This window comes from Lissotriton helveticus, chromosome 1_2 (assembly GCF_964261635.1).
Source record: "Lissotriton helveticus chromosome 1_2, aLisHel1.1, whole genome shotgun sequence".
In the NCBI taxonomy this organism is placed as follows: Eukaryota; Metazoa; Chordata; class Amphibia; order Caudata; family Salamandridae; genus Lissotriton; species Lissotriton helveticus.
This window is the reverse complement of record NC_136058.1, coordinates 320,667,150-320,739,238: the sequence shown is the minus strand read 5'-3', so window position 1 is coordinate 320,739,238 and position 72,089 is coordinate 320,667,150. Positions and strand designations below refer to the sequence as shown.

General features: G+C 47.9%; 1 non-coding gene across 1 annotated transcript; it reads right to left on the bottom strand.

Annotated features, from left to right (window-relative positions):
• Positions 1-28,226: 28,226 nt before the first annotated feature.
• On the bottom strand, positions 28,227-28,299 carry TRNAF-GAA (transfer RNA phenylalanine (anticodon GAA)). Its single transcript has one exon. It is a non-coding gene; the product is annotated as a tRNA-Phe (tRNA).
• Positions 28,300-72,089: the final 43,790 nt, after the last annotated feature.

Genomic DNA, 72,089 nt, shown 5'->3' with positions numbered 1-72,089 from the left:
TGACGCTGATGTCATTTCAGAGGAAACATGGCTGAAAGCTATGACTGAAGACGATGTCTTGTGTTCTGATGAGGAATGTTTAAAGAATGGTTGGCCAGAGGAAAGGACATTGAATGGGGAATTAAGTTAATTTTTCAAAATTAAAGATTAGCTCATGTGTTTACAAAACATCATCACCAGAGGAGATAAAATTGTTCCTCCGCGTGGAGTCAGAGAAATATTGATAAGGATTGCTCATGAAGGGCATATGGGTATGTCTAGTACTAAGAGGCGTTTGAGAGAATTTTATTGGTGGTCCAGTATTGACAGTATGGTTGATAGATGGGTTAGGGAATGTATTCCACGTTCTGGAAGTGATAAGTCGGTCAAACCATTATCTGTGGAAGTTTCTCCTGTTGAATATTCCCAGGGACCATGGAGAAAGCTAGGAATTTATATAATTGGGCCATTAGGCCTTACTTCTTCTAAAGAAGTCTTTGGTTAGGTTCTCGTAGACTATTTTTCGAAATGGCCTGAAATCAAAATAGTTGAAAAAATGTATTCCAATCAGGTGATAGAGTTCCTCAATAATGTATTTAGCCATGAGGGCTTACCTTCAGAAATAACTTCTGATAATGGCACGCAATTTACAAGTAAAGAAATAGAGTTGTTCTTTAAGAAACATGGCATAGTTCACAAAAGAGTTTTCGATTATAATTCCCAGGCCAATGGTCAAGTTGAGCACTTTAATAGGGTTATAAAGGAATTTATTCAATTGGCTGTAAAGAGTGGTTTTGACTGGAGAAAAGCGTTACGTGCTACATTACTTACTTATCGTACATCTCCTAATTCTGTCACGGGTTGTTCATCTTTTGAAATGCTAAGAGGTAGGAAACCAGGATCTAAACTGTTGCCATGGTGGTTGAAGTCTAATGAGCCTGATGAGTCTGGATTGAATTTTTCTCAGGTAAGAGCGCCATGAAACCGTTTTGGTGACCGAGTGCGGTACAAATTCTTTTAACATAACACATAACAGAGAACAAGTTAAGAGATATCAAGAGAAAATTATGAAGAATTGTAATAAACAGCGGGTTACAATTCAGAGCGTTCGCACTGGTGACTTAGTATGAGTGAAACTTGGTAGTTCCACTTCCAAAAGATGGTCTAAATGGTCTGATCCCTTGAGGGTTATTGAAGTTTTCAGTAAGGCTGTCAGAGTGGAAGGTGGCAAAGTATGGAATCTTAGACGTGTATCTATGTATAGATCCGGAGGGTTGACAACTAATTCACAACTGTTGTTGAAATCTCAGATAGTTGCTAAATCTTTAAAGACCAATGAGGATGGAAGAAGATACTCAGAACTTTTTGGATAATTTTGGTGATTTTGAAAGCACACAAGATGTTGCTGGTAATACAAGAGCGGTTATTAATAATGCAGAGGTGGCTACTGATCCTATTGTGCATGAAAATGTTGCTCCTATAGAATGTTTATCTGTGCCAAATGGACAAGAAATAGTTGTAAGGAGAAGTTCTCGCATCAAATGTCTATCTGTTAAAATGAAAGATTTTGTTAGATTTTAATGTATTGTTTTTGTTTGGGTTCCACTAATGTATTTTTTGTGTGTATTGTTTCAAAGGGGGGAGGTGTGTGGTATCCTCTGTATGGTATCACGTGTATGGTATCACAACAGTCTTTGGAATGTATTAGGTCATTCTTACATTCTCTGTTCTGTAGGTGGTTGTATGTTCTACGTGAAAGGGCAGGTGGTGTTCGACTTCGGAGGAGTGCGGATTTGTGTGGGTGTTAAGCTGTTCTTTAATTGCCGGAAATAAATCTACTTCAAGAACCCTTCAAAGTATACTGTTATACTTTACTTCAATTCCCAAAGCAGATGCAGCATGGAAAAAAGACAAGCATTGGCATAGCCAATAGGTTTCGCCTTTGGGACCTTATAAGTGTTTAGCCATGCAACAGTGGTTGTTGCACCAAGGATATTGCGCAGCATAGCTAAATACTTATAAGGTCCCAAAAGCTAGACCTATTAGCTATTCCAATGCTTGTTCTTTAAAGAATCTTGCCCTGATTACCTTGAATATTTCTCAAACTGATTGTTTTAAATACTGTTTTCCTTTAAATAATTTTTAATGTGAGTGGTGTTTGGGAGTGTATTACAGACATTTGATAGAGCGCGCGAGGTCACCCAGCCAATAATTTCGCCGTTTCCGGCTTCAGGGCCCATATACTTTCAATTCACTATATTCATTGACAGGGCGACTTCACGGGCTGCTACCAATTTGTGTGTGTTCCCTACTGTTATTACTCAGTGTACCCGACTTACCATCCACCGACACGGGTACCTATGACCTCAACGGATCAGGGAGCTAGCTGTAAAATGAAAGGCAGCAAATGCAAATTCAAATGACATTCAATACTGTTGTAAAATGACCACGGACAACTGGAAGTTTTAAAATATTTATCTAAAGTTCGTTTTCTTCCAACATGAGACTTACAAGAATAAGGCAATCAATAACCAAGATAATGAAAAGTACATAACTATAGAGAAATAAAGTCAGGGTAATCATTTAAATGCTAATATGAGATGCAAAGGAAAATGCTATGCATTCAAGGCAAAAACTCTTTAGACAGTTTAAGTAAAGCCGTTCTAGACCATATCAGGAAATGACAAACTGCAATGCAAAATATAATTTCTAACAGGTAGGGTAACATGGGAACATATCAAGAAATATGCAAATGACTTTTCGTTTCAATAGTTGCGGCAAAAGCATGGAAAATCAACATATGCAAAGGTGTCTCTTTATTGAAGCAAAAGTCAGAAATATAGAAAGGTGCAAGTTTAAAGAATTTAGAGCAGTATTTACCTAGACTGGTGCGAAAACCAAACCCTGGCCACGGGTCAGTTAAGGACAGGAAACCCTCAAGGAAGGATAGCCCTCAAAGGACAGCAGGTGCAGAATGGACACCCAGGACAGGACAGGATACCCTCAAATTAGGAATCAGGACAGGACCTCAGGACAGGACAGCAAACCCTCAGGACAGGACCGCTCAGGACAGGACCGCACCCGCAGTTTGGAAGCAACGCCTGCGCTCCACCCTCTCTGCAGCTATCGATCAAGACCCCGATTGGGTCAGCGAACTCCCAGCAAAGTGCTTCGCCAGCACCTTTAAGGTTCAGTAAAACCTTAGTCTATGGTCAATTTCGGACAGAATGCTCCGCAGCACTCTGTATCTCCAGTCACCTATTGAGTACGATGGGTCAGTGACAGGTCAGCTAAACCAGACAAGTCGGACAATTCCCTAGGTGAACCCAGGGTAGATATACAGTTTGGGGACGGTGTACCACCCCCCAATGTTGCAAAGTGTCAGAATCCCTCGATTTGGATTGGTCCTAAGGTAGGATTTGGGTAACACACCAATCAAAACATTCTATTTGGATGCCTAATTTACATCTCTGGGTACCGCCTAGCAAGATTGGGGTTCCCATGAGAAACTGCAGGGAAATACAATGATAAATTTACATTGTTGCTGAATAGGGACACATGACTCCGTTCTGCTGGGTTTGCAGGTCAGTTCTCAGGCGCATCTTGCCCATCCCTGCCAGCTGGCCAAGTTCCACCAGCCAAGGTTGTCAGTTCCCCAGACGGAGGAGCATGCGCAGAAAGGCCCTCCAAGATGGCATTTGGCTCAGTCAGACCCCCATTTCCCGCGGTACATGAAAAGTAAGCGAGAACAAATTAATACATAGAAATAACATTATGAAAACATATCACAGGGTTTGTACTTTCAACTTATCACTACGAAATATACTTATGCAGTCTAAATGTTAGCTACATATAAACAGATACAAGAGCAGTGGCACGAGCAGTACCACATTATTGGCAAAGCTATGTATTACGCATGCGCATAAATTTCCCTCCAACTCTGCAGACACGTCAGGACACGTGAGTGTGGCTGACGCATGCGCAGTAACTAAATACAAGCAGCGGCCATATTAAAGGACTCGAGTAAATTATTTTAGTAAAACACATAGGCAAGCGTCAGGGAACCTCGTTTAAACATAAAGGAAACGTTATTAAGACGTACAAATTTTTACCTTGTTACACATAGACGAGGTTCATGAATTCGGCAAGTCGCAAAATATGCGAAGCTTTGCTTCATCAATCCCCTCTTTGATGATATTTACTATCATCACAAAATAAATGGAACCAGATGCCAACTTTCTTTCACACTTTATACAACTCTATCTCTTCCAGCAATCGCTCCAGCTTCTCTCTTTCAGTTTTGGTAGGGTGAGAATTCTTCACCTTTTTATAGTTCTGATTATTCATCTCTTCTAATTCAAGCTCATCCACTCTTCGTTTCACCCCTCTTGCATTCACTTCATGCTTTCTGGTGTGCTTACGACATTTGCAACAGACAAATATGAAGAATAGGATGAGACCTATAATTCCAATTGGCATCAGTACCTTGAACAATAAGCTTTTACCTACGCTAGCAAGCCAATGACCTACATTTGAGAGACCATCTACCAGTCTCTTCCAGGCACTATCAACCTCGAGTTGTTTGAGTTCCTTTGCCAAATTAGTAATGTTTCTCACATATCTTTTGAGCTGTACACTTTTATCCGGAATATAAGTGCAACAATGTTGCGCCTTCAACATCCGGCAGACTCCGCCCTCTTTCGCTAATAAGGTGTCAAGAGCAACTCTGTTCTGCAAAACCATTGATCTAATCGCAACCATTTCGGTATTGACCAGCAGAAATCCATGAGCTGTGTCAGTAGACAACACATCTACTATAGTAGACAATTTGCAAATTCTGTGAGTGTTCAGAACCACTCCCACTCCAGGTATCAGTGCACTGAAAATACTACCCATTATTTCACCTACACTTTCTCTTTTACTACGCACTAAGCCATTAGTATTTTCACTGCTTCCAGCAACTCCATTCACATGGTATATTTTCGGGAAGACAATGCCAAAATAGCAGCTTCCATACCAGTGATCCGGCAATTTGAAATAAGCCTTGTCCCCACAAATATAATAATTTCCAGGAAACACAGGCTCTGACCCATTTTTGAAACCCCAACCTCCAATTACCTTGTAATTATGTTCGCATTCACTGGAACCAATGAAAATGTTATTATAATAGCTAGTCTTCTCGCGGTGAAGACATAGCTTGCCTTTCTTTTCAAAATCCAGCAACAGAGCAGGACCCGCCCCACCAGTTGAGGTGCCTTCCATGTTCTCTGCCCATCTCGGCCTTTTCTGACTTTCGTCATTAGCCTTCTTTTGTATTTTAATTCTCCTTTTCTCTGCCATGTTCAGGAACATCTTTTCCTGCTCACGCAAAGAACAAGTCAAGTTATCTCTGTGTGCGTCACCTATGTCGATGTTACCTATAGTCAGAAAGTATTCGCCCATATAGCGAGTAACGTCACTTTTGGTATGTACAGGATTCAAGTTCAACCCGTATAGGAAGTTCAGAAAAGATCACGTCATTGTTAGAGTAATAGTACTGTAACGGTCCTCTTTTGTAAAATAAACTAGCTAAAATGCTACAGGAGATTCCATATGTCAACGGCAAGTGATGGTATGTCACGCCTTCAGCTACAGAGGTAGGTAGCTTCATGCAGACATAGCAATCTTCAATTTCCATAGTCTCTACATAGTGTATTAACAAGTTTGCGAAAACATTTAAGTGTGTCCTGTTCTTAACTCCATGAAAATGCAGTCCTCCCTCATCTGATGCTTCTATGTCTTGTTTTGTTTGTCTCAGTGCTCTCTCATGTCTTGCTACACTCTGTGTTGTCAGTTCCTCACTGTCAGTATTTACAATTTCAGTAGGGACAATATTAGTATCTTTGCTTACAGCAAAGGGAATGAAAATTGTTAGTCCTATCCAAACTAATATCAGGACAACTACACTACAGACACATACCTTGCAGCATGTTTTGCAACAGCTGCGACTAGGTCTACCATTCACGTTTGAATCAGACATTTTGGCTTCAGAAGAAGTTTCTCTACCCCTCTTTGTGACTTTACACGAGTATCTTACTTTGTGCAAATTCACGGTGGCTCGTCTTCTTCTTCGTCAGAGTACTGTGGAAAAGTAAATTTTGCCATGTTCTGTGTCCCTACGCCCCATCCATCATATGTTATGTATGCATGACCAATATGCGTATGTTATTCCCCATTCTGATTGAAGACGCAATTACAGTTGTGTCCACCTCTAGTATGTTAGTTTCCAGTCCTCGTGAATACTACGAATATCAGGCCTATGTAAGTAATGTTGCCACGTTTCTCAGTGTGCACGTTATTCCATTATAAAATCCCCGTTTCTAGGCCTCAAAAGGGCCCGGACCCTGGATTCAGCTCCTGTCTCCTGAAAGCCTCGCTGAGGAGCGATACAGCCCCCACCTGTATCCTCGACCCTTCACTTACTTCCTGCCTCGCAGTGCCCGGTGCACCCCGGCTCTGCCTCTGAGTCTGCCAAAAGTATGTTATAGTTCCTGCTATCAGTTCAGTCCTCCTCCTCTGCATTCCTAAGCTACTGAACTGCATCAATAGTTTCCGTCATTGTCTAGCCTTCTCGTCTCCATGTTAGAGAAATACTGTATTTTATGGTCATTTAATATTCTTCACGCACTACATGTAGAATAATGCATGGTCCAGTCTTAGAATCAGGTTAGCTTTTCCCCTCATGACTTCTAGTTTATATCAACACGTTCCCTAAACATTAGATACCAGATAGGGTTTAAGTACATGTCGCTCCGACCCTCCAGACTTTAGTCTCTGCTCCTAGCACAGAGTTCGTAGCCCCCAGCTTCTCCTAGTAACACGTCATTGCCAGTTTTCGCGCACCATTAGGTTAGAGGTCCCGGCTCCTTAGGTAGCCCCCTCCTATGTGACCGCCCATTCATGACATATTCTGTTACGTTTTGCATCACATGTCTAAGTAAACTCCCAGTTACACCTCTTATTACTGTTATCTCTCGCGACTGTTACACGTCACGCCTTCTGCTCCACCCACTGTTACGCCTACTGCAATGTAATGCTATGTGTTTGCGCTATGTATATAAATCAATGTTATGTTATTAAATGTTAGCGCGCTCATCCCAGACCAAGCCCCGGCAGCTGCTGGGCCCCAGTTGTCCTGCTGGGCCTTATTGTCCTATTCCTATGCAGGTTGTCCTGATCCTGTCCTTATGCTGTAATAAACCTGCAGAAACTCCTACTACCTCGAATCTTGACTCTTATTTATTGAGCTATCTGTTATGCTATAAGTCTAGTCAAAAATAGGGTATTATTTATTTATTTACCACAGTACTCAGGGACGGGCTCTCCGTCGCTTACGTCAGTTATATCAAGATCTTCAAGTTCTTCCAACACAAGTGTCCATTCAGGTGACTTGTACTTTTTGTTTTGTCTTTTTATTCGATCACTCCTTCTTTTGGAAGTACCTTCTTGTTGCTCTGCTATGCGAGCACTTCTCCTTTCTTCTGCGCGTTTTTCTTCCACCGTTTTTATCCTTAGTCTCAATTTCTTTACGAATCTAGGCTCAAGATGTTTTCTTTTCTTAAGTCTTTTTGTTGGGACGTGGACTTCGTTTCCTTCTCTTGCCCTTTTGTTTTCATTTACTTGTTGCAATTCTGTTTCAGTTTCTTCCTCTTCTATCTGACTAATTCCAGGGCTCGCATCTATTTCTTCTGCCTGGTTACTAATCTGGCCTTGTTCAGGTAAATTGTGTGTTTGCTCTTCAAGTGTCTCTGACTCTGTTTCCTGAACACGTTCTTCTAATTCTATCTGATCCTGTTCAAGCACTTCGATCTCTGGACTTTCTTCTGCTCGAACTATTACACTATGTCTAGTCTGTCCCTTCCCGACATCTGGAGTCAGTGGAGGAGTATCAAACACTTGCTCTGTATCCTTCACCTGTTCAGTATCGGGCACTGGCTCTGTAGCATTCACTTGTTCTGTATCAATCACGTGCTCTGTCCCTGTCTGACCTTCTCCTTCCTCAGTTTTGATGTGAATCTCAAGATTCTGAGGTTCTTCGCCTGTGCCTTGCTTTTCCTCTCTAGTCCACTCTCTACCTTCCCGAAGTCGCTCACTTGTTCGAATGGGGTCTTCAGTGAGATCAATCAATGGAATCCACTCTTCTGGCCATATGCTCGGCAGCTCGTCTTCAGCTACTTCTGGCTCAGTTTCGTGGACCCCTTCAGCAGGCTGGGCTCTTGGTAGTTCGTTATCAACTATTCTTGGGCCAACGTCTGCTGATTCTGCAGCTCAACTAGTACTGGGCTGTACGTCGTCAGCTACTTCCGGTCTGGCTCCTGCAGAGTCCTCTTCTGGACTTCCTTCTGCCTCAGGCTCCTCGTCTGGTAATACCTTCTGGGTGTGGCTGGCGTGTACCCAGCGTGGAACTCCTGCACACTTTACTGCTGTGGTAGTTACCAGGATCACCTGACGTTTTTCTCCCCACCTTGGCTCCAGGCAGCTCTTCCGAGTATGCTTCTTTATCTTGACCCAATCTCCCGGGACCAGTTTGTGGAGAGGAGTCGTTGGATTGAGGATGGCGTCTTCTCCGATCTGGCGAGAGATAGAACGCACTTGGTCACCCAATCTCTTGCAGTATTCAAGCACCAAATCATCAGTAATACTCAACAGTTTGCTTCCTGGCACCCATGCTTGTCTCATCACTCTTCCCATAATGATTTCATGGGGACTTAGGCCTGTCTTGCGATCAGGAACACTTCTGAGTCCCATCAGGACCAGGGGCAGGGCCTTCACCCAGGTCAATTTAGATGCATCACACAGTTTTGCTAGTCTGTTTTTGATAGTTCCATTTATTTGTTCCACTACTCCAGAAGCCTCTGGACGGTAGGCACAGTGAAGCTTTTGTGAAATTCCAAAGGCCTTACAGAGTTCGTCGATCACTTCATTATGAAAATGTGAGCCTTGATCTGATTCAATAGTGACTGGAACCCCGAACCTAGGTATCAGTTCTTTCAGTAAACACTTAGCTACTGTTTTTGCGTCATTTTGGGGAGTAGGGAAAGCTTCCACCCACTTTGAAAATAAACAGACCATGACAAGGACATATCGCTTCCCTTCACAACGGGGCATGGTGATGAAATCAACCTGTATTCTCACAAAGGGACCCCCGGACCTCCCAATTTTCCCCAGTTCCACCACAGTCTTCTTCCCTGGGTTCATCTTTTGACATGACAGGCACCTCTGGCAGAGGGACTCTGCTACTTTCCTGAACTTTTTACTGTACCAAGTCTGTTGGAACACTAGAATCATGGCGTCCCTACCAATGTGTGATCCTTCATGTATCAACCTCGCCATTGTGCTAAGTAGGTGTCTAGGTAACACAGGCATACCAGTTGGACCTATGATGACACCATCCACACGTCTTGGTCTACACCCATCTTCCTTCCACTTCTCTCTTTCTTGCCAAGGTGCCGCCTGCTGCCACTCTTTCACTTCATCCCATGTAGGCACTTCTTCAAACACCTGAAGTTGGCAGCTGGTTCCTGGCCCCCCTCGTTTTGGATTTACGATATACCGATCTCTGGCGCACCACTGGGCCACTCGATCAGCAAAATCATTTCCCAGTGATACAGTGTCCATGCTCTTCTTATGAGCAACACACTTCACCACTGCCAGTTCCTTTGGTAACTGGATTGCCTCTAAAAGGTCTTGAACAACTTTTCCATTTCGAATAGGGGTACCTGATGAAGTCAGGAACTCCCTCTGTAGCCACAACTGGCCAACGTCATGCACAACCCCATAACAGTACTGACTGTCAGTATACACTGTTATGCGTAGGTTCTTCCCAATTTGGCAAGCTTTTATCATAGTAATCAATTCGGCTACTTGTGCAGACTTTATGTGATATAGATAACCTGCTTCTTCAATTTTCTCTAAGGAGACTACCGCATAGGCAGCACTCAGGCCTCCTTGTTCATGCCTTAGACATGAACCATCTACAAATAATTCTTTGTCATGCATAGGCAATGGCGTTTCTTTTATGTCTGGGCGTGGCTTGGTGTTGAATTCTGTTAAATCAATGCAATCATGCTCATCATCCACCCCCCCTTCCATATCCTTTGGGTCGGGGAGTAATGTGGCTGGGTTCAGAATACTGCACCTAACAATGTTTACATTTGCAGCACCCACAAGAATCCTCTCGTATTTAGTCAGCCGACTAGGGGTGAGATACTGAGTTTTTGTTCTGGTCAACAAAATTACCACTCCATGTGGAACATACACAGTTACCGGATGTCCCATGACAATAGACTCACTCTGCTCTAAACTGGCACAGGTAGCAGCTACTGCTTTCAGACAACCTGGTAATCCAGCAGCCACTGGATCCAAGGTGGCAGAGAAATATGCCACAGGCCTTCTGGTTGTGCCATGTTCTTGAGTTAGGACTGACAACGCGCAATTATCGCGAGTGTCACAGAATAGGGCAAATTCTTTTGAATAGTCTGGCATTCCCAATGCAGGGGCTGTACACAGACAATCTCGCAGTTTGGTGAAGGCTGTTAAGCTTTCATCATTCCATTCTACAATATCGGGTGTTCCTCTCTTGGTCATTTTTATCAAGGGCCTAGCTAGGACTGCAAATCCCAGAATCCACTGCCTGCAGTATCCTATCACACCCAGAAACATTCTGATCTCCTTTTGAGTACGGGGTAACTGCATCTTTTGAATTATTCTCACTCTTTCCGATGTCACTTTTCTGACACCTTTCTCTATCTGGTGCCCCAGATATTTCACCGATTTTGCACAGAACTGTAATTTGTCAGGGGCCACTTTATGTCCCTTCTCACACAGGTGATTCAGTAGGGCAATTGTGTCAATCACACAATCCCTATGACTTTTAGACGCCACCAAGAGGTCGTCTATGTATTGCACTAAGACAGAGTTTCCAGGTAAGACCAAAGTTTCCAAACATTTTTTCAAGATCTGATTAAAGATAGAGGGACTCTCTGTGTACCCTTGAGGGACCCGGTTCCAGACATACACGTGACCATTGAAGGCAAATGAGAAAAGAAATTTGCTATCTGGATGCAAGGGAATGGAAAAGAAGGCATGACACAGGTCTATCACAGTGAACCACTCAGCATCCCAGGGAATCTGATACAGAATCACTGCTGGGTTCGGGACAATGGGGCAGCAGGGGACCACTATCTTGTTGACTTTTCGCAGGTCCTGCACTATCCTGTACTTGCCACTAGGCTTCTTAATGCCCATAATCGGGGAGTTACATGGGCTACTCATTACTTCCTGCATGATGTTTCCTTCTAGCAATTTCTGTATTTCCAGAGTAACACCAGCTCTCACTTCTGCATTCATTCTGTAGGGTTTAGTATTGGGGTATACTGCATTGTCCTTTATTGCTATCTGTATGGGGTCCACGTTTTTCATTAACCCTACATCTTTCCCAGTAAAGTCCCATACCTCTGGCTTCACTGCTTCTTGGAGTTCTTTGGGCAAATCCTGCATGGTCATTCGTTTAATTTCGGAGTCAGGTCTGATCAGCATTAATTTATAAATGCCGTCTTCATCTGGGGTCTGAATCTCAACACCCTTTGGTGTGCAAAAGATGGTACAGTTCATTTTGCACAGCAAATCACGTCCCAGTAAGTTTACTGGACTGGTGTCACAAACGACAAATCTATGCATTTCTTTAAAGTTTCCAATTGAGATCTCCATGGGCTTGGTAACAGGAGTACTAATCAATTGATTAGATACACCCACTACTTGGATGGCTTCTCCCGAGAGGGGTAGGTTTGGAACGTCCACTGTTCTCACAGTAGAACGGGTAGCGCTAGTGTCCAACAGAAAGGTGACATCATTTCCGTCAACCTTTCCTTCAATGTATGGTCCGGACTGGTCTACCGGCAAGGAGGCGCCAAGTACGCACTCCTCGTCCTCCCCTCTCAGGCCCCGTCAGTACTGGTCATCACAAAGGAAGGTATCGTTTAATAGATACTGCGAAGTTGCTGCATTTCTGTTCTCATTGCTTTCCCAGACTTCTATCTCATCTCCCTCTGCTTGTTTTCCCTTGTATACTTGCTTTGGTGCTCGGGGCACCTGAACTGTTTTTACCTGTGGTTGAGTCTTTCTTGGTCTTTCTTTCTGCGTCTGTGGAGTTAAATCAGGTGTTTTGGGGTTATCATCTGGCAAGTAAGGACACTCGTTACGCCAGTGTCCAATTTCGCCGCACTGATGGCAGGGAAATTTCTTCATAGCCTCTTCCCTGCTCATTTTGGGCCGGGGCTTACCTCCTCCCCCACCCCCAGGACCTTGGTTCTGAGTGTTTTTGACCATGTTACTCAACTGTTTTTCCTGCTGTTCTGCGAGCTTCACCTGAGCCCACATGACCTTTTCCTTGAGAGCCTTTTTCTTTTCTGCCATCTCGTCCTCGCAGTACTTTGCGTACCGCAGGACCTCATCTATCTTTTTGGACTGCCAACAGATTTTGTTATCTTTTATCCACTGACAAATTTCAGGCCTTAAACCATTTACAAACCTGTAAATGAAATGCGTCATGTCCTTCATCTCGATGTTATCTATACCACTGTATGTTTTAAACACCTGCAACCGCCTTTCATAATAGGAGTGGACTGTCTCCTCTCTTTCCTGCGTTGTTCTATCTATCCTGGTCCAATCAGTTTCCTTTGCTGGCACCTTATTTTTCAAATGCTGAATTACTTGATCATATTTTTTCATCACTTCAATAGACGGTTCCCCTGTGTTAGAGTCCCTCGGGTACTCTTCACTAGGCCAGGCTATGGCGATCTTACACTCGGTCCATAGATCGACCGGGACCACAATGTCGAAAAACCCATCTAGGTCTTTCCACAGGCATTTTTACACCTTTACGAACCTTTCCACTTGCCGGTACCAGTCAACTGGCTTTTCGCGCAATTTCGGGAAATCGTTAGTAAAGGACACAATATCCTGTCTGGACCATGGAACGTGCACATACCTCCCACCTGGTACTTCACGCATGGGGCATAATGTTTCGGGCTTGTCTACTTCTCTCAAAGGGTACTCAGGGGTGGCTTGTCTGGATCGAGCCTCATCTTTCTTTCGTGCCCACCTGCTTCTCCATTTTTCCACGTCTCCCCATTTTTGCAAAACTGCAAGCAACTCTTTAATTTGCAACTTCCTCCCTGACACATTCAAGTTCTCTAAATCCTTGTCTGAGAACTCAGCTCTGTAAGGCTTTTGTAAAGGCTTGGATCTTGAAATATCTATCCCCATACTAGCTGCGGTGTCTGTCAGTTTTTCGTGGAGCACCCTGGTACTCCGGGTAAGGCTTTTACACATAAACAGCAACTCTTCTTCAGAATAGGTGTTTAATCTATCTAATCCCACATTTCCTGCCATCAATTCCTCTATTTCCACCCTCAGTTTGTAAAGGTCTAAAGGTTTCGTTTGCGGAGCCTGTTTTTCTAATTCACGACTCCAATTTTCAATTTCTTCCGGGGTTACCAAAGAGACACTCCTAGTACCTGACGTTGATTCTAATTTAATTTCTTTCGCATTAAAAGGATTTTGCCGCTTCGGCACTCCCTTTCCGTTCTGTTTGTTCGGCAGGTCCAAGTACACCACTTCGGACTCGCACTCACTGGACTGATCATCTATTATTATGGGTTCCTGTCTGGGTGGTGCCATGATTGGGTTCATAACTGGAGGGTTCGGATTTCCCTGACTATTCCCATATAACGGAACCACTGGTCCAATAGTTACTGGAATAGTCAAAGCTTCAGGACTGGTGTTTAACTGGGAGATTTTCTGAATTATTTCTGTTCTCTGTCTAGCTAGAACTTCTTGCTCCCTCTCTTCCAGTATCCTTCCTAATGTTCATTCAGGCATTATCTGTGGGGTCAGGTGAGGAGTAAAACTCGGGGCAGTAGGATGCGTTTCACTTGGTCCCCCACCATAATTTGGTTTTGGGAACAAAGTTCCTGCACCAAATGACCTGCGCTCTTCCCCATATGGAGGCTGCAAAAAGGGCACTCCTGAACCTAATGGCTTTTCTTCGTTTTCATAAAGAGGTCTGGGGAAGAAGGCTCTTTCACGGGAATATTTTTCTTCCGGGCTCACGGGTACTCTAGGGTATATTTCTCGTACCTCCGCGGGTCCGGGATTCTCAAAATAGGGCAATACCTGGCCACTTCCCCCCCTACATAGGGATCTGTCCTCCTCCTTGACAGATGGACGTTGGGGATTTTCTCCTGTACTGGAAGGTCGGGCTCCCTCATTATAAGGGGAAGGACTTCTCGTAAAGATGTCATCTAACAATTCATCGTCTGACTCCCCAAGGGCTCCCCAATGCTTGCTCTTTTCTGTCTTTTTCTCTCCCACAGAAGGGTTACCTGCTGGCATCATGGGAAACAGACCCTCAACAATCATACTCTGTCTCCACTGTTTCATCCTTTTATCCCTGGTCTCTTGTTTCAGCCTGGGGTACCACTTGGTCAGACCTTTGTCCATTCGGGGTTTCTCTCTTTCGAAAGCCTCAATCTCCCATTCCTCTAATGCCTCATACTGCGTTAGTCTCGGTCTGGGATGTAATTCATTCATTCGGGTTCTTAAATTAAATAAAATTCTGCCATTGAAAGTACCGTCTAACGGAAAAGCCAATATTCCGTCATCTTTTGTGTACTTTACCCAATTCTCCAACCACACACAGGTATTGTACCCTCGGTCAAACATCATGAATGAGGCGGGAGTATTCGGTGGCGGGACAATAACGCCCTCTCTAGACTTAATCGGTTTGTCCGTTTTGAAATAATTCTTTACCCTATTTACAAGGGACATCTTTCTCTTTGTTCCGTACATAATATCGTATCTATTAGCTTTCCACTGATCCCTTTCAAACCCTTGGTTTCTTGGATCGGGTCTAGTCTCTGGACAATACGAGTGCCACATACGATTTCTACGCTTAACTTTGTTTACAAAGTTACCTCCAATCATAACGCGTCTTGTAATTCTGTGCGACCAATGGGGTGCACGCGTTCAAATAATTTCGGCCAATGGGTGCGCGGCCCCTTCGTGAGACTGTCCTCACGCTCCGGCGCTTCACCCCTCCTTTACAATTCCAGCCCCGCTACCCGCCCGCTGCTTCTACCAATCCCAGCGCGGCACGGAGTGACGTCAGAGACGCTTCGCGGCTGACTCCCTCCCTTCACAAGGTAACGGAAACTTTCTTTCTTTCTAAAGTGCTCAGTGCTTGGTTATTTTACAACAAATACACATTCGCCACAGTGCTCAAGTGTCTAGACAGAAAGATTCTTTTACTGCAAGTAAACTACTTCCATTTACTTTTCACGCGCCGCGGGCAGATCTCTTCCGCCTACCCTTCACTCTAGCATCGGTGAACCTGTTATTCCCCTAAACTCATCCACTTCTCCGGGATATGTCCGAGTCTAATGTTTCCCAGCGGACCCCTCTGCTTTCACTCAAGCTCCGAGGAACCTGCTACTCTTCCGATGCGACCCTTACTAGGTTACGCCACTATGGGAATTTTGCCAATGAACCTCGTTACTGACATTTATTCACACACGTATTCAGAAAAAACCCCTAGTTAGTGCTTCCCGGTTATCCTAACCTGCACCTAACTTTCCTTAAGCCTGCGACCTCAGGACAATGGATTCTATTCACCACTTGCCCTTTCAATTCCCCGGGGAGTTCGGACAACACAAAACGAGACGGTTTACAAATGCATGGATTAATACATATAACAATATAAGAACAAGAATAATAATGAAAAAACAATTCATGAATTCCAAAGCAGCGTATCCACAAGAGAATGATCAGGTCTCTCGGAACAGCCGCTCTTCTAGCAGCATCAATATACTAGCAGCTACCGACTTAACTAGTCTAACTAGTCCTACCTAACCTTTAGCTAGTCCCTAACCATCCTCTGATCTACCAGAAAAACTGATAGAGCGCGCGAGGTCACCCAGCCAATAATTTCGCCGTTTCCGGCTTCAGGGCCCATATACTTTCAATTCACTATATTCATTGACAGGGCGACTTCACGGGCTGCTACCAATTTGTGTGTGTTCCCTACTGTTATTAGTCAGTGTACCCGACTTACCATCCACCGACACGGGTACCTATGACCTCAACGGATCAGGGAGCTAGCTGTAAAATGAAAGGCAGCAAATGCAAATTCAAATGACATTCAATACTGTTGTAAAATGACCACGGACAACTGGAAGTTTTAAAATATTTATCTAAAGTTCGTTTTCTTCTAACATGAGACTTACAAGAATAAGGCAATCAATAACCAAGATAATGAAAAGTACATAACTATAGAGAAATAAAGTCAGGGTAATCATTTAAATGCTAATATGAGATGCAAAGGAAAATGCTATGCATTCAAGGCAAAAACTCTTTAGACAGTTTAAGTAAAGCCGTTCTAGACCATATCAGGAAATGACAAACTGCAATGCAAAATATAATTTCTAACAGGTAGGGTAACATGGGAACATATCAAGAAATATGCAAATGACTTTTCGTTTCAATAGTTGCGGCAAAAGCATGGAAAATCAACATATGCAAAGGTGTCTCTTTATTGAAGCAAAAGTCAGAAATATAGAAAGGTGCAAGTTTAAAGAATTTAGAGCAGTATTTACCTAGACTGGTGCGGAAACCAAACCCTGGCCACGGGTCAGTTAAGGACAGGAAACCCTCAAGGAAGGATACCCCTCAAAGGACAGCAGGTGCAGAATGGACACCCAGGACAGGACAGGATACCCTCAAATTAGGAATCAGGACAGGACCTCAGGACAGGACAGCAAACCCTCAGGACAGGACCGCTCAGGACAGGACCGCACCCGCAGTTTGGAAGCAACGCCTGCGCTCCACCCTCTCTGCAGCTATCGATCAAGACCCCGATTGGGTCAGCGAACTCCCAGCAAAGTGCTTCGCCAGCACCTTTAAGGTTCAGTAAAACCTTAGTCTATGGTCAATTTCGGACAGAATGCTCCGCAGCACTCTGTATCTCCAGTCACCTATTGAGTACGATGGGTCAGTGACAGGTCAGCTAAACCAGACAAGTCGGACAATTCCCTAGGTGAACCCAGGGTAGATATACAGTTTGGGGACGGTGTACCACCCCCCAATGTTGCAAAGTGTCAGAATCCCTCGATTTGGATTGGTCCTAAGGTAGGATTTGGGTAACACACCAATCAAAACATTCTATTTGGATGCCTAATTTACATCTCTGGGTACCGCCTAGCAAGATTGGGGTTCCCATGAGAAACTGCAGGGAAATACAATGATAAATTTACATTGTTGCTGAATAGGGACACATGACTCCGTTCTGCTGGGTTTGCAGGTCAGTTCTCAGGAGCATCTTGCCCATCCCTGCCAGCTGGCCAAGTTCCACCAGCCAAGGTTGTCAGTTCCCCAGACGGAGGAGCATGCGCAGAAAGGCCCTCCAAGATGGCATTTGGCTCAGTCAGACCCCCATTTCCCGCGGTACATGAAAAGTAAGCGAGAACAAATTAATACATAGAAATAACATTATGAAAACATATCACAGGGTTTGTACTTTCAACTTATCACTACGAAATATACTTATGCAGTCTAAATGTTAGCTACATATAAACAGATACAAGAGCAGTGGCACAAGCAGTACCACATTATTGGCAAAGCTATGTATTACGCATGCGCATAAATTTCCCTCCAACTCTGCAGACACGTCAGGACACGTGAGTGTGGCTGACGCATGCGCAGTAACTAAATACAAGCAGCGGCCATATTAAAGGACTCGAGTAAATTATTTTAGTAAAACACATAGGCAAGCGTCAGGGAACCTCGTTTAAACATAAAGGAAACGTTAGTAAGACGTACAAATTATTACCTTGTTACACATAGACGAGGTTCATGAATTCGGCAAGTCGCAAAATATGCGAAGCTTTGCTTCATCACATTTTGCAGAGAAATGTTGTGTTTATGTTTCAAGCAACATCCATAAAAAACTTTATTTTACATTAAATAGGACCTCGCATATGAGAAGTGGGAGGGTGCCTCGGTGATTATTTTCTGTGATATTAGTGATCTGCTGCTGTGTTACAAAATTGAAAACAAACTAATTATCCCTGAATATTATATGCAAACACATTCAGATTTGGATGAGTGCACCTGTGCCTTGTCAGTGACGTGTACAAAGAGGGCATTAAAGAGCTGAAATTGGATCATAAAAGCTGTTCTGTACAGGGCCCCCCCCAAAATATGTTCCGTCCTGGGCCTCGAAAATCCTTAAGATGTCCATGCATCCTTCAAGGGTCAGGATTGTATGCTTCCTGATGCTTCACTCACTCAGCGGTAGCCAGGTTGTTCAAAGTGGGGAGCAGGGCCGGACTGGCCATAGCGGGCACCGGGCAATCCCCCGGTGCGCCGCATGGGTGGGGGCCGGTTTTGGCCCCTGGGGGCTATTTTTTGCAGCATAGCTGCAAAATCTGCCCTGTACCAAAATCGGCCGAAAACCGGCCCCGGCAAAGAGACGTGTATTTCTCTGGCTACTTCTATGGCATATCATTTGAAGAGAGGGAGGGATGCACATGTACCACATGATCCCAAAAAGAATTTATAGCTCAGAAACAATTAGTCATGGCATATGTAGCAAGGGTACACCACCCACAATGTCACAAACAGATTTTGTGGGGTTTCGCGGATCCAGCACATAGTTCATTCTAGAATAAACAGTTTCCTCTGGGATCACACCTAATGACGTAGAAATTAATCTTTTTTTCCTAAAGATAGCTGAAATATGTTCCTAATATATCGTGCATGACACTAATGATGTTCCGTTTTGTACTGGGGTTGGAGAGAAATAAAACCATACGTCCTTAAAGTTGGGCAATTTCACATGTTGTAAAGAAATTCTTAGCCCCCCCCCCCGACTTTTCACAGATGCATAGTTTAATTCTCCCAACACCCTGCCCTCCAGACAGATGTCCTCCCCAATAATATTATGACATCTAGCTACAGGGATTTGCATTTCCCTGCTGTCACTGGGGCTGCACTTGCTCTGAGTGACAGACAGTAGGGCAACACAATGTCCTCTGATTGGCAGGTGTGGCATGTGCTTTCGCAACTGCAGGATGTCCGGGAACAGAGAAAGGATCAAGGAAATGGAGCCACTTACTTTATTTAACGACAGACGGCTGCGAGTAGCGCCCATTAACTGTGCACATTCCCAGGAACATTCCCCTCACAGAGACCCGACCGTTTTTCTGCCCCAATTAATGTACACAGTTTTGCCAGTTTCGCGGTTTACGACCCTGATGATATATATATATATTTTTAATTGCGCCATTTCAAGAACTAGCAGTTTCCTGTTCCGCAAGCGCGCTTCTATGCTTATTTAACTCACCTATTATAAATATAAACTAATGAAGAATAGTGCTACCATCCAAGTCAAATTCATCTCATCTCACCATTCTGGTCTTACTCGTTCGAGAAAAAAGAAAAATAACAGATGCCACGCACCTTCATGCTCTAGGGTATTATTTTTGGGAACCCCTCCAATAAAGGTATGTACGTGTTAGACGGACCGGGAGGGTCGGCCGAGGATAAGGGGAGAGGTCTCCGGGGAGATCCGTCTCCAGTGAATCGTACAGACAAGTAACTTCCCCCCCCACAGACGGACACCACACAAGGATAAAGTTCAACGATACTTTATAGGCAATTCTTCAAGTACGGTAGAATGGTACAAGGAGGTCTGGACTCAGGGGTCCCCTCTATTCTGGTCTCTGTTTGGGAAAAGGGTAGCGGGACAGTCTTGTTACCAAAAAGATGGAAATAGCTCTCAATCCTCGAGCTCGGTGGTGTAGATGAACGGGCCGCGGCTGAGCCAGCAGGTCCCGAGATGGATGAAGGAAGACGACGGTCCGCGGCAGAGCCAGCAGGTCCCGATGAAGGTGGTGTTTACAAACGGTCCGCGGCCACGCCAGCAGGTCCCGACGACAATGAAGGATAGGGTGGTTCCCAAAGCCGCGGCAGCGCCAGCAGGCAAGACGAGGGTGCACAAGACAGAGCTACGGCAGCGCCAGTAGTCCGTCAAGGATGAGTTCTTCTTTGCGTCTCTCGACTCCAAGATACAACTCCCGTCCTGCTCTGGAGCTGCCCCAGTTATAGGGCTGGTGTGCTTTGATGTCCGGACCCTCGCACTTGGAGGTCGGGAGGTCCGGGATGAGGGAGTCCAGACACCCAGCAGGGGGGTGGAGCCAGCGCCCGGGGAGGCGATGGGCGAGCGGCACTTGGCGGGGGAGAGCCATCGACACCTCTTGCTCCCATTGACTGACCAAGTAGCCCGCTCACCTCCTGGGTGGATGTTGGTGCCGGAATGTCTGAGGCCTGGCCAGGCCCAGGGTTGAGGTCGATCGGGGGCCAGGCGGCCTCGTGGTGGAGTGTCCAAGATGGCGCCCAGGATGGGCGCGCAGGCCGGTAGTGGGTCGGCCTACGCGGTCAACAGGTTCGAGTGTAGGGGTCCCTGCGGGGACGGTGGACGTGCAATGGTGGTGTGTGGTACTTGCGTGGCTGGGCTCGGGCCTGGTTGGGCCGGGGGAGAGCGGCCCTTCATGTGGCCTGTCCAACATGCGTCCCCCCCAGCTGAAGGCGGGGAGAGTTACCCATCCTCTTGGGGACTCTTCTCGTCGAGGCGGAAGAACCGGGACAGGCCATCTGCGTTGGCGTGATCTGACCCAGGCCGGTGTTCAACTGTGAAGTCCATCCCTTGTAGGGAGATGGACCAGCGTAGTAACTTCGGGTTTTCCCCCCGCATCTGCATCAGCCACTGCAGGGGTCGGTGGTCGGTCTGTACCCGAAAGTGTGTGCCAAAAAGGTAGGGCCGGAGCTTCTTGAGGGCCCATACCACCGCGAAGGCCTCCCTCTCTATGGTGCTCCAGCGTTGTTCCCGTGGTAGGAGTCGCCGGCTGATGAAGGCCACCGGTTGATCACGGCCTTCGGTGTTCACTTGAGACAGGACTGCCCCAATGCCATGGTCGGAGGCATCCGTCTGGACGATGAACTCCCGGCTGTAGTCGGGGGCCTGGAGCACAGGGGCGGAGCACATGGCGGCTTTCAATTGTTCAAATGCAGCTTGACACTCTGGGGTCCAGTTGACTTTCTGGGGCTGATTTTTTGACGTGAGTTCTGTGAGGGGCCTCACGATAGTACCATAGTCTTTCACGAACCTTCGGTAATAGCCCGTGAGGCCCAGGAAGGCTCGTACCTCGGTCTGGGTGATGGGGGGCTGCCAGGACTGGATGGCGGCAATTTTTAGCTGCAGAGGGGCCACCAGGCCGCTTCCCACCTGGTGCCCGAGGTAGGTTACAGACCCTTGCCCAATTTGACACTTGCTGGCCTTGATCGTGAGGCCAGCTCGCTGAAGGGCTTGCAGCACTGCTCGGAGGTGGTGGAGGTGCTCGGACCAATGGTTGCTGTATACAGCGATGTCGTCTAGGTAGGCGGCGCTGAATCCTTCGAGCCCCGCCAGGACCTGATTGACGAGCCGTTGGAATGTTGCTGGGGCATTCTTCATGCCGAAGGGCATGACTGTGAAATGGTAATGGCCATCGGGAGTGGAAAAGGCAGAACGTTCTTGTGCCCGGGGTGTGAGGCCGAATTGCCAGTAGCCCGCCGTCAGGTCGAAGATACTGAGGTAGCGGGCAGCTCCCATGCGGTCGATTAGTTCATCTGCCCGGGGGATGGGATGTGCGTCTGTCCTGGTGACCGCATTCAAGCCCCGGTAGTCGACGCAGAACCGGAGTTCTGGTGTGGTGCCGGGGGCAGCTGCTTTGGGGACCAGTACTACAGGGCTGGCCCAGGGGCTGTCTGAGGGCTCGATGACCCAGAGCGTGAGCATTTTGGCTACTTCTTCCTGGATGCAGGCCCGTACCCGATCTGGCACGCGGTAGGCCCGGTGGCGGATAGGGGGGCTGTCCCCCGTGTCCACATCGTGCGTACACCAGGAAGTGACACCTGGGGTGAGGGAGAACAGGCTGGCGAATTGTGACAGGAGAACTCGGCACTCCTGGCGTTGCTCTCGGGTGAGGGCCTCTGAGAGTCGGACCCCATCTACGGAGCCGTCTTTCTCCCGAGTTCGTAGAAGGTCAGGGAGGGGCTCGGAATCCTCTTCAGCCCCATTGTCTGTGGCCATCAGGAGGCTGAGTTCTGTCCGTACAAAGTGCGGTTTCAGTCTGTTAGCGTGGAGGACCCGGAGGGGGTTCCGGGAAGATTCCAAGTCGATGAGATAGGTAGCCGGACCCTTGCGCTCGACCACTTTGAAGGGCCCTGTCCACTTGTCTTGTAGGGCGCAGGGTTCGGTGGGGGACATCACCCATACCTGTTGCCCAGGTTCAAATTCGATGGAGGAGGCATTCCGGTCATACCACCTTTTCATGTCCTCTTGACTGGCCTCTAGGTGGGCTTTTGCTAGTTCTCGGAATCGCCGGGTCTGGTTGCGGAGGGTTAGGAGGTAGCGGAAAACATCTGGTGGGTTCTTTAGAGGGGGCATCTCCCAGCCTTCCTTGACTAGGCTGAGCGGCCCCCGCACGGGGTGTCCATATAGCAGTTCAAATGGGCTGAAGCCCAGGGACTTCTGGGGAACCTCTCGATAGGCGAAGAGGAGGCACGGCAGCAGCACATCCCACTGGCGACGGAGGGGCTCTTCCAACCCCCCGATCATCCCTTTGAGCGTGCGGTTGAACCGCTCAACGAGTCCGTTTCCTTGAGGGTGATAGGGGGTCGTGAACCGGTAGGTAACCCCGCACTGTTGCCAGAGAGACTTCATATATTTCGAAATAAAGTTCGTGCCTCTGTCACTGACGACCTCCCGGGGGAAGCCCACCCGGGAGAAGATCCCCATCAGAGCCCGGCCGACTACCGGGGCTGTCACAGTCCGCAGGGGAACAGCCTCCGGGTAGCGGGTGGCGTGGTCCACTAGCACCAGGATGAATCGATGGCCTTGTTTTGTGCGCGGGTCCAGGGGCCCTACGATATCGATTCCGACCCTCTCGAACGGGGTGGTGACCACGGGAAAAGGTTGCAGGGGGGCTTTCAGTTTGCGGCCGCTCTTTCCACTGGCTTGGCACGTGGGGCAAGATCGGCAATGCTGGTGTACATTGTCCCTCATTTTGGGCCAGAAGAAGTGGGTCACCAGGCGGCTATAGGTTTTGTCTTGACCCAGGTGTCCTGCCAGGGGGACATCGTGGGCCAGGTTTAGCAGAAAGTCTCTAAAACGGAGGGGTACCACTAGGACTCGGCTGGCCCCCAGCTCCGCGATTCTTTGCTCACTGTACAGCAGATCATTGTCCCAGTAGACCCAGTGAGTTCCGGAGGTATCCCCTGCGCTTTGGGCTAGCGCTTGCTGGCGGAGTCCCTCGAGGGAGGGACAGGTCTTTTGTTCTTGGCGAAATTGTTCTTGCGTGGGCCCCCCCTCTTGAGGCCACTGGTCGGGGTTAGCGAGGTCTGGAGGTTGAGCTGGTTCGGGGGGGACGTCACGGTCGGTGGTTTCGGCGGGGGCGACCGGAGGCGGTGGCGCCGGCCATTCGGGTTCCTCTGGGCGGGGGTTGGCACGGGCGGTCATGGACCGGGTGGTGACGCACGCCCAGTCCGGGACGCCCAACATCCCCAGGTGCTCTTTTCGTTCGACTGCTGCCCATGGAGAGCTTTCCAGGTCATTACCCAGGAGGCAGTCTACGGGGGCATCATCTCGGACCGTCACCTTCAACATGCCGGAGACCCCTCCCCATTCGAAGGGGACGCAGGCAATCCGACACAGACTTTCTGAGTTATCGGCTGAACGTACAGGGCAGAGAATGTTGGGTAAGTATTGTTCGGGGGTCACCAGGTGACAGCGGACGGCTGTTACACTGGCCCCAGTGTCACGAAGGGCTTCAGCCCGGCGTCCATTGATGCCCACCCATTGGCTGTACTTCTGGGTATTAGCGGGTAGGGGGACCCGCGGGACCATGTCTCTCCCCCCTAGGCAGGCGAGAGCCATGGCGGCTGGCTCCCATTCTTGGTGTTCCTGTTCATATTCTTCTTGTTCCTCTGAGATCTGTCCCTCCCCCAGAGCAGCAGCGGCTACTTGGCGGGGTCTTGGGCTCTGGTACTGGGGGCAGTTTGGGTCGTTTGCATAGTGTCCGACTCGTTGGCATCGATGGCAGGTACCATTGGCTCGATATCCCGGTCGCGCTGGGGTGCTGCCCCGGTTGGCCGGGGGGGTGGTGCTGGTAGTGGGGGTGACCGGAGCGTTGCTTCTTCCGCGTCCTTGGCCTCCTCCTCCTCGGGGACGGTGCTGACCATTGTTGTTCCGGTTCTGTTCGTAGGACCCATTTCGACCCACTCTGGTGATCTCCCACCGGTCAGCTTCGGCTGCGAGCTGCCGGGGATCCGTTAACTTGCTGTCGAGGAGGTGCTGGCGAAGTTCAATGAAGCAATTGTTCGACAGATGCTCCCATACCATAAGATTGAACAGTTGTTCGTAGGTTGTGACCTTGCTTCCTTTGATCCAGCCCTCGAAGGCTCGGCTAAAGTAATTGACATAGTCCACCCAAGTTGTACCCGGGATGCGGGTGCAGTCTCGGAACCTCTGACGGTACATCTCGGGTGTGAGGCCATAGCGGGTGAGGAGTGCAGCTTTCATATGGTCATAGGAGGTCATCTGGTGGTCTGGGAGTTGCAGCAGGGCGTCGCGGCCCTCATTGAGGAATCTCCCCCACAGACCGGCCCCCCAATCGCTTCTATCGATCCGGTGTGCAGTCATAGCGATTTCATAGGCCTTAAACCATTGCTGGATGTCGTCCTCTCGGAAGTATTCTCGAACGACATCCTTGGGGATGTGTACCTTCTTCTCTGTTGCCCCTGGAGTGTGGGGTTGCTCGGACACCCCTGCTTCTTTATTCTGTTTGCGTAGGTCGATTTCAGCTAGTTTCCGCTCATGTTCATATGCCAGTTTCTTTTCCTCGAGCTCCCTTTGTCTCTGTTTCTCCTCTCTTTCTTCTCGGAGACGCAGGTGCTCTAAGTTGATTTTCTGTTCGGCCAACTTCAGTTCAACGTCCATTTTGAGCCGGGCCATTTCCAGCTCGTGTAGTCGGGTTCTTTCTCGTTCCTGGATCTCGTCTGGCGAGAGACCCGTTCTTCGCTCTTCAGGGGCCATGGGGGTTTGTGCTGCGATGTTTTGATCGGGGGTTCCGGCAGCCCCGGTTTCTGCCCAAGATTCTAGGGCCTGCTTAAAGTCATCTTTGGTATTTAGTCCGGTGGTAGCGATACCTAATTCGATACAGAACTGTTTAAGTTCACGATGGCTGTACTCATCCAATTTCTCCATCTGGAATTTCTCCGTTGATCCGCTGTCTTTAGTTGACATCGTGATTCGCCGTGGGGTGAGCTACTCTCTGTACGGTTTATGCGGTGATTCGGATCGCGCCGCTGGCCACCAATGTTAGACGGACCGGGAGGGTCGGCCGAGGATAAGGGGAGAGGTCTCCGGGGAGATCCGTCTCCAGTGAATCGTACAGACAAGTAACTTCCCCCCCCACAGACGGACACCACACAAGGATAAAGTTCAACGATACTTTATAGGCAATTCTTCAAGTACGGTAGAATGGTACAAGGAGGTCTGGACTCAGGGGTCCCCTCTATTCTGGTCTCTGTTTGGGAAAAGGGTAGCGGGACAGTCTTGTTACCAAAAAGATGGAAATAGCTCTCAATCCTCGAGCTCGGTGGTGTAGATGAACGGGCCGCGGCTGAGCCAGCAGGTCCCGAGATGGATGAAGGAAGACGACGGTCCGCGGCAGAGCCAGCAGGTCCCGATGAAGGTGGTGTTTACAAACGGTCCGCGGCCACGCCAGCAGGTCCCGACGACAATGAAGGATAGGGTGGTTCCCAAAGCCGCGGCAGCGCCAGCAGGCAAGACGAGGGTGCACAAGACAGAGCTACGGCAGCGCCAGTAGTCCGTCAAGGATGAGTTCTTCTTTGCGTCTCTCGACTCCAAGATACAACTCCCGTCCTGCTCTGGAGCTGCCCCAGTTATAGGGCTGGTGTGCTTTGATGTCCGGACCCTCGCACTTGGAGGTCGGGAGGTCCGGGATGAGGGAGTCCAGACACCCAGCAGGGGGGTGGAGCCAGCGCCCGGGGAGGCGATGGGCGAGCGGCACTTGGCGGGGGAGAGCCATCGACACCTCTTGCTCCCATTGACTGACCAAGTAGCCCGCTCACCTCCTGGGTGGATGTTGGTGCCGGAATGTCTGAGGCCTGGCCAGGCCCAGGGTTGAGGTCGATCGGGGGCCAGGCGGCCTCGTGGTGGAGTGTCCAAGATGGCGCCCAGGATGGGCGCGCAGGCCGGTAGTGGGTCGGCCTACGCGGTCAACAGGTTCGAGTGTAGGGGTCCCTGCGGGGACGGTGGACGTGCAATGGTGGTGTGTGGTACTTGCGTGGCTGGGCTCGGGCCTGGTTGGGCCGGGGGAGAGCGGCCCTTCATGTGGCCTGTCCAACAGTACGCTTATCGCCAAAATGGAGGGTGCAAATAGGAAGTCATCTCGAGGTTCCGAGGAATCCTTGCATCGTGAACACCTCGTAAATACAAGAGTAGGTGAGATATCCAAACTAGGCAAATATGTTTGTTTATGCTTATGTACCCTGTGTACTTCTTTTAAAAAGGATTACTGGCTGGCTTTAATGTATGTGTTGAAAGGGGCTTAGCCTGAGCATTGATCTGTCAGCGAAGCCACCATAAGTGTCAGATTACTTGACCCTACTATGACTTTTGGACCACATCAATCTCGCGCCCTCTTTTCAGAAGTCTTTGTCGGGCCTGTTGATGGGCTGTCGGGTCGTGCCATGTGAGCTTTGGAGCAAGCAGTCGCTGAGATGCGCTTTGTTCACGTGTACTTACTAAAAATATATTTAGAGAGTCGAATAGCGCCGCGTGTCTCTTCGCGGTTACTTCACAGTGCTGCATGTTTATGGGTTAGGTTCAGTATTTAGTCAGCAGGGGGAGGAGGCCTGCGCAATTCCCTTGCGGGAACGTGCGACCATATGGCGCCACCATATGGCGTCACGCGCTCCCGCAAGGAAATCGCCAGACGTCCACACGTTGCCATTGAAGGCAATGGAACACGTGCACGTGTTTGGTTGAAAAGCCGAAGTGATAGGAAGAGGTAATTTTGCCTATACAGCGCATGCGCGCTGCATAGGCAAGACCTAAAAAAGGAAAAAATGAGGAGAAATGTTTACATGTCTCCTCATTTATTCCTTTTTCCACAAGTGCTGCAACACATAGAAGGAGGAATACGCCTCCTTTGATTGTTTTTGTGCAGGAAGGTCTTCCTGCACATAAACAATCATGTCAATGACACAGACACGGTGGTGTAAGGGTGCATGCGTTGGCACTAGGCTGCAGTTTGTGCACCTGTGCACCGGCAGACAGGACAGGAATGTGCCGTAGCTTGTAGAAATGGCTTCTTCCTTCTCTTTTCTTTTGACGCAGGGTAACGCACCTAGAAAAAATTGTAAATCGGCTACTCATTTTGGACTTGCATCGCTCTTGCACCAAGTTGCGTGGTGCAAAGAGTGACGCAACTCCGCTCGTAAATAGGTCCCTTTATTCCTAGGAGTGAGGATATCGGCCGCAGTCCGTGCAGGTAACAGCGGTGTGGCCGAGTAAGGGGGGGATTTTGAAGGACGATGCAGAAGGGATATTAAATAAATAATTAATTTTCCCTCTTCATCGTCCGTTGAAACCTTCGCCCAACCCGGCCCCACCGCTGTTACCTGCACGGGCCGCGGCTGGAGGATATGTTCCATGTTGTGGACGTCACAATACGTGGGGTCCAAGGTCATTGAGCGTGATAGGTCCCAGGGTGTGAGGCTCACACGCAATCAGTGAGATTCTGTTCCGAGGCACTGGGTGATCAGCTCACCGTGTGTGATTGTGTCTGCAGTGTGTGAGTGACATCACTCCCTGTGGGATAGAGCTCCTGTGCACGAGGTGTGAGACTCACATAAAAAAGAGGGATGGTACCGGAAGGATGTATCATTGCAAGAAACGAATAAATAATAAAAATGAGGAGGAAGGAAGGACAGAAGAATAAAAAGGTTAATGTTGTTAATTCAACCTTTTCCTCCCCAAGTTTCTAAACGTGTAATGGGTGATGTTTGAGTCAACAAAAGGCATCTGCCGAAACCCGGGATCGAACCAGGGACCTTTAGATCTTCAGTCTAACGCTCTCCCAACTGAGCTATTTCGGCCGCTTCTGTTTCACATTTGTGACGGTCGTGATGCGAGTGACCCCAGTGGTGGTCTTGAGCACTACAGAGTTTCTGGGTTCACAGGTCTCATTTTCCACCTGCCCCTCTCTCTGCTGAGTGCCTGCGCCTCTTTCTTCCCAGTGCCCGGAGCCTGGCACAGAATATACAGAGCAGGGTCCTGGTGCCCAGAATATGCCCATCACAACCACAGCTGCAGGATATCACTACGAAGGCCTCCTCCCAGGCCTTCAAAAATGACCTCAAAGTTCTCCTCCTCCAAAGACACTTCCAAAGTTAATTCATGCCCTCTCTATTATCTGAAGGAAGACCTTTTTAGTTTAGAACATTTCTATTCTCCATGACTATGGAAGTGCCTTCCCAGTGTGTTCTTGTGGTTTGAGAGTCTGCCATTTATTGCAGTATTATCCTTCTACCTGTGTCTGGTACTCTTTTGTAACATGTACACATCACTTTTCTCTTCTAACACACTGTTTGCTACCTCTTGCTTTTTGTTTGCTTTCGATACTTGCACAAGTGCCACCATTGCCTATGGAACGTTTGTTCTTGTGTTTGAGTGTCCTCCATTTATTGCAGTATTATACCTCCACTTGTACTTTGTACGCTTTTGTAACCTGCACACATGTCACTTTTTCTCCTCATGTATTGCACCGTTTGCTACCTCTTGTACTTTGTTCACTCACGATTGTCACTTTTGCCTCATGTAATGTAACTTTTGCTTTTGTAATTTGTTCACTTGTAATGTTCTCATGTATCAGTTCTGTTCCTACTGTGAAGCGCTCTGACACCTTTGGGTAAAGTCCGCGCTATATAAAAACGCATAAATAAAATAAAATAAAATAAATTGTACCCCTAAAATACATATCACAATGACTGTGCCAGAGAATAAGCCTTTGAAATACACTTCTGCACCCAAAGATGCCCCCGCCAGGTGACTGTGCCACAGAATGCGCCAATCAGAACCAAGGCGCTTTAAACGCGTCCATCCGAATTATTGAGCCATAGAAAATACACGGGACATTTAAAGAGAGACAGAATTCCCGCATCTCGGGGTGCACCAATCAGAGTGAACGAGGGCAGAGACCGTCCTTCTAACTTCACTCTGCACAGAAACAACCCGAACATTACAAATATAACTAAGGCCCTTCTCAGAGAGCCCTCTTGTGTCTGAATGGGGTCTCAGCCCTGCTGCTGTGTCCAGTGTGCACCCCCACGGCTCACCTTTCTGTCTCCGAGGTTGGTTTCTTTTTTTTTTATTTCAAAAAATGTTATTGAAAATAAATGTTTACATATACAGAAAAGAACAGTTGTCATAATTCTTGGCAGTTTCAACAATGTGTACCGACCGTTTGGCTTATAGTGGAGCACAATAGAGAAGAGAAGGAGAGAGAAAGAAAAGAAGGGGGAGGGTTCTTACGGCCTCAGATGGGCGTCGAGGGCTTCCCACATATCTCCTCTGGCTGAGTGGTTCGCCGCCTGGTGGTTGGCTGTGATGTTGTCTGCCCCCCGTAGGAATGTTACCCAGTTGAACCAGCGTTTGAAATGGCTTTGCTAGTGTTTTTCCAGTTCCCCAGGATTGTTTTAACGGCTGCTGTCAGCAGAACATCGACTAGTTTGCGGTTTTCCTTGGAATCAAGCTGGGGGGCCTGGAAGGCCATGGCTATGCCTGCTAGGCCACGTTGTGTTTGGCAACCTGTGATCGTGTCTATGAGGTTGTAGACTTTGTTCCAGAAGGTTTTGACTTTGGTGCAATTGTATAGCTTGTGAGCTAGGTCTCCCCTTTCTTTGTGGCAGTTCCAGCAGGTGCCGCTTTAGCTCGCACCCACTGTTTCTAGCTTCGCTGGTGTCCAGTGTAGCCTGTGTAGTATCCAGTATTTTGTTTGTGCTAGTTGCGCGGTTATCTTGTTCTTAGATGCCGATGTCCATAGTCTGGCCCACTAAGCTAATGTCGAAATGATTTGTATATAGAGTGATAAAGAATATGTGAGAAGAGATATATCCTCTAACATAGCTTTAGTTACAGGAATATTACAGTGTATTTTTTTAAATTTCAGATACCCTGCACACACGTGAGGATGAAAGAATAAAACCATTTCTAAGCTGGTCCTGAGGAAGGTGGTCTAAACCCACCGAAACGCGCGTAGACCTGGCGTTAGAAAACATATACGATCTGTGTTACCTCAAACTTAGAGATTGTTTTAAAACTTGTAAGATTGTGGAACGGTATGAGTGGTATGTATGTGAGCTAGTTAGTGTGTGTAACAGGGCAATTGTTGTTTTTCTCACTTATTTTTCAGAGCAAACATTATATTTTGGAGAGATTGTATAAACTATGATATCTATCTTTGCACTTTCAAAATTGTTTGGATTAATACCAATGCTAATGAATTGATGATCACTATGAAAAAAGATTCAAAATGAGAAAAAAACTGTTTTAAATAATTTTGATAAAATTCACCCAAAAAAAAGAAATAAAAGATATTTAATGAAAGAAAATACACTGTTGTTCCTGTACTAAATGAAAGGTTAATTGTTAAATTTTGAGAGCAAAGCCAGAAAAGAAACTATGATTTGACCATGGGGGAATCTTATTATTTTTTTATATAAAGTGTAGTCCCCTCTTTTCCCTGGTCATAGAAGTATCTGTAGAGGGGGTCCCAAACTTTATGTTATTACATTCACGGTTGTTTAACTGTGGGATATTCAATTAAAACTAAGATTGGAACTTCTTTCCATTCTGGGTTAGATTGACATTACTGTGGGATATCATTGCACCAGAACAGTGGCACCACAGAAATAGAGGCTCCCGATCAAAAATTAACCCAGACTTGCCAATCTAAATAAGACAGTCATTAAGTAACTTTGTATCATCATGGACAAACTTGAAACATTTGGGTTTACAGATGAAGAATTTAGCTCCCTATTGGGATTAGTAACCGATGAAAATAATCCTGTGTCAACAACACTAGGAGACAATAGTGAATGGCAAAATCTTTTAAATCTAAAAAAGAAAATGAAACGTATAGAATCACATGCATTCTATATGCTTGCATATCTGAAAGAGGGAGTAATTCCATCAGGCCTGAGGGTCCGTAATGCCCCAGCTTTGTTTATTGAAGTTCGCAAATTTCTGGAGCGGTGGTCCCTGATTTCAAACCGCTGCTCCAGAGATTGGATGATGTTAATCATCAAAACTGTGAAAGACCTTCTGACAGCCCTTAGCAAAGAAATTGAGGAGCTGGAAGAGAAGTTAAAGACCTCTAGTGCAGTCGATGATGCAAAAAATAAACTTGAAAAAATCCAATTAGAGATGAAGGATTTTGACACCTATCTAACTAATAAGAAAACTGAGAAATTGAAGAAGGATGTTCGTTGGTTTACGAAAGAAAAGATCTATCCGTATCTAAATCCCAATTATTATCAGGGAGGGCACCAAGCCAGTTACAACTCAAATTATGACAACACCTATAAGAGAAATTACACCAATTTCTCAGACACAGGTTCCTCTGATTCAGACCCAGATAACTATCAGGATTCAGGGAGAGGGCGTTATAATTCCAGACCCTCATACAGGGGTAGGCAAGGATACCAAAACACTCAGACTCGGGGTTTTTTATCGAGAGGCAACTACAGAGGAAAGAATGTGCACTGGCAACAGGGCAGGGGAGGTCACCAAACGATGAGCCCTCAACCTCAGCAAAGATACGTGAAGACGAGAAACCAGCAATACTGGTGGTAGACTCAAGGGAAAATAAAAATACAGACAGAATAGGAGACACAAAGCCAATTTACAATCTATCATCTTCTACTTTGAATAATGAAGAAATGTCTGTCTTGAGCCGAGGTCTATCATTTGTCCCTTGTGCCCCACTGAACAAATTCAAACTTCATGAGGACTTGTTCGCTTTCTTTAGAAAAGTCAGGCTTAAGAAGTTCTTTGAAGGTAGAACAAGAGAAGATGAAAACCTTAATCTATCGGGTTGCAAACCGCCATCAAGTTTTACACCAACCCTAGACGTAGTAGGGCCAGAGGTCCAAATTTTTGAACGTAGGGTTCTAAAAGACATCACACGTCTTCTTTCAGGAACAAATAGACCTAACTTTAACCTAACAAAACAAGAAAACTTAGCCCTCAAAAACATCGAAAAGAACAATGCTTTGACAATAAAACCATGTGATAAAGGCGGGGCTATCACAGTCTTTGATAAAAGTGAATACGACAGAAAGATGTTTGGAAATGCTGAGTGTCGAAGAACATTATAGGCCAGCCCATCCAAGAGAATTGCAACGGCTCAATGCAACTATAAAGGAACTTACCAATAACGCATTTGAAGAAGGATTCATCTGTGAAGATGAACTAATGTTTCTGAATAAAACCTGCCCAGTGACCCCGGCCTTGTATGGCCTGCCCAAGACGCATAAAAATGAAGTCAGCCCCCCCCCCATGCGACCAATCATTTTTACGATTGGGTCGAGTACAGAACCCTTATCTAAATATGTAGATAAATTCCTGTGCCCTCTTACGCAGAAATATGAATCATTTGTCCGTGACACAGGGGACATGATTGTCAAGGTAGAGGGAACTGTATTTGATGCAAGGACGGACATACTGGTATCGCTTGACATTGAGGCGTTGTACACCAACATACGTCAATGTCAGGCGTTACAATCGGTATCATCACTACTGCAAAGATATCCTGATAACCGTCCAGACAGGTTTATCTTACAATGCCTTGAGGTTGTCCTGTTGAATAACTACTTTGACTATGATGGTGCCCTTTACAAACAAGTGAAGGGCACCAGCATGGGGGCATCTTGCACGCCCAGTGTAGCGAATGCCTACATGGGCGAATGGGAATTGCGACATGTATACAATGAAGTTGCCCCCTTTTTTGAAAATGTTCATTTATGGCGTCGATTTATCGATGATATTTTTTTTGTTTGGCATGGCACAGAAGCCCAATTGAAGGACTACATATTCTGGCTAAATTCAAGTGATCCTAACTTAAAGTTCACCTCCAATTACCACACTAATAAGGTGGAGTTCCTAGATATTGAGATAAATGGCAGTAGTGGAATTTTAGAAGTAAGTCTATACAGGAAACCTACAGCTAAAAATACCATCTTACAATTTGGGAGTTTCCATCCACACTGCCAAAAGGACTCTATTCCCTTTGGCGAATTTCTCAGGATACGCCGTAATTGCACCAACCTGATGGAATATCAACGTCATGGGGAAGAACTGAAAATTAGATTGCTCAAAAGAGGTTATCCTTATCGTCTGATTCGGCAAGCTTTTAAAAGAGCAAAATATTTTGATCGGGACTCCTTACTAATTGGCACAAAAAGGAAACCTGTAGATCGTATCACCTGTGTTATTAATCACTCCCCATTGAATTATAAAATCAAAAATATAATCAATAAAAACTGGAATATACTGGAAACAGAAGAGAGTGAGAGCTTTGGAACAAAACCCCTAGTAGCTTACAGGAGGAACAAAAACCTAAGAGACCGGCTGGTCCACACTAGGAATAAACAGAAAACAGGGAACATTCAGATATCAATAACAGGACAAAGTCCGGTACTCGGTAATCACAGATGCGGGTCTTGCCATGCCTGTGAAGCAGCAATTACAACTGAATCAATCAATTATAACAACTTTGAAGTAACTCTGAGAGCGTTAACAAACTGTAGGAGTAGCAATGTTGTATATACAATTCTGTGGCCTTGCTTATATTGGAGAAACAGGCAGGGAATTCCGCACTAGATTTAGCGAACACAAATCTGCAGTTAGAATGAAGAAAACATCAGCACCGTTGGTACAACATTGTATAGATTTGAACCATAACGAAAGCGAACTTCGTTGGTGTATTTTAGAGAAAGTTCAACTCAGATTAGGTCAAACTATGGAGCATACTCGCAAAAAACGCGAGAGTTTTGGGATTTTTCAGTTAGACAGTATTCGCAAAGGACTGAACGAAAATATCGCATGGTTTGTCACCAAGCATACATAAATTGATATATTCTGTCCATTGTAGCTCAAAGAGCTGCAGATTTTAGCCACAGTACTAAATAGGTAGTCCTTAAGTAACTGACAATTTGATTTTGCAACGATGTCTTGCTGATAATAAGACGATCTGGATAAGGAGTACAATTTAAATGAGGTAATGTTGTGACAGAATTACGCCATGCAATAATGAATTTTTGTAACATTGTAGATTAATGAAAATGGGGCAATGCCAAGATAGAATTAGGTAATTCGAGATTGATTCTTTGAAACCTCATAGCATATAGCAGCGCGGGGACAACAGAATATCGACTATTGGATTTCTTGCCACCAAAACATTAAACATCCTAATCTTCTCCCCATGCAAAGATGGCGCCCACAATAAATCTGAAAGGGAACTTAAAACGATACTTTGCCAGTCAAACTCCACGATCATAGACAAAATAAGTTAGATCAAAATGGTAAGATCGTTAAATGTGGTGTTTGGATCTGTGGAAAATTAACATCCAAAACCAGAAAGGATATCAATATCACTCGAAAGAATTAATCTGATCCCGTTCTAACATGGCGCTGAGAATTCGACGGGAAATTAAGACAATCTCTTCCGGTGCGACATACTACGGTAACGTCTATGGCGGGGAAGTTGTGGACACTATTTAAGATCTAACCAGAACTATCAACAATAGCGTGGGCTACGGAAGGGGAGAGCAGGCAGGAGGAGCATATATGCAGGACGTCGCACCGAAATCAGGTAAGCGCCGTGAATTCGTGCGTCAGATAATACCTGGGTCACATAATACTTAGTAAACCTGGAGTCGTCTAGTTAAATTGGGCGTTTGTAAATTTAATGCCCTTCAAAGAGAAGAGGTAATGATCTGTGACATTATTAGGAGAAGCGCCAAACTTGAATCAAGCAATCTTTAGCGTGTTTGCAATAAAGCAAAACTATATGCATCACACTATGGTTTGGAAATTATTGGCTGCATATAACATTTAGCAACCCTCGGCACGTCTGTAATAGTATAATACCGCCCGTACTAACATTAGTTGTGGTAGCATTGGCTACATATAAAAGGATTATGTCATCATCTATAGAAGACATGCGAGGCGTTAAAAAAGTAAAGAATACGCACTCGATAGATTTAATGTTTACAGGTATCCAAAGGGGGAGAAGGATTAAAATACGCATGCTTGCTGTTTCCAAGGAGTATCATATGGAAATAATATAATAACGATAAAAATTTCCTTTGTTTTTTTGACCCAAACACTGCAATAAACTTGGGAGCGATGCATAGAGAAGAGAGTTTGGTCGGTTGATAGGCGAAGTATAAGAAAATTCAAAGCTAGCTTCACTATAAGGTTTACTAAGGTGGGTCACTCGTACTGATTAAATTCACTATCCATGATAAAGTGAGAAAAAGAAACTGACTATCCGTTATTGCTTTCCAGGACAAATAGAAAAAGACCTACAAAAATAAAGACACCCCAACCTGCACTCCCCTGCATCAAGGAAAGAATAGGCCCTTTAACAACGTAGATGACAGGATAATTGTGGTAAGAATTTATTTAGACTGTCCCCTATGACTGAAACAACTAAAAAACGAGTGATATAATTATATAATTATTTCCATTTAGAACAATTACAAGAAAACTCTGCAATATAAACAAATGAATAAGAAGCAGTCCCACACAGGTTAATCGATGAAAGATTAGTGGTAAGAAAAACCTGCTTTACATACATGCTAGTAACGAATATGGACGAGGAATTAAAAACAGGTTCGTGACATATATACTTCTTGTCTAGGTGGGATAGATGGATCTTTAACAAAGACTGCCATCAAAAATATTTGGAGAAGACCATATATTGATCTGCTGTCACGTAGTTAAAGGTGAGAACATAAATTAAACATATAGGGAAAAAGGTTTAGTCTAGAACTAGTATAAATATGTGCAACTGCTATCATGAAAACATCTAGGATATGGAGTAGACGTAAACAGTCAGTACTTCATGAGCCTCCGTGAGACGTAATATGACATGAGGGTAATATAGGATCATTCTTCCCTTTTATGTATTTTCAGGTCCAAATTTCAAAATAAATAGATCTATTTGAAGGGTGCCATTTTTTCTTGGTGTGATTAGATGTCTCTAAGCTAATGTCGAAATGATTTGTATATAGAGTGATAAAGAATATGTGAGAAGAGATATATCCTCTAATATAGATTTAGTTACAGGAATATTACAGTGTATTTTTTTTGAATTTCAGATACCCTGCACACACGTGAGGACGAAAGAATAAAACCATTTCTAAGCTGGTCCTGAGGAAGGTGGTCTAAACCCACCGAAACGCGCGTAGACCTGGCGTTAGAAAACATATACGATCTGTGTTACCTCAAACTTAGAGATTGTTTTAAAACTTGTAAGATTGTGGAACGGTATGAGTGGTATGTATGTGAGCTAGTTAGTGTGTGTAACAGGGCATTTGTTGTTTTTCTCACTTGTTTTTCAGAGCAAACATTATATTTTGGAGAGATTGTATAAACTATGATGGATGTATGACGTTACAACGCATACTTTTACAACGCATACCATTACAACAAATTTTTTACAACGCAAAAACTATTACGACGCATGTATTTACAACACAGGTTTTTACAACGCAGGTACCTTTACAACGCATACCATTACAACGTAAGTATTGGTAAGTATATATTTTTTTTTTTATTTTAAATTATTTGAAATTAATATAATTTAATTTAATTTAATTTAATTTAATTTAATTAATTTAATTTAAATGTAATTAAACCCAAAACTGACCCTTAACCCTAAAAATACCCCTGTACCCCAAAAACCCATTTAAATAAATTTAATTTAAATAATTTAATTTAAATTTAATTTTATTTTATTTATACCCTGTACCCCTGTACCCCAAAAAAACAAAACTGACCCTGAACCCTAAAAATACCCCTGTACCCCAAAAACTCAAAACTGACCCTGAACCCTAAAAATACCCCTGTACCCCAAAAACTCAAAACTGACCCTGAACCCTAAAAATACCCCTTTACCCAAAAACCCAAAACTGACCGTGAACCCTAAAAATACCCCTTTACCCAAAAACCCAAAACTGACCCTGAACCCTAAAAATACCCTTTTACCCAAAAACCCAAAACTGACCCTAAACCCTAACAATACCCCTTTACACAAAACCTGAAAACTGACCCTGACCCTGAACCCTAAAAATACCCCTTTACCCAAAAACTGAAAACTGACCCTGAACCCTAAAAATACCCCTTTACCCAAAAACTGAAAACTGACCCTGAACCCTAAAAATACCCCTTTACCCAAAAACTGAAAACTGACCCTGAACCCTAAAAATACCCCTTTACCCAAAAACTGAAAACTGACCCTGAACCCTAAAAATACCCCTTTACCCCAAAACTGAAAACTAACCCTGAACCCTAAAAATACCCTTTTACCCAAAAACTGAAAACTGACCCTGAACCCTAAAAATACCCCTTTACCCAAAAACTGAAAACTGACCCTGAACCCTAAAAATACCCCTATACCCAAAAACTGACCCTGAACCCTAAAAATACCCCTTAAAAAACCCAAACATATAACATTTTAAATATAATTATATACTTACCAATACTTACGTTGTAATGGTATGCGTTGTAAAGGTACCTGCGTTGTAAAAGCATGCGTTGTAAATACATGCGTTGTAAATACATGCGTAGTAATAGTTTTTGCATTGTAAAAGTTTCGTTGTAATGGTAATGCGTTGTAAAAGTTGCGTTGTAAAGGATGTTTCCCACTATGATATCTATCTTTGTACTTTCAAAATTGTTTGGATTAATACCAATGCTAATGAATTGATGATCACTATGAAAAAAGATTCAAAATGAGAAAAAAACAGTTTTAAATAATTTTGATAAAATTCACCCAAAAAAAAAAAAAAAGATATTTAATGAAAGAAAAGACATTGTTGTTCCTGTACTAAATGAAAGGTTAATTGTTAAATTTTGAGAGCAAAGCCAGAAAAGAAACTATGATTTGACCATGGGGGAATCTTGTTATTTTTTTATACATAGTCTGGCCCTCTCCTCTTCGTTTGGTGGTCTCTGTGTTTCCCCTTCCCAGAAAGCTATTGTTTTGTTGTTTAGAGTAGTGGTGCGTGGTGTGATGAGTTTGTAAATCTGCGCTGTTTGGTGGCCTGTCTTGTTTAGATTCTGTGAGTACTGTATGATGGTGGGTTTGTGTTTCGAGAGGTTTGCTTTGGTGATGGCCGCTTTGATTCTGAGGAATTCATAGAATTCTTTGCTTGGTAGTTTGTGCGTCTGCTGCAGTGCTTCGAAAGTGAGTGGGTTGCTTCCCACCTCTAGTTGGGCCGGCACCGTGATGCCTCTGCTGTACTACTCTTTGTTGTCTAGAGTCTTCCCTTTGTACGTTACTTTGGGGTTGTGCCATATTGCTTCCCATTTGGAACCTTTGATGCTGACTTTTAGTTCTCTGTCTATTCTTAGTAGTGCAGTTTTTGTGTTACGGAGTATCGCGTTTTTTGCTTCTGGGTGTCTGTTGGCCGTTAGTGCCATGATCGGCTCTGACCCCCCAGGATGCCCCTTTCCAGGTCGAGCCAGACCAGCACGTACTCTGGTGTAGGGGCGACCCAGTGTATTCCCTGTTTGGCAAGGCATGCCATTTGGAAGGCCTTGTAGTTCGTGAGGTTTAGTCCTCCTTGTTCTTTCTTTAGTCTGAGCTTTGCTAAGCTGATTCTGGCCTTTTTTCCACCCCAGAGGAATGTGTTGATTGCTTTATCTATATGCTTGTGAAAGTCTGTGGTTAGGGTGAGTGGCAGCATGCTCAGCAAGTAATTTAGCATCGGTGTGACCATCATCTTGACCGTCTCGATTCTGCCCCACTAGCGAATGAATTTGGGGCCCCATGTCTCTAGCTTGGTCTTGATCTTTTTCAGCATTGCCTCCTCGTTGTGGTCTAAGGTAGATCTGAGGTCCCTTCCGAAGAGGAGGCCCTCATATTTCAGGGGTTTTGTTTGCCACGCCAATCCAGACGTTCCTAGGACTGTCCTCGTTGTATGGCAGTTCATAGGCTTGCATTCGGATTTGTCCAGGTTAAGTTTATAACCTGAGACATGTGCGTACTCCTCGATTGTTTGTACCAGGGCTTCTATTGATTCTCTGGGTTGCAGGTGGTGATCAGGATGTCGTCGGCGTACGCCGCCAGCTTGAAGGCCTGTCCTTCTACTCGAACTCCTGTTATACGCGGGTTAATCCTGATCATGTGGAGGAGCGGCTCTAAGGCTAGCAGGAATAGTCCCGGTGATAGTGGACATCCCTGCCTGGTCCCTCTGCCTAGGGTGAATGTTTCCGACGTGGATGCGTTGACCACCACTCGTGCACGGGGGTTCTTGTATAGTGACATGATCATGCCTCTATATTTCTCCCCTAACCCGAATTTGCGCATACATTGGTCGAGGAATGGCCACGAGACTCTGTCGAAGGCCTTTTCCGCATCAAGCGCAATCATGACTGCCTTCTCCATGCTGTTTGCAGTGCAGTTTATTAGGTGACAGAGTAATCTGGTGTTATCTTGTGAGAGTCTGTTTTTTAGGTATCCCACTTGCGATTTGTGTATGAGAAGGGGGAGATGTGTGTTTAGCCTTGCAGCCATAACCTTAGCGTAGATTTTACAGTCAATGTTTATTAGAGAGATTGGCCGGTAATTTTGCGGGAACTGAGGGTCCTTTCCCTCTTTGGGGATGACAATAATGTTTGCCTCCACCATTGAGTTGGTCATGCTGCCCCTCTCCGCGCATGTCTGGAATACTCTAACCATTGTAGCTTTTAGTAGTGGTTGGAACCGTTTAAAGAAAGGCGCCGTGAAACCGTCCGGCCCTGGGGTTTTGTTTGCTTTCAGAGAGTCTATTGCCATACCTACTTCCGCACTGGTTATTTTTTTGCTTTCAGAGAGTCTATTGCCATACCTACTTCCGCACTGGTTATTTTTTGCTCTAGCGCCTCTCTCTGTTCGTTGCTAAGTTTGGGCAGGTCTAGTTTGTCTAGCAAGCTTGCCCCACCGTCCGCTCCTAGTGATGAGTCTGCTGTGTACAGTTCCTTGTAGAAACCCCTGAACGTTTCAAGGATTTGCTTGTTTACCGTGTGTGTTTTGTTATTTTTGTCCTTAATTGCTGCGACCGAGTGCTGCCTTTGTTTGGCTTTTAGGTACCCTGCTAGAGCCCTTCCTGCTTTGTTTGCTGAGCATAGGTTTATAGATCTGTATTTGTTAATCCATGTGGATGCTCTCTCACTTAGTATCCTGTTCAGTTCGTACTTCTTCTTTGTGAGTGTCGTTAGAGTATTCCTATCTGACAAATTTGCGGTGTGGTTCCTTTCTAGCTCTTTTATATGCCCTTCCAGTTCTATAATTTTTTTGTTCCTGCCTCTGTTCATCCTTGCCTTGATGCTCTAGAGTTTCCCCCTTATTGTGGCTTTAAGTGCTTCCCACAGGGTGGTGACTTCGGTGTCTTTTGTGTCATTAAATGTTAGGTATTCTTTAATAGCCTCTTCTATTTCGGTGACGTTTGTAGGGTTTTCTAGTATGTCGCTGTTGAGGCGCCAGCTACGGCTTGGTGTTTCATTGTGTTTCCCGCTTATGGAGAGGGAGATGTGAGCATGATCTGAAATTGTTATGGGGCCTATTTCTGTTGTGTCTGTCAGGTGTGTGTGTGTGGCTGACATGAGTATATAGTCTGCTATATGAGTTGTGTGGGTTCGAGTAGAAAGTGTATTCTCTGGCGCTGGGGTGTTGTAGTCTCCACGGATCTGACAATGCTAGCTTGGCGCATAGGTTTTTGAGTATGTTCTGTTCTTGTGTTGTATGGCTCGGTCTGTGTGGGTGTCTGTCTGTTGCGTTGTCCATAGCTAGGTTCATGTCTCCAGCTGTGATTAACAGTTCCCCCAGTGGAATGTTGCTGAGCTCGCTTTCTATCACTTCCCAGAATTTTTTGTCTGTAGCGTTCGGTCCATAGATGTTTGCTATGTGCATTGTCTCCTCCCCTCTTTTGATGCATGTGAGTAGCCTTCTGCCTTTTGTGTCAGCTTGGTGTTTGTGGACCCTAAACTTTGCTCTCTTGCTAATGATAGTGATCATTCCCCCCTTCTTATTCACGGCTGGTGAGCATACTACCTCGCTTATCCAGTTTGCCTTGAGCCGGTTTGCGTCCTCTGTGGAGACTCTGGTCTCTTGGAGGACGTATATGTCTGCTTTTAGCTTATTTAAATATTCTAATGTCTTCCGTCTCTTGACGGGGTGGTTGAGGCCTTTGACGTTCAGGGATACGATCTTGATGTCTGCGGCTATTTGTGCTAGGCCCTGTGTGGCGGGTGTGGTCATGGTTCTGTGGGTACATCGCTGCTTTCTGAGTTGGTGCTTAGGTTGGTGCATCGCTCCCGGTGTGGGACCGCAGATGCTCCCTCCCATCTCGAGTAGTCGAGCCCCCCCGGGGTGTGACTGGGATTGGGGATGTGTGTCGGGATAAGAAAAAGAAGGAAAAAGAGAATAGGTAACTCCACACGTATGTGATTTTCTGTGCTGCATGGCCTCCCCCCGGCCCTTTCACCCCCCACCCCCACCCCCTGCCCCCATCAACGTATTGTAGACGTGCAACAGCAACGGTCCTCTTCCCCCCTGTCCCCCTGGGTTCTTTAGTCCCCCCGCCCCCTTATGCGCTGTGCGTTAGTTAAAAGGATATTCTTTACAGATCACTGGGGCCTGCCCATCAGTGGTTCCATCCTGAGAGTTGCATAATACTGTAGGTAGTAGTCTCTAGTTCAGAGTTCAAAGGATAATAAGATAGTTCAGAGTACAGTGTTCGTTGAGGTGGATATGTTGTTAAGAGCGTTGTGCCCTTGCGCTGCTGCAGAGAGGTTTGGTGCTGATCAGATCGCTGGTGTGTTGCGTCTGCTGGTCTTGAGGTAGGTATTTGTTTGTGATTGTCCATAGCGCCCCTGCGCCTGACGTATTGAGGTAGACGTTGTTCGGGTATTCGGGTTTGTGTCTGAGTCTCTCATCGTCGCCCTGCTTCAGCGTTTTCCCCAGTTTCCGGGCCATCTGATGATGCCCTTCTTTTTGCTGTGCCTGGGCTAGTTTGTTCCATCTCCTCCGGCTCCGGTCCATGGAGGTATCTGCGTAGCTCGGCAGGGTCGTCGAAAGTGCGCGTGCCTCTTCTGTCAGTTATCTTAATTTTTGCTGGCCCTGCAAAGCTGCACGTGATCTTGGCTTTCTTCAGTGTGTCTCTCAGTGCCAGGAAGCCTTTCCTGGTTTCTACCGTTCCTTTCGAGAAGTCTTGGGTGATAATTATTTTTTGACCATTCCATTTGAGTGTTTGGCCTTTCCTCGCAAAGCCAAAAATGGCGTCGGTGTGATTTGCTCGTAGGGGCTTGCAGATGATTGTTCTTGGTCCTTTCCTGTGCTGCTGCTTCATGGCCGGTACCCTGTATGCCTTATCTATCTCGAAAGCTCTTTCGAAATTGAGGCCTGTCAGTTTTGGGATTAGGGTTTCAAGCAATGCTGCACACGACCCTGCGGCCTCTTCCGCATCTTCTGGCACCCCCAGGATCCTAATGTTCCCTTTTCTGTTTCTATCCTACTGTTCCGCGAGCATTCTCTGCATGTCACTAGATATCTTGGAGATATAGCGTACGTCTCTGTCTGTGGTGACTGCTTTGTCCTCTATGTCGCTTATTCTTCTCTCCGCCTCTCCTACTCTGCTGGCGATTCTGTTCTGGTCTGCACGTATTGCAGTGAGTTCTAGCTGGACGTTATCCATAGAGTTCTTGGTGGCCTTGGCCAGGTCGTTGGCTTCCGTTATTTTTTTGAGGAGCATGTCCATTGCTGCATCAGTATTGTGGTTGGTCTTTGTTTTGATTGGCGAGTCTACCAGGTCTTTCCTTATTTTTTTGTTGTCGCTGACCACTTTGTCTTCTCGGCCCTGCATCCTGTCAAAACCTCTTCTTTCCAGGTAGATGGATAGCCTGTCCTTCTTTTGTTGGTCTACCTGTTGGCTTCCTTGTTGTGGGCTGGTATTTGTAGGTCTTATATCTTTGTCTTTTGTGCTGCCCCCAAAGGCGAACCTGCTTGGCCACCTCACTGTCCTTGTTCTTGTTTTTCCTGGACGCCAGGACTTCTGCTGCTCGCAGCTGTGTTGGGTGGGAGAGAGGCTGATATGCCTGGCACCCTGCTTGTTGGTTTTGGGAATGGCTGTGTGTTTGCCGCCGCTGGGTGTATGTGGATGCCTTGCCACACGCCCTTTTATCGTTTGTTTTGTTTGTTGTTTGTAGCTTGGTGCTTTGTCTTTTCCGCCTGTTCGCTATTTGCGCCACTCTGCTTCACGTATATGGCCGCCGCCGGCTTACTTGCTTGGTGGTTGGTTGTTTGTTCGGAATGCTGCTTCTTCGGGTATGCCCTCTCCGAGCGTACTTCCTTTTGTGCTTGTTGTGCTGTATGTGCGATTCGCCTTCTGCTTCCTGGCTCCTGGTTCCTTATAGCTTTGTTCTTCGTCTTGGCCTCTCCTAAGATGGCCTCCGGTGATGACGACGAACTTCGTAGTGGCGCTCGTGTGCCCCCTGGTCCTTGCCTATTAGTTTTATTCACTTTGGTTGCGTAGATAGGCACCGTGGGGGGGCCTAGTTTATGCGAAGCGTCCCTTCCTTCTTTGCGGTCTCCCCCTGTGTACTTGTGCCGCCGTGTGCCCCACTTAAGAAGGCCGCCGCCGTCTTTTCCGCTTATTTCCGGTTTGTGGGTGTGGGTTCAGGTCTAGAGCCTCTTCCAGGGTCTAACGTTCGCTGGTATACCCAAAACGAGGGATATGGCTCTGTGTTTCTGCGCTTTTGTTTGGTTTCGCTCTCAGTCCCTTTGTTCGCTCCGTCTGCCGTCACCTTGTGAGCTCGTTTTACCCCACTAAAGATGGCCGCCGTCCTTGTACGCTTGTTTCCGGTGTACGGGCGCGGGTCTTGAGCCTCTTTCGGGGTCTAGCGTTTGCCGGTGTTCCGGTGTTCCCAAAACGGGGGCTTTGGCACTGCGTACCTGCGCTTTTGTTTTGTGTCGCTTTCTGTCCATTTTTCCGCTTCGTCTGCTACTCCTGTTGGTGTGCAGCAGCTAAGATGGCCGCCTCCCGGGCTGGTAAGATTCGGTTTCGCTTTCTCCTGTGGCGGAGTTTTTTTTAAATTTTGCTTGCTTTGCTTGCCTGCGGGGATGTAGCTTTTCAGGATTTCAGCATTACCTCCGCTCTTGCTTCCAGCATCGGCGGATTCAGACAGTGTCTGGTGTCGGTGTCGCGGTGGCTGGCCTTGTTTCCTTCTCTCCTTCTCAGTGCTCCGCCATCTTGGTCCGCCTTCCTTCTTAGTCGCCTCTGAGAGATCCTTACGTTTCCTTCTCCTTACTGCTGCTGCGATGGCGCAAGATCTTACTGCCTTCTGCCCCCTATGTTCCCACACCTTCCAATCTGCTTCACGTGGGGATTGGGGCTGTTTTCGCTGTGTTGCTCGCCGTTTTCCTCCCGGGGTTACGGAGCTCTGGAACTTAGGCAACCGCCTGCGTTGCCATCCAAGCCACGCCCCCCGAGGTTGGTTTCAATAAAAGTTTTTCATCCCTTGTTCTCAGCTTCAACGCGAGTCACATAAAAACATCTCTCTCCTCGCTGCTGATGTGGCAGGGTCGCTGACCCACCCCCTCCTCCTGCTGTTTCTGCATCTGGCTCGGTGGTGCAGAGCTCACATTCTTGCTTTGAGTGCGGCAGAGTATGTGTGTGATCAAATGCAAAACCAACCCTGGTTATTTCAAAGTCACTTGTTTTGTGACTCGCATCTTTTCAGAGTATCCATTTATTGAAATGTGACTTTATAAAAAGACTGGGGCTCGCCCGGGACCTCTCGCACCCTAAACGAGAATCATACCCCTAGACCAACGAGCCAGATGTTTGCTGCAGGGTTGAATTTCCAATATGTTGTGTCCATCTCTGCCAGACCTCTACCAGTATTTTATATTTTTCTTGTCTGTCCCCTCCTTAGTCGCAGGGAGCCCCAAAGGACAGAAGGACGCTCCATGGCAGGGGCTCCTGACTCAGATATTCTTCTTTCAGCAAATACCTGCTTCCTTTATTCAAACCTGCAAAGAGAAGGAAACGTTCATCACACCTCTGCATATTATTGTGTGACAGGATCACACATTGAGAGCCACATTTACAAGAAACTGACGCACCGGCATTTTTTTAATTCATAAAGTCTATTTCAGTCCAGTTAAGACTACAGACACGAAAGGGTTATAACATCACAGCATAGCACTAATAAGAAAAAATCAAACTAAAAAGGAGCGTATACTATGTTAATTTATTTTCAGCCTAGCTTCAAGCCATCAATAAGTCCAGCAACATATTCAATATGATGCAATTCCACAATATTCAATTTTCAGTAGTCGTGCAATTATGTTTCATAATCCAATTTCTATTCATTTTTCAGAACAACACTTTTTCCAATCAGCCCAGTCAACGCGTTTCGTCCATGAGGACTACATCAGTTTTCTGAGCTCCAGGACCACATATTTCGAATGGTGTTTAGTGTACCATCTGGTTCAGTATCTTCCTGGGGAATCAGTCTCTTCCCCTGGGTGGTATAGTACCCCCTGATTCATCTCGTCCGTGTGTCGAGGCAGAATGTTGTGAAAAAATGCCTAGATTTTGGTTGCTCGATAGTTGTTGAATCTAAGAATGTGAGGTCACGGAAAGTAGAGCGTACGAGTTTCAAAGATATTCAGTAAAACGCACTAATACGACGCTAGGGCCCACACTGGTGCTTATTTTTAGTGTCTAATAAGAGATAATGCCTTGTCGGGAGGGGCGCAGATGGTGTAAGCTCCAGAGCAGAGTGAGAGGGCATCAGGGTTACATGACCACTCTTTGAGGGTGTGACGGGCTGTGTCTGTGACCTTCGGCCAATCACAATCACTGGTGCATTCCTACAAAGGAAAGACACCTTTCCCCTTCAGGGAGTGTCTGCTGTCCTTGGCACAGCCAGACAGGCCTTTTATTCCACTGGGCATTTCCCTAGTAGGTTGAAGAATGCAGTACACATGGAAAGACGAAAAAATCAAGAGAAATACAACTATTTCTCCTCTTTATGCCGACTTTGGGAAGGCGTACGGTTTTGGCGCTGTCCCTGGTTCATGTGATTAAGTAAATCTGGGGCAGCACCAAAATCCATGGTCGTTGGGTGGGAAAACCCAGCATCAACACCCATGGAATGATTCCTACCGCAGAGTACGGCAACACAGTCACTTGCGCAGCTTTGTTTTACTCTATATCTATGAGGCCATGCAACGCCCCACAAAGTGACTTTGCGTTGCCTCATAGATATGATTGAGACGCCTGAGCCATTGGAGCGTCAAAAAAAGTGACACCCGGCAGTGCCGGCATGTCATAAATAAGCAATTCAACAAAGAACAACGAGCCATGGATACCGTACCTCCCTCTTGTCCACAATGTATTAATAATATTTGTATTAATAAGAAATGTGTGCATTCATTAAATACAACCGCTGCCCAAGGGTGGTCAGATATACTCAAAACACAACTAATGATGCACCACAAATGAAGTGAGTTCCATTCAAATTCCATAGAAAACTTTCTCAATTCTTTTTTTATTCTTCCACTTGTCAAAACATCCAGGGCCTTATTTATTAGGCTCTTGCACCGCTGGAATGTTTCTTTTTGTGACATTCCATGGCGCAGGAGCCTGATCCATATTTACGAAGCAGCACTAAGCCACTTTTTTTGGCTTAATGCTGCCTGGTAAATATTCAATCAATCAATCAATCAGAGTACTTGTAGAGTGCTGAGGGGAGGGGGGGAGGGGGTGCTACTGCTCGAAGAGCCAGGTCTTGAGGAGTCTTCTGAAGGCGAGCAGGTCTTGGGTCTGTCGTATGTGGGTAGGGAGGATGTTCCAGGTCTTGGTGGTGAGGTAGGAGAAGGATCTGCTGCCAGAGGTCGTTCGTTGGATGCGGGGGACAGTGGCGAGTGCGAGGCTGGCGGAGCGTAGCTGGCGGGTGGGGGTGTTGGAGCTGAGTCTGCTGTTCAGGTAGGCTGGTCCGGCGTTGTGGAGTGCTTTGCGTGCGTGGGTGAGGAGCTTGAAGGTGATCCTCTTGTCGATGGGGAGCCAGTGCAGGTCTCTCAGGTGGGGGGTGATGTGGCTGCAGCGGGGGAGAGTTGACGATCAGTTGGGCGGAGGTGTTTTGGATGCGTTGTAGTCGTCGTAGGTGTTTGGCTGGGATTTCTGCGTAGAGTGTGTTGCCGTAGTCCAGTCTGCTGCTGACGAGGGCCTGTGTAACCAATTTTCTTGTTTCGGTCGGGATCCACTTGTAGATCCTGCAGAGCATGCGGAGGGTGTTGTAGCAGGAGGAGGAGACGGCGTTGACCTGCTTAGACATGGAGAGGGAGGAGTCGAGGATGACTCCTAGGTTGTGTGCATGGTCGGTGGGTGTTGAGGCTGTTCCCAGTGTGGTTGGCCACCAGGAGTCGTCCCAGGCTGAGGGGGTGGGTCCGAGGATGAGGACCTCCGTCTTGTCCGAGTTCAGCTTCAGGCGGCTGCTCCTCATCCAGTCGGCGACGGCCTTCATTCCCTCGTTAAGGTTGGTTTTGGCAGTGTGTGGGTCCTTGGTGAGGGAGAGGATGAGCTTAGTGTCGTCGGCGTAGGACATGATGTTGAGGTCGTGATGGCCGGCCACTTGAGCGAGGGGGGCCATGTAGATGTTGAACAGAGTCGGGCTGAGGTATGAGCCCTGGGGGACGCAGCAGATGATGTCGGTGGCTTCAGATTGGAAGGGTGGGAGGCGGAGGCTCTAGGTTCTGCCGGAGAGGAAGGACGTGGTCCAGTCAAGGGCCTTCTCTTGGATTTCGGCTTCTAGGAGGCGTGTCTTTAGAGTGCGATGGCAGAACGTGTCGAAGGCGGCCGACAAGTCCAGGAGGATGAGGGCTGATGTTTCGCCATTGTCTAGTTGGTGCCTGATGTCGTCTGTGGCGGTGATGAGGGCTGTCTCGGTGTTGTGGTTTCGTCTGAATCCGGATTGAGATGGGTCCAGGATGTTGTTGTCTTCCAGGTGTCAGGCCAGTTGCTTGTTGACGATTTTTTCAATGACCTTTGCTGGGAACGGGAGCAGGGAGTTGGGCCGCCTTAGGCTTCTTGAGGAGGGCATTGATTTCGGCGTGCTTCCAGCTTTCCGGGAATGTCCCTGTTTCGAAGGAGATGTTGATGACCTTCCCTAGTTGGGGTGCGATGGCTGTGTCTGCTTTGTTGAATAAGTGGTGTGGGCATGGGTCTGACGGAGACCCTGAGCGGATGGAGTTCATGACCTTGCGTGTCTCGTCATCGTTGACGTTGGACTAGGAGGTCAGGCGGATGGCGCTGGTGGTGTTCACAGGGGAGGTGGAATCTGGCGTAGTCGGGGCGGTCGTGGTGTTGAAGCTGCCGTGGATGTCAGCGATCTTGCGATGGAAGAAGATGGCTAGTGAGTCGCACAGTTCTTGCGAGGGTGGGATGTCGTTGGTGTTGGCACTGGGGTTGGAGAGTTCCTTTACTATATTGAAGAGCTCTTTGCTGTCGTGTGCGTTGTTACCCAGGCGGTCTTTGAAGGAGGATCTCTTGGCTAGTCTGATGAGGTGGTGATGTCTGCGGGTGGCGTCCTTGTGGGCTTCGTGGTTTTCCAGTGTCCGTTCGTGGAGCCATATTTTCTCTAATTTCCAGCATGCATGTTTGGAGGTCTGGAGTTTGTCGGTGAACCAGGTAGCTCTCTTGCTGGCGTGGCTGTTGGAGGGTTTCTTGAGCGGGGCGAGGGTTTTGTCGCAGTCGTCGATCCACTGTCTGAGGTTGCGGGCTGCGGTGTCTGGGTTAGTGGGGTAGGTGGGGGGTGGGTTCTGGGCGAGGGTGGTGATCAGCTGGTCTTCGGTGACTTTGCCCCAGCAGTTCCCTTTAACCCCTTGCATGCGCGTGACGGAACCATGCTGTCATGAGCCACGGGCTGCGTGTGCTCATGATGGCGTAGTACTATCATGGGGCTGCCGCTCCGCCCACGCGGCATTAATTCCCCACCTGTGCGGGCGAATTAAAGAGCGGGCGGGGCTGTGATGAAACCACGCCGTCATGAGCACACGCTTCCCGTGACTCCTGACGGCGTGGTTCGGTCACGAGCACCGCAACGCAGCGCTCACCCCCTACCACTCCTGCGCCATGGCGAAATTCACGCCGTGGCAAAATTCACACCACGGTAAAGGGGTTAATGCATGGTGTTACTGGGGAGCAATCCCAGCAACATTCATGGCTTTTTGACACTGCCCCGCCTAACAAGAAATCATAACTCTGAGGCAAAACGTACCAAGGCACAACGAGGAGAAATATCTTTATTTCTCCTAATTTTCTCTTTTTTTTGTGAGTGCTGCACACAGCAAACCTCATAAATGCGGTCATCAGGGCCTTATTTATGAGGACCTTATGCTGCAGTTGCATGCCTTTTTGCGATGCTGCGGCAGCGTAAAAATGCACCACACTGCGCCATATTTAAAAAGTAACGCATCTAGGCAGATTCGTCACTTTGTAAACCACTGCACTACAGTATATCTGCATCAGGTATAATGTATGCAGGTTGGGTGTTCCAACTCAGGAAATCCACATAGAAGTGGCACAGAGAAATCTATGCGATTTCACTGCAACACTGCTACGACTTGACTGCGTCAAATCCTTACACCTGCTTCAAACAGGCATAACGAGTGATGCAGTGCCTTTCACATGGGACTCGCCCCATGTGCATTGACACATTACTTGAGTTGCATCAGGTTACCGACACACTCTAGAAATGTGACATTACTGCCCCACCAGATACACCAGGATTCTCGACGTAGCCGGTCAATCCTTGCGACATGGAGTGCCATAGTGTAAATAAGGCCCATCCATGGTGTTGCAAGGAGGGTACAATGAAAAGTGTTGCATCACTGTTTTTACCCAGCCATGCAACACTTTTCATAAATGAGACCTCCAATGGTTACAGCACAAAACCGTCAATGTGTTTTGTACAAAGATTGGACTTCATCAGGGCAAATAATATGTATTCAATATGTGTCCAGGGCCAATGGCCTCGATCGGAAGAATTATCTCCAAGTCCAGAGATTGCTTCAATGTGCACGGCGGACAGGGCGCGCTGTTAGAAGCTGAGAATACTGCGATCTCTGCTTACAAGCACGACGCACAACTAAAATCCCTAAACAGCTCATTCATACAATTGTTAAACACTGCATCTCTACTACAGCGGTTTTGGGACAGGTTCCCACCTTCATCCTGATGAATCGACAGGACCCGATTCATTTTCCTTCATTGAGGCCACAGCCCTTGGTACTCACCTAATTGTGAACTATGATACCCCCCCACCCCCGTCCTGAAGAAGACCCGCTGCTGAGGAATGCACTCGCCCTTATGCGTTAGGGTCGAAACGTCGACGTACCTTTAAAAGCCTACACCCTACTTCTGCCCCTTACCCCTGCGCTACAGATGTAGTTACACTGGGAATTATAGCAGTTGTTGTGTACACGAAAGTACCCAGAGGGGTAGGCTTGAATATAACAAGGGAGACTGTCTTTCAACTAGTATAGCCCCTTGTTATTGTTGTTTGCAAATTTTGAATCGCCATTTTTTCCTTTTTCCTTTATTTTCCTTTCACTTGAGCACCAACTTTTCACACACTCCTTTCCGGCTGATGGTAACCGATGAATAATGTTTTTTGAAATGATTAATTAAGTTCAATTGAAATATTCTCATTGTGTGACTAAATAAACTGAGTTTTTTAGTCCATCTGAATAAATTGTGTTTCTTTCTGGGGGTGCCTATCATCTTATGTGCCTTACTAATTACAAACAGGAATCCGTTTGGAATCATAAATTAAAATAGTCTTGGACCACTGTTTTTCTGTACCAGAGATTGCAGATTAACAGAATTGGATTTTTTTAAATCAAAAGGTATGGGCCAATCCGCCCCGGTAATCAGTGCCGTATTCAACACCGATTGGCCTTACAGGTTACAGGGGCCTCAGCGTGCACTACCCCAAATAGGCATAAAAAATACTTAGCACGGGAGTCAGGGGTAAGGGGCGGGAAGGGCCTTTCAGCAAAGGGGTTAACTCCCAGCTAGTTCCGGCAACTGTCCCGTCGCAGCGCAACCTTATAAGCCTCCTATTCCACTGCTCTAGTCGCCTCGGTGTTTCAGTTTTCCCGGATAAAATGCTGGGTGTACTCCTTAATGTGTGGGCGAGAACCCCACCCGTCAGCACATTCAGTCTCAATTTCCACAACAGGATTTTCGGTCTAATCCACCCAGCGTGGAGAGTCAGGATTAGAGGTGAATGGTCTGACAAATATCTACTTATCATTGGCTGAGGCAGCATACCAGTCTACATCCTTCATCCTCCCAAACACATAGTCTACACGACTATACCCCTGTGTACATTAGCACATTAACCATAATCGTGGAAATGGCCCGTGCGAGCTGTCCAGCAGGGTTGGTACCTGCCCAATTCCCTCACCTCTATTCCCCCTCCAGCATCCCACATCAGTAGTCGTCATTGCTCTTTAAACCAGAAAAATAACACAAAGAACAGTCCCTCAGGTGGTACCTAAATATCCCAACATGTGGCCCCCATAAGTGCATCGAAGACGCCTTCTGTTCTAGAATGCAATCATGCACCTATCCCACTCCCATGTTTCCTTGTGGACCCACCCCACCCTAGAGCTCTCTCTGGACCTTGGCTCCTCTCCATTTCAACAAAGGGGGTTGAGGGGGGGTGAAGCTCGAAAACGAAGGGGCATATTAGCAAGGCCGGCAATGTGAAATTATCGCCGCTTTTGCGGCTGTTTTTGACCGAAAAGCGGCGATAATTTCATCGCCCTATTAGCAATCTGTTGCTAACATCAGTTAGCGACAGCTTTTAGGCGATAGCGAGCGGTTTGGGGCCCGCTTTGCATGTCAGTGATTTTTATTGCTAATGACATGCAAAGTGGGCATACCCAACCGGTTAGCGACTAAAAGCAGTCGCTAACATCACTATCGCCTATTATCAACGCAGGCACAGCGATAAAAAAAATTGGGCTAAGCGCGAATATCGCCAAAAACAAACGCCTGCTCAGACCACTTCTTAACCTGTATATCCAATGGGAATTGGATATTCAGGTTAAGACCCTATTGGCGTTAATAACTGAATATCGCTGGTTTTCCAGCAATATTCACGCATTGAGCCGCTAACGCCGGATAGTTTATCGCATTTGAGATGAACGTTGCTAATAGCACGTTATCTCTGCGATAAAATCCGGCAATGCGCGGCGATAAAACAAATGTCGCTAAGCTCATTTAGCGATAAATATAGCTAGTTGTTGATAATATGCCCCTAAGTTTGACTAACCAATAAAAAGATTAGTAACCAGTTCTCATGGACTACCCATAATGTGCCTAGGGCCCCTCCTGGTAGGGTATCCCCAGCGGATGCAAACTTACCAGTAGTTAGTGTTCTTCCATGAGGAAGCTAGTCCAGTCCATCAGGCAAAGGCAGTGACCCACAAACCAATCCCCCCAGTGCCAGGCATGGAAGGCCATCCCTCCCTCATCTGCAGCCCGATCCATTGATGAACTAGAGTGAGTAAGCACAGATCCCACCAGAAAGTGTCCCAAATTATTCCAGGCCCATGAGCATTCCAAAGAATATGCTCACTAAATTAGTGTTTGTAACCTACCCTCCCGAGCTGCCTGTAGCCCTCTCTCCCCCCCCCACCTGCTGCCACACCACTTATGAAGCGTCACCCCATCTGCGGGGGCGGTCCTGCCAGTCCAGCATGCCAGGGCCCTCCCTAGATGTCTCCAGGTCATCAGATGTAGATTTTCCATCCTTGGCTAAGGTCCCATCCTCTTGGACTGTGATCCTGGTTATCCACCTTTCTCCCACTATCAGAACTCCTAAATGGTGTCAAGGTCTGTGCCTTCCCTCCCCTCCTCTCCAAGGGAGCCCCGAAGTTCCATCAGGCCTATTCCTAAGCCTGTATGTCCCTTCCTTATCCCAGACCTCCAGCCAGACTCCTCCAGGTTATTGAAAAAGTGACTTTTGCCATGTGCAGAGACCTTTACGCACAGGGAACATCAGCGTATAATGAAGTCCCAGCTTCCTGAGCTGTTGTTTTACCTCCATGTAGCTGTTTTTGCATGATAATATGAAGAAATGATAAAACGATGATAAGTAAATGTATCTTTATTCCTGAATAGTGTAGGTGGATGCAACCACCTTCTCATCCACCTCCTAACGATCTGCCCTAGCGTCACTCATAGATTGAGAACTTACAATTGATAATAAACATTCTACCAACTAGTTTGCAACTATAACACGTGCAACCTAGTTGCTAAGCAACACAACACTTCCCCCTCTGTACAATAACAACAACAAAAACTATTGAATAGTTCAATCATGAAAAAGGAAACTTACAAAAGAGAGGGAAAAATGAAAAGAGACAAAAACAAAATAAACCACTATCTATTATTCATTACATAGTCTTTAAGCCAAATAGGAGACCTTTTGTTGCGAGCAGGTTTTTGATTATAAGTAAGATTATCATTATGATTGTGAGTATCGTCACTAAATCCGTCAGTCAAGGAAGAAGGAAAAGTACCAGGCGGAACCACACCTTCTCCCTCCTCAACAGCAGAAGAATCATTTGGTAAATTTCCACCAGGAACAGGAGGAACAGAAGGTGCAACTGGCAAGTAATCTTCCAGCCATTCGTACGACATAGAATTATCATTAACTCTATCATGATGAAGGGAATGATCCATGGCAAATCTTTTTAGATTCCACACTTCCCCATTTCTTAACCTAATGGCATTCTGTAACACTTCAACCACTTCCTCCGTATAAAAAAATCACCCTTGGAAACAAAGCCGTGTTTTCTAACTCTTACCCAGTCACCAACTTCCAGAGTTACTGGTTTGGTGGAGTGTTTAGAATCAAAATAATCTCTGCTTCTTCCATAAACTCGTTGCATTCTGTCCCATACCTCTTCTTTGGACCAATTAACTACACCAGAAGAACATAACCAAAGAGGATTGAATTTAGACCTTGGTTTGCGACCACGCATGATAATAAAAGGAGGTAATCCAGTGGCTTCAGTAGCAGTTACACGGTAAGCCCAAACACATTTTCCAATTTCTGAAGTCCAATCAAGAGAACCACTGGTAGCAATCTGAATAATTCCTTTCAACACACGGTTGAACCTCTCAACCATACCATTCCCGCTAGGGTTATATAAAGAAGTGGCACGGTGAGTTGTCCCTAATTTGGTAAATTAATACTTAGCTTTAGTGGAAACAAATTGTACTTCATTGTCACTAATTAACGTTGCTGGAATACCTTCAGAAGAGAAAATATCATCCAGAAATTCCGAAACAGTAACGGTATCTGCTTTATCCACAATTGTAATGGCAGGCCAGCGAGAAAAAACATGTATAAGTACAATAACATACTTTTGTAAACCATCTCATTGATTCCTAATTGCTCCCAAAATGTCAATGGCGATAGTATCCCAAGGCTCCTTAGCAACTAGAGTGTCACGCATAGGCGGTCTACACGTTTTCAACGTTTTATCAGAAGAACCACAAGCTATGCATCCTCTGACTACCCTTTCAGTTTCAATGTCCAGACCAGGCCACTAGAATAATTTCTTAAGAACAGATTTCATTTTAGATATACCAGAATGACCCTCATGGCATAAATCAATGATATTAGATCAGAGACTTAAGGTAGGAACAATTCTCTCACCTCTCAGTAAAAACCCATCAGAAAAAGTGAGTTCAGATCTAATCTCCCAAAAGGGCTTAATAGTACGAGGAAGACTATCTTTTCTGGGCCAACCATTTAACACAAAAGACAACACTTTGACAAGAACATCATACTCATTACATTTAGTTTCCCATTCGATATTGTCAATGGCAGCTCTACCCAAATTATGCACTAAAGTCACCTGAAAGTCATTCCATTTGTCATCCTCACACTTCTCTAGCATAACTGGCATTCTAGATAGGAAATCTGCAACGAGATTATCTTTGCCAGGGGTATATACAATTCTGTAAGCGGGATTCTGCATTTGCATAGAGATCCTTGCAAGTCGTGAGGAAATATTAGAGAACCCCTCACTAGTTAAGATTTTAACTAACGGTTTGTGGTCACACCTTACAATGCAGATAGATTTTTTCCCAAATAAATGACTTGAAATGATCAAGGCCCCATGCACACGCCAATGCTTCTCTCTCAATTATCGGATACTTAGTTTCACACGGAGAGAGAGATCTAGAGGCAAAGGTGATAATGTGTTCTTTGCCGTCTTGATCCAATTGTGACAGCACAGCCCCTAAACCCTTATTACTAGCATCCGTAGTCACAATGCTTTCAGCACAAGAATCAAAACTACTGAGGCTAGTAGCATTTGCAATGGCAGATTTAATAGTCTTAAAATCCTCCTCACATTCATCAGACCATGTGAAGTTAAAATTTTTCTTGAGAAGTTGCCGAATGTTGAAGCATTTATCCGCAAAGTTAGGAACATACTTAGCACAAAATTCCGCCATTCCCAAGAATGACCTGACATCATCTTTGCTAATGGGGGTTGGTGTATCCTTAATAGAAGAGATTAAGGAAGGTGTTGGTCTAACATCATCGCAATTGATAACATGGCCTAAATAGGTTACATTGTCACTAGCAAATTTACACTTTGAATATTCAATGGTAAGTCCTCGGTTCTCTAGAATGCTCAAGACCTTAACAAGATTTGAATGATGTTGTTCTTTAGACTTCCCGTGAATCAAGATATCGTCTTGGAGGAATTCAACTCCTTCCAATTTATTGAACAAATGATACATTAAACGCTGAAAAACAGCTGCAGTCGACGCAAGGCCGAAGGGCAATCGGGCAAACTGATAACTTCCAAACGGGGTAATAAATGAGGTGAGATGTTTGGAATCTTGAGACAATAAGATCTGGTGCTATTCACACGAGAGGTCAATTGTAGAAAACCACTTAGCTCCTTTAATGCAACTGACCATCTTGTTAATTTTTGGAAGGGGAAATCTATCCATCAAAATGTTATTATTCAAATGGCGAAGATCGACACAGAGTCTTATATTGCCATTAGACCTATCTCCCTGCTTCCCTGGGCTGCGAAGATCGCCGAGTCCCATGTCAATTCAATCCTTACTAACGTATTGAATACCAATAACATTCTGGACGATACGCAACATGGGTTTCGTGCCGGACATAGTACAGAGACTGCTCTCTTGGCTATGACGGAGCACCTTCATTCTACTCTTGATCAAGGTCAAACGGCGGCACTGATCCTATTGGATCTGAGTGCCGCCTTTGACACTGTTTCCCATCAGATCTTGCTCCACCGGCTTGAAGAAGCAGGGATTACGGACATGGCTCTTGCCTGGTTTAGATCCTTCCTGACTGAGAGGTCATTCCGTGTTTCTACCCCTCCCTTTCTTTCCAGGGCGCATGATATTGAACAGGGTGTTCCTCAGGGCTCGGCATTGAGCCCCACCCTGTTCAACCTTTACGTTCAACCACTGGCTGCGGTCGCCAAAAGATGGGACCTTAACATCATCTCATACGCTGATGACACGCAGATAGTGGTTGCCCTGACCCTGTTAAATTTAAGGAGGGCTTGGCTGCTGTGGCAGAATGGATGACAGCTAACTGTCTATAGTTTAATGCCGCTAAAACAGAAGTTTTGTTGGTTGGAAAGAACACTCACTTGTGGGGAGATCATTGGTGGCCAACTAACTTGGGTAAGGCCCCTACGCCTAAGAGGGAAGTGAAAAACCTGGGGGTCTGGTTAGACTCAGCGCTCAGCTTTTGCACTCCCACGAAAAAAGTTGCTGCCACGTGTTTTGGCATAATACGTAGCTTGAAACCAGTTCTAAAATGTTTTGACCCCGCTACAAGGCAGCTTATCGTTCAGTCCACAGTGTTGTCCAGATTGGACTACTCCTGTTCCCTGTTACTGGGTGCCAACCAAGCGGAAGTTGCCCAAATGCAACGCATTCAATATGCGGCGGCTCGAGCGTTAGTAGGCCTGCCTCGGTTCAGCCCCATTTCTGCTACCATCCGGAGGCTTCATTGGCTCCTAGTGGTGCAGCGGATACACTTAAAGACCTTGTGCATCTCGTTTAAAATCTTGAGACTTGACACCCCAAGAATGCTGGGTACTCTGCTGAACATATATGTGCCTACCTGTGCTTTACGCTCGGCTGGTCAAAACCTAGTCAAGGTACCCAGGATCAAACGGAGTAGAGCGGGCAGACGTTCATTCCGCTTCCTAGCAGCTAAACTCTGGAATGCCTTACCAGCCCACATTCGTGAAGTGGAAGATGTACTAGAGTTCAGGAAAGTTATTAAAACTTATCTATTTCCCCTGAACTAGCCTTCTTCTATGTCTGCCTGCTGATTTCCTATCTTCTCTTTGAAACTGGATATAGCGCCGGGACGCCCCTTTGCTGGGGCAGCTGAGCGCTTTACAAGATCGTTTAACATAGCATAACATAACATAACATAACATTAGAACGCTTGACAATTGCAACTGGAGAAATCCATTCGGAAGCCTCTATTGGCTCAATCACTTTGGCAGATACTAGTTCTTCGAGCTCTTTGGCTACCTCATCTTTAACCAGAATAGGTACATTACGGCAACAATGTACTTTAGGAGTGGCATCCTTCTTCAGACGTATCTGGTGTTCAAAACCTCGCAACTTGCCTAAACTAATGCTGAAAACTGAGGGAAACCTTTTCCTCATGACATCCCCTAAAGAAGACCCTTCGTCAATAACTAAAACTTGCTCCTTGCTGTTGGGATTCAGGATAATATGTAGTAATTTCTGGTCTAGCCAACCTAAAACTGGTGGACCAGTCCTTGCAACATATAGTTTCCTACGACTGCGTCTACCTTTGAACTAAAAAATTAACCACCTGTAACCAATGAGATCAATTTTTTCACCCCCATAACCTTCAGGATGAACGCCAGGTTCCAACAGATGTTCACCCACCTTATTAACAAATTTGCTTTTCCAGAGTTTCTCCTCAATTATAGTGTAAGGAGAGTCGGAATCGGCAATTATATCAATGTTCACACCCCAATAATCATGTTACAAACTGGCTTATTGGTGCAGGCTACACAATCAATATTCAACATCATGTTGCTTCTGAAATCAGTGGCTAAATCCTTTTCACAAGCATATCATTTACATTAGGAGTAGAGTTATCAACAATATCTGGGGAGTCAATCATATCATTAACATATTTGACTTTTGGATTTTTCCTTCTACATACTTTTGAAAAATGACCAATTAACCCACAATTGGAAAATTTTTGCTTAATGGCAGTACAACTCTTACTATGGGCCAGATGGTCCAAACTTCCACATCTGTAGCACCTGGCACGTTCCTTAGTGACAGAAGCTTTGTCTTTGAATCTCAAAGGATCCTTACTATGGTCATTTGATGCATTAATTTTACCATCAATCACTGTTTCATGGTTATCTTTCTTCAAAGCTGTGGCACAGCGACCTGAAATTTCCGCTTTCCTTACGATGGCGAGGATATCATTCAATGGGGCATCACCATTGACCCATAACCTACCCTGAATTACAGGATTTGAAGTGTGCATGACAACTTGATCCCTGATCAAATCATCATGCAACACCCCAAAGTTACAATAAAGGGCCAATCTTTTCAATTCAGAAACATAGTTGTCAATCGTTTTGGATTTATTTTGTTTCCATTGAAAAAATTGGAACCTTGTGACCCCAATGTAGTGCGCGAGGTCCGGGCCTCGCGCAGGATATAATTAATTAAATAACGTGACACACACACAGGTTGGAGGGTACGCCGGAAAGACCCCGAGCGGTCTACCGCGCTTTTATTATATACCTCGGGGCGTGCCCGTCCCGAGGGTGAAGGCGTGCGTGTGTGTGTGTGGATACAATGTTGTTGAGAGGCCGGGTGGCTCTCTACATCCCTCCTTCAATTTAGTTCATATCTAAACTGTCCATGCACATGGCTAAGGGGAAGTGCACACAAAGTCTCGGAGCCTTTGGCTAGGCCCAGGATTGGGCCGCAGGTGATATCTGTGGTTGTGCCGGACAGGAGATCCAACAGCCCCAGCCGGGGTTGTTTCGTCGTCTCGGGAGGAAGAGGTATACCCAGGTGCTTCACTTTGGGGCCCGACAAATTGACGCCTGTCTTCTCTTGGCTGGTCATGGCTCTGGAGGGGCACTGAGTTTTGGGCCCCCGTTCTTACATCATCCTGACCACCTGAGCCGGCATCGATGGTTTCATCAGCGTCCCTGGGAACGCCATCCGACATCCCTATTCTTTTGAAGCAGGACACATTTCGTGTGACGGTCTGTTGGCCGAGACGGGCAGTCACCATTGTTCCCCGAATTTTCTCCACAATCCATCTTTCCGGTTCAAACGGGGTTCTGAATTTCCACCCAGGGTGCCGATCTTGTACCACTACGGTGTCTCCCTCCTGCAACCCGGGGTGTCTTGCATGTCTCCTTTCACTTGCTTTTGGGTTCGTGACAGTTCTCCGTGCCTGGATGGCGGCACCATCTCTCTCTTCCGGGGTCCACGTAGAGGACGCAGGGATGTTGCCCCTTGGTGCCCTTTTGAACAGGACATGTGCCGGTGCGCATTGGGTGGTGCTATGCGGAGTCTGTCGGTATGCACTCAGGAATTGGTCCAGCGCAGCTTCCGGATCTTTGCCATCGTTGACGGCGATGCGGAGCGCCCTGTTGAGAGTCCGCATGAGCCTCTCCACTTCGCCGTTTGCTTGCGGCCACAACGGTGTGATCTTGCGGTGTTTTATCCCCAGTCCATCCAGGTATGCCTGGAATTCTCGCCCTTGAAAAGGGGGTCCGTTGTCCGATTTCACCTCCTCTGGGAGTCCCATTGTGGCAAAGATGTGGTCCAACCCTTTCTTGACTGGTCCGAATGCTGTGGAAGAGAGCAGTTCCACGACGGGGAATTTCGAAAAGGAGTCCACAACTACCAACGTGTGTCGGCCGTCTGGGAAGCTCCCGAAGTCTATGCTCAGCTGAGTCCAGGGTGTTGTCGCCGCTTCTTCAGTGATGACTGGGGCCGGAGCTGGATCTGACCCCGTGATGGTGCAGGCATGACAGGAGCGCACCATCTCATCCACCATGCGATCCATGGCTGGGAACCATACTTTGTTGCGTAGCGGGGCCTTTGTCTTGGCTGTTCCCTGGTGGCCCGTGTGGGCGATCGCGAGTGTCTGTTGTTGGAGGCTTGCAGGTACCACAATGAGATGTCCTCGCAGTATAATGCCTTCATCACCGACGCTCAACTCATGGCGGATCTGCCATAGCTGTTGTCGAGCATGGCTTATTTCCGGTCGAAGTCCTTGTGCTCCATCCAGAAACCGAGTCCAGCTTCCTGTTTCCAGGGCTTTCTTGACGCGGGTCAGAGTCTCATCTTCAGCAGTGGCTTCTCCGATCTCCTGCAGGGTGAGGGTCTCTGGGCAAGCGGCCATGGACACCATGTGGACGAATTCCTCCACCACTTGACCATCCGCCAGCGGGGTTGCTTTTCGGGTTACGTCGGGGTGCCTGGACAGATAGTCTGCTGGATTATGGGCGCCCGGCCGGAAGACCAGGGTGAAATTGTAGCCTTGTAGCTGGACGGCCCATCGTTCAATCCGCGGGGGGGCAAGCCTGGAGGATCCAGTGAACAGGGGTAGGAGTGGCTTGTGGTCGGTTACGATGGTGAAAGGTTGGCCACAGAGATATAGGTGAAAGTGGTGGCAGGCCCACTTGATGGCTAGCGCCTCCCGCTCGATTTGAGCATACCGTGTTTCGGTGTCCGTGAGGGCCTTGCTCACATATGCGACGGGCTTCCATTCATTCTGGCCATACTCCTGCAGTAGAACTGCGCCGAGACCTACCGGGCTGGCGTCCACGACCAATTCGGTCTTTCTGCGCGGTTGGAAGTAGGCCATCGTGGCCTTGTCCAGAAGGCTCGCCTTGATTTCCTGGAAGGCTTGGTTCGCTGCGCACGTCCATTCCCATTCTTGGTCCTGTCTTGTGAGTGCGCGAAGGGGCTCGGCCAGGTCGGCCAGGTTGGGTATGAATCGGCCACAGTACGTGGCCATCCCGAGGAAGCTCCTCACTTCGGTGGGGTTCCTGGGCGTGCTGGCATTCTGGATGGCTTCCGCCTTCTTTGGGTCAACCCGGAGCCCTTCGTGCGTGAATCGGTAGCCAAAGAAGTCTACTGCTTCCTGGTAGAATGAGCACTTCTCTCTGTGGAGGGTTAGTCCGTGTTCCTGTAGTCTTTGTAGGGTGGCCCTAAGATGTGCATGGTGTTCCTCCAGTGTGTTTGAGTAGATGAGAATGTCGTCGCTCAAGTTGATGACCCCACTCAGCCCGGACAGAACTTCCTTAATCGCGTTCTGAAACACCTCGGCCGCTGACGACACTCCGAAGCTGAGTCTTTTGTATCTCCGCAGTCCGACATGGGTGGAGAAAGTCGTGATGTACCGGCTGCTTTGTTCAAGTTCTAACTGGTGGTACCCCGCGTTGAGGTCAAGTTTAGAGAACCACTTCGCCCCATTGAGGTCAGCGACAATGACGTCCATGGTGGGCATGATGTGGCGCTCTCTTTTCACTGCTGTGTTTGGCAATCTCATGTCGACGCACAGTCAGATGGCGCCAGGCTGCTTGGGTTTGGGGGCTACCACCAGTGGGGACACCCAGGGAGTCGGTCCCGACACCTTCTCGATAACGTCAAGGTCTTCGAGCTTCTTCAGCTCTTCTTCCACCTGAGGGCGGAGGTTGAATGGCACTCTTCGGTGTCGCAGGGCGACAGGACGGATGGAAGTGTCTATGTGCAGTTTGACTTTCTTGCCCTTGAGCTTTCCGAGGCCACTGAAGAGCGCAGGGAACTCCTCAAGCATGTTATCGGCGTGTGATTGGTGGACTTGGTTGGCGAAGAAAACCAGTCCCAGATCTTCTGCTGTGTTGCAGCTGAGCAATGTACCTTTCTTCCCTTCGGTTATGTGGAACCGGGCTTCTGTCGTGTACTCACCATTGCGAATGGTGGTGCTGATGATGCCGCGTAGCGGCATGGGTTCTGTGCCCCCATAGGTGTATATCCGGGCGTTCGACGGGTTAAGAGTGGGTTTAGGCGACATTTGGTCATACTGGTCAGAGTCCATGACGTTCACGGAGGCTCCTGTGTCAATAAGTGCTCTGATTTCGGAGCCTTCCACGGATATCGTGCACATGGGCGGCGGCCTCTTCCGGGTGGCAATCCTGCTGACATAGGATACTACATATACCTCATCGTCCTCCTCGTCTTCATAATACGGCTTCCGGCCCTGGGCTTGCGTGTCTGGAGGCGGGTGTTCTTTCTCTAGTGATAGTTGCCTCACTCTGGATGTCGCCGACCGAGACCCGTATCCTCCTCGCGACCTCTGTGCATTGGGCCTGTATCTTCCTCCTTGGCATACAGCGGCAAAATGATTGAGTCTGCCGCACTTCGAGCACGTCTTTCCTTTTGCGTTGCACACGGCGGTCGCTGCATGGTCTCCCCCACAGTAGGCACACTGAGCGTCCCGGGGTTGCCACTGTCGTGTTCTTCCGCTCGTCGGTCTTCTTTGTATTGCGTCAATGGTTTCCTCCTTGATGGGCGCCATTTTGGGCACGGCCTGCGGAGCTAGGGGGGACCGTAGCGCCAGCTCCATTTCGTCTGCTCTGGAGTCCGACAGTTCGTGGGAGCGAGCGAGGACAAGAATGGCGTCCAAAGTGATTCCTGGTTGCCTGAGGATGAGCTTTCGGAGTAGTTTCGATTTGCAACCCACGATGATTTGGTCTCTGATTTCCTCACGCGGGTCGGCGAATGGGCAGCTGCTGGCCAGCCGGCGCAGCCTCGCATAATACATGTCCACGGATTCAGCCTCAGTCTGCCACGCCCGCTTGAACTTGAATTTCTCATAGTCGGTGTTCACCTGTGGGTCAAAGTGGGTATTCAGCGCGGCCACCGCCGCGTCATAGTCATCATCCTCACCGGTGTTCGGGAGAGACTCGAAGAGGTCGTATATTTCTGGGCCTCCATAGAGGATCAAGAGCGATCTCTTTACGGTGTCATCAGTTTCTCTGGTTCCCCTAAAGTATAGGTTTAGACGCCCCAGCCATGCCTTCCATCGCGGCGCCGCAGTTGCAGGGTCTGCAGTCTCGCTAAATGGCGGGATGGGGGCCACTCCTGTATGGGCATGACTGACCACGTGGGAATCAGCGTCTCGACGTGCAGGAAGGCCAGCGGGTCCTGGTACTGCAGCAGTTGTGGTTGGCGCAGTGGGGGCAGTTGTGGCAGGCGCTGTGGACGTGCCACCCGTGGCGGGGTCGGACATCTTGGTGACCTCTCAGTGTGGGCAGAAGGACACTCACGGGCGTCGTCCGTTGGAAATGGCGTGGACAGTCGTCGTTCGGCCCCCTTGCTATGGATATCCCCAGGCGAGACAGCAGTTGCACTTGCCAGTGCTTGTTTATTTTCCAGGGCGTTATCTGGTGGAAGCGGCGTGGACGGCAGTTGACCAGCCACCCTGCAGATGATTCCCCCAGGCGAGACAGCAGGTGCAGATACCAATGCTTGTTTTCGTTTTTTTTTTTCTCTTTTCTAACGTGTACCGGGCCTGAGCAGGCTGACACCTCGCGCAGATTGCAGTGCGGGAAGGCGGAGGGCCGGGCAGGCGTTGGAGGCTCCGCGTGGCCGGGCCTCGGGGCTGACGTGCAGCGTCTCCCCACTTCGCCCCTCCCCTGCCGGGGCAGCACGTCCAGGGACGCGCGTTTGCACCACGCGCAAAACGGAGGGCGAGCCCCCCAGGCAGCAGCGCGCGTAGCGCGGGGGGAGCCAGGCAGGGCTCGCGGAGGTGTTGGCTCACCAGGCAGCTCCCGCCGGCTGAACACGCTCCGTCCCAGGAGGCGCGTGGGCGGGAGCTGACGTCGAGCAGGGGTGACAGGCCGGCGGACGGGCTCCGCGGCCGGAGGTGACGCCAGGTAGGCGCAGCAGGCAGCGAGCAGCAGGGCAGGAGCAGGCAGCTCCAGGGGCAGCCAGGCACGCGCGGGCGCGGAACCGGCCTCGTCGCCAGTGTAGTGCGCGAGGTCCGGGCCTCGCGCAGGATATAATTAATTAAATAACGTGACACACACACAGGTTGGAGGGTACGCCGGAAAGACCCCGAGCGGTCTACCGCGCTTTTATTATATACCTCGGGGCGTGCCCGTCCCGAGGTTGAAGGCGTGCGTGTGTGTGTGTGGATACAATGTTGTTGAGAGGCCGGGTGGCTCTCTACACCCAATACATACTTTCGGTGTAAAATAGTAGTCAAGTTGTATAAATGCAACATCAAAAACATGAAATCACCAGAAATGATGGTATTTGTTACTTGATGAAATGCCTTAAGACCCATAGGATCAAGAGTGTGTAAAAGTAATCTTTTCTTTTTCTCAGGGGCCATTTTTTTTGCTTTGTCAACAGCTTCGATATAGTTCACAAAATAGGCTTTCCATTCTGGCCACTTGAGGGGAGGTTCCATACCAGAACACCACAAGGCTTGAGGAGCTGAAATACTAAAATGAGGAGTGTTGATTGAAACTGGGTTAGAACCCTCAGTAGTCATCTTAATGGTATCAAGTGAAATGTATTTATGTGACAGGATATAATTGCGAATTCAACCAGAAGCTTGATCAATGTGCAGTTCCAAAATAATATAGATAACAAGGTATAATTTAAATCTAAGTTAAAACTTGAATTTAGTTGCAGTTCAATACATCTTCCTGATGACAAACTGTGCAGATCGTTAATGGTTCAAATCGCGCAATAACTACACTCCACGCTGTTACTTGAAGCGTGAAAGGCCAGTTTATTAGGACAAGGTTGCAATCATTTAGACTTATTAACAGTACATCAATGCAAGAAATATACATTCCCATCCCCATACCCAGGCATTCTCCATTCTGCCTTCTCCAAACCATCTCACCTGTTTGACTCTTCCCCATTCACTCGATAACCTCCTTCCTTTCCCCATTCTCACCTTCACTTGCCCTCCAAGCATCCTCTGTTGACTTTGCCTTCATTGCTCATTGCCTCCCGTGTCCCGCTATCAGTCACCTGTGTACCGTTCTCCCCCCACCCGAGGGGTGGATCCGCCCGTATGTGACTCACCACCCCTCCAAAGAACCGTACCGCCTCAGCCTTGCAACCCGCCCTAAACTGGCACCCCTGACCTAAACCACCCTTAGTCCTTCGCTGAAAACCTGTAGGGTGGGTGGGTGGACAAACTTTCTCTAACCCTCCCGGTGGTGCTAAGGTGTCAGGAAGAGGCCGTATCTTCCTCTCCTGACACCTTATATGGCCTCCCAATCCCACCCCTTCCTTTGACCCCTCTAGCCCGCCCCCTCACCTTGTCCTTCCGCTACTGCGCGAAAACCCCGGGGGAAGACTGGTCTGCGACCTTCGCTTCCCCCGGGGGCCGCATCGCGCAATAACTACACTCCACGCTGTTACTTGAAGCGTAAAAGGCCAGTTTATTAGGACAAGGTTGCAATCATTTAGACTTATTAACAGTACATCAATGCAAGAAATATACATTCCCATCCCCATACCCAGGCATTCTCCATTCTGCCTTCTCCAAACCATCTCACCTGTTTGACTCTTCCCCATTCACTCGATAACCTCCTTCCTTTCCCCATTCTCACCTTCACTTGCCCTCCAAGCATCCTCTGTTGACTTTGCCTTCATTGCTCATTGCCTCCCGTGTCCCGCTATCAGTCACCTGTGTACCGTTCTCCCCCCACCCGAGGGGTGGATCCGCTTGTATGTGACTCACCACCCCTCCAAAGAACCGCCAACCAGGGAACCCCCGGAGGGCGGTTCCCTGCCCCACCCCCCGTGTGCATCGAATGCATCCGCCACCCTGTGGCGTCCGGTGGCCGACCAGCCACCACCTTACCGCGCGTCTCGGGCACACAAATAACCTAATGCGAGGCAATCCCCGACCAAGAAGATGCCCCCCTTTTCGCGGTAAAGGACCAAGCCCACTTTGTTTGCAATCTGTGTAATCCGACCTTCGTCGTGCCAAACCCTGTCAGTGACATGAGTCCCTTTTTGCTGGTGAACGACCATCCACCACCTGTATCCGTGCCCCAGATTCCCAATCACATTCCCAATCAGTTGTCGGGAAGCTGCCTGCCTTTTCAAGGTGAACGACCATCCATCAACCATTACTGCGTCCCGCAACAAAGCACATTTTCCGGGCCATTCGTTGCTAAAGGAGCCCCCCCCCCATGGTGACTGACCATCCACCACCATTCCTGCACCTCAAGGAAGTAAATAGGAATTCTGTCCAACATTGAGCGCAACGAAGGTACCCCTCCAGATGAAAACGGCCATCCACCCTCCGCCAGGGCAACAGAGAAAAATTCACAGGCCAAACATCCACCCCCTGCTTGCCGCCAGTGCAACAGAGAAAATATTCACAGGCCAAACGTCCACCCCCTGCTTGCCGCCAGTGCAACAGAGAAAAAATTCACAGGCCAAACATCCACCCCCTGCTTGCCGCCAGTGCAACAGAGAAAAATTCACAGGCCAAATATCCACCCCCTGGTTGCCGCCAGTGCAACAGAGAAAAATTCACAGGCCAAACATCCACCCCCTGCTTGCCGCCAGTGCAACAGAGAAAATTCACAGCCAAATATCCACCCCCTGGTTTCCGCCAGTGCAACAGAGAAAAATTCACAGGCCAAACACAGGCTCCAAAAAGGCGCCCCACTCCTCAGTGAACGACCATCCACCTTTTTGCTTGCCCCCCATTCGAACCGCCAGGATTCTCGGGCCAGAAACCCCGCTCATGTCAAGCTTCCCCTTTTCAGTGAACAACCATCCCCATATTGCGTGCCTCCATTGGAAACAAATTTCGATGAACCGAAACTGTGTGCGTCACAAGTGCACTCCCCCGCGGTGGGTGACCACCCACCCATTTGCTAATTCAAATTATACCGATAGGATCCTTGGACCAAAACCCCGCTCATCGAAAAAAGAGCCCAGTTTGCGGTGAACGATCATCCACCCTTTGCTTGCCTCCAATTGAACCCGCCAGGACTCTAGCGGCCGACACTGGCTCCTGCCAAGCGCCCCACGAACGGTGAACGACCATCCACCTGCTCGCTGGTTAACCACTAAAACCAAATACAACTGGGACCGAAACTTTATGCGTTATCAGTGCACCCCCCACGGCGGATGACCATCCCCATGTACTCATCCCAATTGAAACAGATAGGATTCCCAGGCCAAACCTAGTTAATGCCAAGTCCCCCCTTTTTTGGTGAACGGCCCTCCACCTTCTCGTCCACCTCCACTGTAAACCTATATGATGCAATGTGACTTGGGAAGTGCGCCCCCTCCGAGGTGGACGACCATCCACCCCACGCCTGAAGTCAGCGTCTCAAAAGGTTCATGCAGGACCAAAGCCGCATTTGACAAGCACCCCCTCCAAGGTGAACAACCATCCACCTCACAAGGCCGTCTCCCGTGTACACAGCCAGCATTCTTGTATTCCATGTCAAACTGTACCAATCTCCCTCATTGCAGTGCCCCCCGCCCAGCACCGTAGCGTGTAAGTCAGTTCGCCCTCCCTATGTGATTGCACCGTACCTTTAAGGAATATTTAACCTTAGGATTCCTGATGCTCAAGAAGCACTCCAAAGCATGCTGTTCTCTGCCGATGAACATATAAGCCCACCGTGAACAACTCCTGGTCTATAATAAAATCAAGACGCCTGCATAGTCATCCCCACCTAGTCTCACACAACTCAGAGCGTCAGATGGGTCACAGTGGATCCCACTACAGGCAGTGAACGACTATTCACCACCCAGGCCTGCATCCCGCACACATAACGATTGTCGGGCCAACTCCCGCCAGGCGAGGTGCACCCCCCATCGTGGACGACCATCCACTCTCTGTACCACTGTCCTAGTGTAAGCGAATAACCTTTCCCCACCATCCATGTACCGGGACTGGTGCCACCCCTTGCCAAAAGGGGGGGGGCACCTCCAATCTCCCCCAAACAGGCCCATCACCAGGGCGTCATGGCCTGGACCTCCAAATCCTCAAACCCCCAGGCCGTCATCCCCCAAGCACCAACCATGCTTTCGACCAGGGTACTCCTTGCCCCAGTCACCATGAACATATCCCCGCCATCAGCCCTGGGATAACGCCAGACCTGACATATCCCAGTAACAGTTCACCCCCTCCTGTATCCTCAAATCAAGGCAACCATATGTCTTATGACCCAACGGCCATCGTACTGGCACCAACTTCCACTTTAACACATCCCCCTGCCAGCATCCCCCGGGATAACGCCAGACCTGACATATCCCCATAACGGTTCTCCCTTCCTGTATCCTCAAATCAGGGCAACCATACTTCTTGTGACCCAACGGCCATCATACCGGCACAAACATCACCAGTAATACCTCCCCCTGCCAGAACCCCCCGGGATAACGCCAGACCTGACATATCCCAGTAACAATTCTCCCCCTCCTGTATCCCCAAAGCAGGGCAACCATATTTCTTGTGACCCGACGGCCATCATACTGTCACAACGTCACCGTTAACACATCCCCACCAGCATCCCCGGGATAACGACAAACCTGACATATCCCAGTAACAGTTCTCCCCCTCCTGCATCCACAAATCAGGGCAACCATATGTCTTGTGACCCAGCGGCCATTGTACTGCCACAAACGACATTGGTAACACATCCCCCGCCAGCAACCCCGGGATAACGCCAGATGTGACATATCCCAGGAAAATTCTCCCCCTCCTGTATCCCCCAATCAGGGCAACCAACACATCCCCCGTAGAGGCACAAACTCACCGCCCCCATCCAAATGCAATGAGAAAACCACCCGATCCAGGCGACCGCCTGGTTCCCACTCAACTTCCAGATCCTGATGATAGAAAAGGAAAATGAGCCCGCAAGCCCACCTCGTGGTCCCTATCCCTCGTACGCAGTCATCCTAACACCTCCGCAAAACCCATGCCTCAAATACCTTTTCTTGCACAGACCCGTAATGTCCTCCCGGCACCCCAAGTCAGCAGCCCCCCAGAAACCAAACGCCTCCGCAGATGACCCTGCCACAACACAGCCTGCCAACACCCAAGGCCATTAAAATCAGGAGAAAAAGCCTCTCCCCTTTGGAATGAAAAGCACCGACCCCCCCAATGTGCTTTACCCTCCATACGCCATGCACGACACCCAACCCCTACTGCCCCCAAACACACCGACACTAATAACGCCGCTGCCCAGCCCCCACTGCCAACGTCCGGGCACACCGTTGTCACAACGAACGCACCGCCACTCTCCGCTCGAAGTGCGTGCGCCCAGCTGGGTGCCCCCACCGTTCAGCGCAACCCCACCCGCAGCAACGGAAAAAATTCCTAAACCGTCTAGCACCGCAGGCAAAGGGACACATCCAGGAAACTAAGACCTGTAAACCATCCGTTAGAACCCTTCACAACCGGCCCAACACCCGGATGTGGCTAGCCCAAACCCCCCCCCCAAGGCCACCTACCATGCACCACCAAAATCAGGCTGCCTCCTTTTCCTTAAAAACTACTGAGAGCCCCTGTCTGTCACCACTGGACCATCTTTTCCAGTAAGCCCCACTGCCACGACCCCCGGTTAGCCAGCCGCAGCAAAACCCACTCAGCCCCAGCCCTTCTCACACAACAACCATTCCACAAGCAATCCCTTTACCCACCCCGTCACATTGCCTTCAAACTCCATACCCACACTCGTGCATCTTATACATAACATTATATATGACATTGTCTGAGTAAGAATCCGTTGTGGTCACTGCGCGATCCCCCGATGGAGGGCAGGCCGCCGCGGACCCCCCTACTGCTTCTGGCCAGCGTTAGGAGGCCGTTATGCGCCCAACTGGCATCGCACCTACCGCCGGGCTCGACCACCAGCTTCGTTTCGCCGCCCAACCGGGTCGCCATAACCAGGCGGGTCCAAGCACCACCGGGCCTCATGCCGTACTGGCAGTCCCTCACCCCTGACCCCCGCACCGCGCCACTTGCAAACTCCGACAAGGAAAAACCCCGGTGCCCGAAACCCCCCCCCCCAGGCCACTCATGCCCCAGACCCCAAGCTATCTCCAGTGCCCCATGCCCACTAACTGGCGCATGCCACCCAGCCAGAAGGGTCCATGCCCCGACCTCAATGCTAGAAAGGAGAGTCCTAGAAGCAACCGGTGTCAGCCCCCAAGCATCGTCGGTAACCGATGCCCCACAGCCCACGGCCTAACCACACCCAGAAAAACCTGCTACACCATTGAGGTGCCCTTGCCTGTAGCAGGGGATGGGCTTCCACTGTAAAGCCGGAGAAACAACTGCCATCAAAATACAATACAACACAAACGCCCCCCCCCCCGCTAGGGAGAAGCCCCGGCCCCCACCCCCAGGCCAGCAAGAGCCCCCCCTCCCACCAAAGGTCCCACGCAGCCACGCGATCAGGCCGAACCCCCCCCCCCAGGCGCACGTGCAGCAGCCCCCCACCGCCCGCCCCCAGCACAGGGCGCCCCCCTGCCTGAAAGCTCCGGCGCATCCAGCAGCGGGTCCCGACGTGTCCCATCGACGCATTGCCGTCAGTCACCCTTGGGGAGCGAGTGGCTTGCAGTCAGCCCTCGTGTTCACCCACTAACCTCCTCAAGTTGCTGGGAACCGTCAAGGCATTTCCCCATCCACTGCTGCAGTTCGAACCCCCCCCCCCCCCAGGTGCGCGCAGCAGGATCTCCCCCCCCCGCCCCCAGGACAGGATGCCCCCCCCCCCTACCTGCACCTCCGACGGGACCAGCGGCGAGTCTCCCACGCCAAAACCACCACCGTCGCAGCACACCTCTCTGGGGACATCGCAAATGTGGACGATCTCCCCGGCCTTGCCGCGCCACGCAGCAGGCCCACAAAATTCTAAAACCTCCCCAAACTTTCTCTAACCCTCCCGGTGGTGCTAAGGTGTCAGGAAGAGGCCGGATCTTCCTCTCCTGACACCTTATATGGCCTCCCAATCCCACCCCTTCCTTTGACCCCTCTAGCCCGCCCCCCTCACCTTGTCCTTCCGCTACTGCGCGAAAACCCCGGGGGAAGACTGGTCTGCGACCTTCGCTTCCCCCGGGGGCCGCATTGTGTGCATAAATGTTACGAGTTACATTTCAATTGCCAATAATGGAGTATCCAGCTTGATTTGTAAAGCGGTGAAGAAATTTCTTCAACAAACCAATTTTCGACAAAGTCATCACGGTGAAATTGCTCCGTACAACGTTGCTAGGCAACGATAACAAACTTCTTTGCGATCCAATATGGCCGACTCACATTCGCACGCAGCGAGGTTTGGGCGACGACGTTACTCCGTTGGTAAAGAGGAAGACGTCATAAGCACTACACGCTGCACCTCAATGAAGTCAGGTAAGCGGTGCGGGTGGAATCTTCGGATGCGTTTAAAAGATGCAGTCAATAGCGCAATATTTTCTCAGCTCCAAGTAATTCCCAAAACACC